Consider the following 61,425-nt stretch of genomic DNA (forward strand, 5'->3'; position numbering starts at 1 on the left):
TAGAAGAAATATATCTGTAGCATTTGCAGAGGTGGATAATAATGGAAAGAAACGTAAATAAAAGAGTGGATGTTTTAAAGATTTAGTGTTTACTTTATCTTCTGTGTGTATTCTGCTGTCACTGTTGTGGGAGGATGCTCCTCAGCATGTAAGAGCCATGCACAGCGCAGATAGAGATGCTGGAGAAGGGTGAGAGGATTTATTACCCGGCATTAGGAGCACTAATCTGTTGCAGGTGTTTCAGGCTGTTCTCCCAGGCCATGCCTGCTCCCCTCTCCAGGAGGCCCCACCATTGTGCGTGCATGTGTGACAGAAGAGAAGACAGAAGGAGGGAAAGGAACGGAAAGATTTTTCTCTTTCCGTGCTGTCTGCAGGGAGATTATACCATTTCCAAAATCCTCTCCAATCACCAGCAGTGTCGAGATAAAGACAAAGAGAACATGTATTCCAATGACTTCTTGTCATCAGTCATATCAGTCACAGAAAACTGCAGAGTGCAAGTGAACTGTGAAAACTCCTTTATTATATATCAAGGACGTTGTATTCTTCTTAGAGAATTTCCTGTAAATATATTCAAAAGGAACAGTTTGTTTCTCAACTTTTCAAACTACTTTTAGTGAGTCTTTTTTGTGACAAGGACAGCTCACTCCTGCTATACAGTAGAAAACTGCTTTGACAGCAGGGGACAACTTCTAGGTTGTGTTACAATAGAGAAAGACCACCAGGATGGATTGAACCAACAGCTTCACAGGAAGCCTGTGGTGCCTTTGGGGATGATGAACAAAGGCACAAAGGAAGCCACTGAGAAAGTCCTGCTCAATAGGAAGTCTGCACCTACTGTGGCCAGCTTTGGGAAGATGAAACTAAATGAAATGGAAAAGAAAGGAGAAGGAGGACAATCCAGGGTTTGGAACACAGAGGGTCACTATTGATATGTTGATGCGAGCTTAAAAATCTCAAAATTCAAATTCAACACAAGTCTATTAAAGATAAAATATTTGACATTGATTTGTTTCATTGCCATCAAATAATTGTTGCTCTGATTTTTAGGCTTTTTTTTTTTTTCTTAACTGTGAATGTGCTTGAAGCTAAGACACTTCAACGGTTTGGCACTACTGTCCTCATGTGGACATTCAAAGTACTGATCAGGTTTGCGTAAACCTTTTTGTTACCTTTAAGATGAAGTAGAACAAATATTTCACTTCTTTAATGCAAAATGGTTTTATTTTTCACCTTTCTTTGCGTTTATGTGCATTTTATCTCCTTTTATCTTTGTTTGTGTGTGTGGGCTTAGATCCATTCCTTCACTTCACATATCTACTCAGCTATATTACTGTAGGATTCAGCAGGGAAAACAAAGACTTAAGATTATTTATATTGTTTGTTGTCACTTGCTTTTGTCCTTTTGTCCTATCAAATAAAAAATGTAGAGTTACTTAAAAACAACAACAACATTGAATTAATAAGAAGTGCTTCCGCTCCCTTAAGGCCAAAACAGAGAGAATGAGGAGGAGCTTCTTCCCCCAGGCTATTTGGGCCCTGAATCAGGTGTAGGACTGGACTCTCTCACACACATCACCACACGCACTCTGGTTTTTCTTTTTGCACACTTCTTATAATTTATAATTTCTTTTTTAAAATAATTTCCCATGTAAACTGCTTTTTGCACATTTTTACTGTAAATTTCTAAGTTAAAATCTGTAAATTTTTGTAGTAATCTGTATATCTGTCATTTAATGGTCGGGCATTGCACAGCAATAAGCATTTCACCTCATGTCATACTGTGTACGGTTGTGTGTGTGACAAATAAAATTTGAATTTAAAGCATGAGAGGAAAGAATATGTTTATTGCTTTTCATCTTTTATTAGCAAATAGCAGAAATGTGAAACTTTAATATACCATTCGTGGCTGAAAATCATGAAAGGAAAGTGTGTGAGAGAGACACAGAGAGTTGTCTTATTTGTAGTAAATCAGGTGTCTTCTTTCTGAATTTTCACTTAGTGGTGCAGTAACGGTTGGACAGCGGTGGCTGTGCTATGCAGATAGGAGCTAATCTCTTTGAGGGAGACGAAAATGAAACAATTTCAAGCCGTAAGCTTTTTTCCCCGTAGACATTTCATAACTGGACAGCTCTCAAAAGCAAGGCGAGAAAAGTGGAAACTGGAAAAGTCAAAGATTATGCCATAAAACTGGGTGTATTAAAATATGAAGGCTAAGATTCAGAGGAATGGAAGTGACATATACCGGCTACAGACGAGCTGTCCATGGTATAGTCCTGCCCAGTGTGTACATCAACATAAAAAAAAAATCAATGGCAAAGTTGTAAGCCAACATCCAAGCCAAAGTTCTGTGTTTTTAATTAAAGAGGTGTAGAATTGTGCTTCAGATAAATGTTCTTCATGGGTTGTAGTTGAAGGAGTGCTGGACCACATAGTCTGTAAAAGAAGGAATCCAATCTTTGGTGAGAGTCCAAATGTATGTGAACCAAGGGTAGTAAAGCTCTGGCTGTCTCGTAGCTCCCGTGATGATGATGTTCAGGGCGGCCTCTGTGGCGGGGTAGGCTGGCATGTTAACCTTTCCCCTAGGACACAAAAAATTCCTTGCAATTAACTCATGTAAACAGCACAAATGATTTGATGGCAAATCTTTTTATACATACTAACTTGATTTTGCTCATAGCTGTTTCGGTGTCAATGAGCCCCAGTGTGCACACAGAGATGGACACATTGCTCTTCTTCATAGCCAACTCATGACGAAGAGACCCAAAGAACCCATTCAAGGCACTTTTTGTTGAGACGTATGGAGCTGTTAAGGGACTGGGCATTTTACCTGTGAAGAATCAACAGCTGTTAGGAATTTTCTGGAGTTTTCAAACTTAACATGTCTCGACTTTCCTCTGTTAATCGATTCTTGGAGCTACTTTTGGTTGCTCCCTTATGTGGTTCGATAACCAAAGAGTCACCACAGCGGGTCGCTCCGCAGCTTTTTCTTTCTTTACACTGGATCCCCTCAGGGAATCTGTCAGGAAAACTGGATGGTCCACTACAGGACATTAGGCAAAAGGTGATAAATATCACTAATGTGGCTAAATTAATTAAAACTTGAAATTTTGATTTTCTCCGAATTATTGCATGGTCTTTACTTTACGATGTAAAGTGGCTTAAGGTGACTGTTTTTGTGCTTTGGTTGAACTATAAAAACAAACCTACCTGCAAGTGAGGAAACAATCACCAGTGATCCTTTATTTTTCTCAAGAGAGGGCAAAGCTTTCCAGGCCATCTGAATATAGCTGAAGAAATTGATCTTTGTACACAAACAAACATTCATGACTGAGGGCATTCTTTTCATTTTATGTTTCTGATAAAGCATCAAAACGCTCCGTTACCTTCATCAGCCACTTGGCATGTTCGACGTCTCCATCCCACATGGCGACACGGGTCGAGCCGATGTGATTGAGAACCAGGTAATCCAAACCTCCCAGCTTCTTCAAGGCAAAATCTACCACTCGATCAAGGTCAGACTCATTGGACATGTCTGCTGCTATATAAAAAGCCTCCTGGGCTCCCAAACTCAGACACTTTTCTACTACCTGTTAGTCACAATCAATAAGAATGGCATGAGTCATATAGCTAAAACTGCTACTCCAAAGAACTAAAGAATATCCTCATGTACCTCATACTGCCTTCTGAGCTGCTTGATTTCATGACTTACATAAACACTAGAACTAAATGACAGCATCTTAGTAGAATTTGAGTAGTTTACGTATTAACTGACCTTCTGTAGTGTGTCCTTGCTTCTTGCTGTAATAACAATCTTGGCTCCAAAGCGGGCATAATGATATGCCATTTGTTCGCCGATGCCTTTACTGGACCCAGTCACCAATACCTTGGCACCTCTGAGAGATTCTGTGGCAAAAATTATATATACTATACTAATGGCATGTCATTATACTAATACACAAAACATGGTAAAGGTGTAAGTGAAGCATTTAATAGGAATAATGCAGATGTGATCAACGACCTTGAAACAATCCTTGCTGTTAATTGTCACTTTATAAATAAAATATAATACAAGCCAAAACTGTGTCCTCATATGCTGTTGGTGTTATGGTCTCGGGTTGGTGCTGAATTTGTGTTTTTTAGTAATATTGTTGACTTTTAGATTCTGTTTTGTATTTGTATTCGCTCTCTGTGTTCCACTCTGTTCACCTGTATTGATTATGTTCACTTCTCGTTGCCAACCTGTTCTCCATCCCCAGTCAGCCAGAGTATATACAGCCCTGCCTTGCCCTTAGTCTTTGTTGAAGAGGCTGTTGTGGTTCTCGTTTCTTTTTTTTTCTTTTTTTTGTAATGCCTCGTCTTTTAGATCTGTCTGTTTTGACTTTTTGCAACCATCCAAATAAAAAGATTGCATTTTGTTATTTTTGCCTGCCCAAGTATTGCATTTGGAACCCCTACACCACACAACCTGAAACTTTCAGGTTGAAGGACACTTGGAAAAGTTTCGGCCTTGACAGTAATGTATGAGGTGGTTAAAAAGTCATATACTGTGCTTAATCAATAATCTGCCTTTTCGGGGACTTCTCTTTGTCCAAGAAACACTGTTTTGTTTTTGAAGTGATTCTGAGATCTTATCTTATCTTTTAATGTCATTGACATCCAGTTTTTTAAGTGTTCACCCCTCATGCTTGATAATAGTTAAAGTCTTGTTTCCACACATTAACAAAAAGAAGAAATATACAGAACTGAAGTTTGGGAATATCAGATATCAGATATCAGTATATCTGCAAATGTCTACAGATGGAAACAAATTAAATCCTAGTGTCCATTTGTGAAACATGCTTATTTAAAATGCCAGAGTGATATACAAGGTGTGGTAGGTCATAAACTGTCTGGATGCAAAGTGTTGTAATTGTTGAATGGAGCACATGGCATGTGCAAGGGCATAACCAACAGTTCATTGACATAAATCAGATTAATTCAAATTCATTGCCTGTAGAAATCGATGTGCAAATCTCATAAACACATATTCTATTCATATAGAACACAGAAAACATATCAAATGATTAAAGTGAGAGAACATACTATTTAAATAACATTGATCTTGCAGGGCGAGTGTGGAATTATTATTATTTAATATATATAAATATAACTGTGACAATCAAACAGAATCAGAATGCAATGCTGCAGAGACGCCTGATCTCTTGTATGTAGAAACTTTTCCATATTCCTGGAATCTTTTGATGACATTATATAATGTCAGTGATAGGATATTTCAAGTTTTTTGCTATTTTACATTTTCCTCCAGCTTTTTCTTTTTGTACCACTTACTCTTCTAGTCTTTCGTTGCTCCTGCCCCAACATTTTTGAGACATGTGGCTTCCATCAAGTTCAAGATGAGCTAATATTATTCTTAACATGGTGAATTTTCCTGGCTTTTGTAAGTTCTCCATGTTCTATTGTGAATAAAATATGGGTTTTGAGAGTTGCAAATCATTCCACTCGGATTTCATTTGCATTTTAAAGTCGTTAAATTGCTTACCGTTTTCATAAAATATCCTAAAAACAAAACCTTTACTATCCTTGTTAAAGAGATATATTTGGTCCATGCAAATCAGAAAATTATGTTATATGAGTTTACTTATTATGTGTAATAACTTTACATGTTTCATTCGGATGAGCTTAAGTTGACTGTATGGCAAACATTTGATACGAAAAATGCAAACTATAATATCTGGGAGTAGGTGACGAGGAGAATACGGGAATATATAATTCACAAATTCATTCACTTGGCTTGCTTTTGCTGTGTGTTTGGATCATTACTCATCTGTAATGGGAAGTTCTGTGCCATCAGTTTTGCAGCATTTAACTGAATCTGACAAGTGGCTGACTTACACTTCAGAATTCTTCCTGCTATTTCTATCAGCAGTCTTAGATTCATGTTATTTCCTGTGAACCATTTAAATGCAAGTTCAACACTTGAACGACCTGTTATCTGCTTAATTGATGCACACATCAACGTACAGATGTTTATTACTTTATTACTTTTAAGCCTCAATCAAAATCAAAAGCAAGGTCATGAGTTAAAAGATAACTACTTCAGTTTTTATTACTGTTTCAATCACTCAAACATTAACTACAGAGTGCAATGATCTTTTACCTCGTATAAATCTTTTAACTTTAACTTCTAACCTAAGTAAATGTCATATGCAGACTCCTTTAAAATGCTTTCATATACTGTTTTCACGCCATTCATTTCATAAACAACACCCCTGCCTGTTGCAACCTGTAGCTCTAATACCACCGTCTTTTATCAGCAGTACTGCTCTTTAGGTCATTGAACCAAAGTTTACAGATAAATATAGATTAATACTTGCTCTCAGTAACAATAAACATAATCCTACTTTACCTGCATCAAAATTGCTGGTCCATCTGATGGCCAGGAAAGCAACAAATGTACAACTTAAAATAATCTTTATGAAAGCTCCCATTTTTAACAGCTTGCTGCTAGTTGTTTTGAAGTGTTGGACTTTAGACAGTTTGAGGACACAAACTGCCTTTTATGCAACTGCATTCCATTCACCCTCCTCCTGTCACTCTGTAAGGGGGCGTGTTTTCAAAAGTGGTTCATTGAACTTCATTAAGGCCCGCCCTCAAACTCAAAGAGAAAGTGCTTTTTATCAACACATTTCCTTACAGTAGCTTTAACTTTTTATTTAATAAACCGCACAGTGTTTGATTTAATTAGCAATAAATAAATCCAAAAAGATAAGACATCAAATGCCATTTTTAGTCTGTCGTGTTTAGCATCTACATGGATGTTAAAAAAAAATCACCCACAATAATTATTTTATCTGAGCTAAGCACTAAATCAGACAAAAAGTCTGAGAAATCAGACAGAAACTCTGTGTACGGCCCAGGTGGACGATAGATGATAACAAATGAGACTGGTTTTTGAGTTTTCCAGCTGGGGTGGACAAGGCTAAGCATCTGGCTTTCAAATGAATTCAAACTCATTCTTAGTCTTTGATTTTGGTTTAATAATCAAGTGTGGAAAATTGCTGCCACACGGCACCCTCGGCCTGAGCTTCGAGGATTCTGACAATTAGTGTTGATTCGTTTAAACTAACATAATCATCCTGCTGTAAACGGGTTTCTGTCAGGCAGAGTAAATCAATTTGTTGATCAATTATTCGTTAACATACTAAGAGGGACTTAGAAGGAATGAGAGCTAGCTTTACAGATATTGCACTCGACATAGTTACTCAACAGTCTCCATAAATATGATGAGTCCTCCATACTGTCACTAGATGGTGCTGAGGTCTCAATATTAAGGCAGCTCCAACCCTCATATTCTCCTCAAATATTACTATCATAGACAATGGTTCACATACAATTGTTGACCACACTTTGGCTACTTATTGAACACATAAATAGCCCCTTGATAATGAAACTCTAGCGCCACCATCAGGCCAAACTTTTAATTTAGAATAAATGTATCTTGTAAAGTTTGCATTCAAATCTTTTCAAAATTACTCAAAACATTTATGATCACAAGTGGATGAACCCTGTTGGTTTTTAGTGATGGCATGACCTTTTCTCTAGTGCCACCATCAGGACAAACGTTCAGTTTTAGATTTAGTGTATCTTGAAAATCCTCCATCTATTTTTTTTCTAATTTTGGGTGCACACCCATGCCCATGAATCCTGTTGACTTTTGTGACCCTAGACCTTTTGCTCTAGTTTTACTCACCCCTCCTCTTTTTTTATCCGGGCTTGGGACCGGCAGTGGCAGAGTTGAAGAGTTTTTTTGTTCTGTTTGAGGGTTTCTGTGTGTGTGTGTGTGTGTGTGTGTGTGTGTGTGTGTGTGTGTGTGTGTGTGTGTGTGTGTGTGTGTTTATGATATTTTTTACATGTTTGGGGTGAAATTTAATGATTTGTGAAACTGAAAATAATGACAACATCAGTGAAATAGTCAGAACATGGAAACGTTCTTGTCCAACAGTCAAGTGTTTTGTCTGCACTACTGTACACATGATGTGCAGAGAGTGTGTGCATGCTCCTTGCAGATATATCTCTTGCATTGTGCACATGTCTTCCTAATCTTTGAATCACTCCTGGTGGGACAAACCTGGCACCTGCCTGTGGTTTGTACCACTGGAAAAGTTGGGCTGAGACTTTTCTTTCTGTTACTTTGCTTTCTGTTAAGTCTCCTTTTCTTTGCTTTTGCATTTCTAATTATTTCTCCCGAGTCCACATGCTGGCTTTCTTTATAAGCTTGGCTCTCTGCTTCAGGAGAGCTGTGGTCACTTTACTCATAAGGAGGAATCTCCATAAAGGTATCAGTCTCCTGCTTCAGTCCAACCTGCTCGCCCTCATGACTTCTGCAAAGTTCCTCCTGTTACTCTTTAATCTGTGGAGGCTCTGGGCCATCCAGGTCCAGACTGGAGTTCCTCTCCTGCTGGTCTGTGAGAACCTTCTCCTCGTAAACATGCTGCTGTTAGAGGTCTGAAAAGACAAATACAGAATAAAATGGCAGAAAACAAACATTTGAGGAAATATATACTGTTCTGAACCATTAGCAGGTGGCTCACATTTACCAGTGAAATTTAACGTGCACATATGTGACCAATTATTTGGGCGCTGATGCAGATGATGGTTTAGTCATAAACCATCATCTGCCAGTACTGACATGATTACTCCAGTGCAGTCACCTTCTTGCCTGCTTTCTGTGAGCTAATCAGCCTTTTAAATCTCAGTGCTCTTTTGACTTTCTGCCTTTTACACTCTCATTGTGCAACCACTGAACCTAGCCATGTGGGAAGGCACAAGCCCATTACTGCCACCTAATGGACTGGAGTGTGGAGAGGAGAATTGCGGGGGGGGGGGGGGGGAATCAAAAACTATATTCTTTCCATCAATTTTATAATTTGAAGATATAACAGATTGCAAATTTTCTGTGTTTCCTTCCTTGTGCTGGTAAGCTACGATGAAACTTTAGTTTTCTTTCAACCAGTCTCTGGATCTTTTGACCCATCTGTGAATATGAATATTTTACATTAAAGCTGATCTATAAGTCTTGTACTATTATTCCTTTTGATATTCTTTTTGATTATTCCTTTTAACTTGTGCTGCAGACTTGGATCAACAGACCACATAACAAGTATCATTAATCATTATTTTAAATAATATGGCTTATTTGAAGAGTTTCAGTCAGATTTCAGAGCTTCAAATAGTTTTCTTCCTATTCGAAAGGGAGTTTTTCCTTCCCACTGTCACCAAGTGCTTGTCAAAGGGGGTCATATGATTGTTTTAAATAGTATTGTAGGGTCTACTTTACAATATAAAGTGCGTTATTGACTGTTGTTGTGATTTGGTGCAGTATAAATGACCTAGGTTTCATTGTGCCTGTGGCTGTCAGTCAAAGCAGACAACTGCAATAGGAGGCTAACATTTTTGTAGCTCTATAATTAAACATTAATAGTGGCATTGGGGTTAGCAGACACAAGAAAAATCTAAATTTAAAGTTATTAGGTCTTCATACCTTTAAGGTGCGGAACAAATATTTCACTGGCAAAAAAAACATTTTTTTCCATTTGCATTTATGTGCATTATCATACCTCACGTTATTTCACATTCTTGACTTTTTTTGCTTTGGGCTTCTCTATTGTGTCAGCCAAGTAGCTTCCTGACTGCTCTTCACTTCTCCACTAATCTGTACCGACCTGGAATATGCTAAACTGCATTTTATGGTAGAAAGATGTTTCTGTTAGACTATGGATGACTTATGTGGTCTGTTTTTATGATCTACCTTTCCTTCCCTTCATTAACCACAATTAACACCAACAAACATGTCAGGAGGAAGCTGGTTTATTGTTTTGTGTTCATTATCAGCAGCAACATGAAACATATTCATTTATTTCATAAACAAATGTCATGTGAGGTATTGTGTCTGTGTGTGGGAGGGCTGAATGGAGGGGTGAGGTTGGCTTATCAGTAGTAAACCAGACTTTTTTTCTTCTGAGTTTTCAAGTACAGGTGCAATAATGTTTGGACAGCAGTGGCTCTACTCTTGACACAGACACTAATGTCTAAAATGTTAAAATAGTAGCCTAAAAAGTAAAATCCCAAGTCCTGAGCTTTTCTATCTGTATGCATTTTATTACTGGACCGTTCTGTTCGAGCGATCGTGGCTCAAGAGTTGGGAGTTTGCCTTGTAATCAGAAGGTTGGCGGTTCGAGCCCTGGCTTGGACAGTGTTGGTCGTTGTGTCCTTGGGCAAGACACTTCACCTGTTGCCTACTGGTGGTGGTCAGAGGGCCTGGTGGCACCAGTGTCCAGCAGCCTTGCCTCTGTCAGTGCGCCCCAGGTTGGCTGTGGCTACAATATAGCTTGCCATCACCTGTGTGTGGATGACTGGATATGTAAAGCACTTTGGAGTCCTTAGGGACTAGTAAAGTTCTATATAAATACAGGCCATTTACCATTCTCAAAGAAATGATGAGAAAAGTGGAAACAGAAATGTTCCCACAAAACTGGGTGCATCAAAATGTCAAAGAGCTAGGCCAAAATCCAAATTAAATGTTGATATTTAGAATTAGGAAAATGTATAATTGTGCTTCAGTTGTGCTGAATAAATGCTCTTCATGGGATGTAGTTGTAGGAGTTCTGGGTCAAATAATCTGTGACAGAAGGAAACCAGTCTTTGGTAATAGCTATAAAGTATGTGAACCAAGGGTAGAAAAGCTCTGGCTGCCTTGTAGATCCTGTAATGATGATGTTCAATGCAGCATCTGTGGCGGGGTAGGCTGGTAAATCAGTGACACCCCTAGGATAGAGAAAATTCTTACACTTAATTCAAAAATATCTCAAAATACACAATGTCAAATATTTCTGCATACATATATTTGACTAACCGGACTTTCTCCATAGCTGAGTCAGTATCAATGAGACCGAGTGTGCAGACAGAGATGGACACGTTGCTCTTCTTCATAGCCAGCTCATGACGAAGAGACCCAAAGAACCCGTTCAAGGCAAATTTGGTTGAGGAATATGGTGCCACGAAAGGAGAAGTTATTTTACCTATGAAGCATCAACAACTGTTAGAGTAGGAGAAGCGTCTTCAGGAGCTTTCTTGGAGCTTTCAAACACTGTCAGAACTGGTTACGACGGGGAGTCAAAGTCCATTTTAAACGCATTAGAGAACTGCTCTTTTGCTCAAGCCTGTGTTCAATATTGCTCTTGTAATCGTCTGTTATTGTATATGATTCACAAGTTTCTATTCATTTGTCTGTACTGAATGTCAGTTGTTTGGTTTCTTCATTTGTTATATTGCTATGTGTTGTAACTTCTGTTGCCCCCTTGGCCATTTCAAATCTCTGAGCTCTGGAAGTCCAACTTTTCATCTTTTGGTCTAGTTTAGCTGTTCTCAAACTGTGTTAAGGGGCTCTGCTGAGGGGCCCAGCGCCACTGCAGAAGGGAAGGTGGGCAGGTAATGAGCGGCAAAAAATAACCAACTTGATGAATATGAATTATGCAGGTAAAATATTTTTTTAGAGTTTGCTGATTCTAATATACTGACCTTTAGTTCACTTTTCAACTTTGGTCACTTTTATTCTAACAAAGCTTCTTTCAACTGGTCCCTGAATCACAAACCACAATGGATGGTTTTGCATATTATTGGTAATGATTAATAAAAAACTGCCTTACAAAAGTTTGAGAACCACTGGTCTAGCCAATTATTCTTTTTTTTTTTTTTAAAAATTGATTCTATATCATTTATTTGCTTGTACTTGGAAACAACTTTGAAATTAGTACTGAAAAAGTCCCTTTCCACAGTCACCTCTTCCAATATTTCTAGAGCAGGGCTGTTAAACTCCAGTCCTCGAGGGCTGTTGTCCTGAAACTTTTAAATGTGTCCCTGCTGCAACACACCTGAATAAAATTACTAGGTCATTAGCAAAACTCTATAGAACTTGACTGCATGCTGAGGCGGCAACCCCTAACCCTACTCAAGTAAATATAAGCGTTTGGAAACTGTACTTCTTAAAGTACTTTTATTGCACCATGTTCATTCACTCATGAGCTGCTGTAACATGAATCAAATGGCTGAATTGCCACCTCAACATCCAGTCAAGTTCTGTAGAGTCTTGCTAATGACCTACTCAGTTTATTCACGTGTGTTGCAGCAGGGACACATTTAAAAGTTTCAGGACAACAGCCCTCGAGGACTGGAGTTTGACAACTGTGCCCTAGGGGAATACCCAGGCATTCCCATGGTAGCCAATAGATCTAATTTCTCCTGTCATACTTGTGTGTGCCCCGAGGCCTCCTGCCAGTCTGACATGCCAGGAGAGGTCTACTTAAGAGTTCTACTTAGCAGTTCTACTTAAAGCACATTGTAAATGACTGAGGTCCTCACCCTATCTCTAAGAGTGAGCCCAGACACCCTGTGAAGGATACTTTTATCAGCCACTTGTATCTGCAAATCTTGATCTTTTGGTCGCTACCGCCAGCCCATATAAATAATTGAGCATAACAAGGTAGACTGACCAGGAAATTGACAGCTTTGCTTCTGCGGTCAGCTTTGTGGTCACTTTCATGCTCTGGTGAGTATTCCTCAACTTCCTACCAAAACTTAGGCTCCTTCCCCATTAAAGATGTCCCCACATCCCTTACAGCAAAAAAGCCAACAACTAGACTATCAGTACTTGTGACTTTGACTGGCGCCCAATCCAGAAAACACTTTCCCTCTACAGATTCTCCTGCAGGTAGTTGACCCATGGTACAAGACCAAGAACTTATGGCCCAGCCACCTGGTGCACACAAACAAGCTCCAGAGTGGCTTATCAACTCTTGTCATGATAATACATTAAGTTAATCTTAATTACTGTATTACCATGCTTATTTATCAGTTGCAGTAGAAAGTGCCTTTAAAAAATGTCAATTTAATTGTAATTGGTGGGTGAAAGTATTAGGAGGTACATATGTGTACACACAATTTGTATTTGATAGTTTGTCATCATCTGCATAAAAAAGTATAAAGTATAAAAATGCTGTAGAAGTATAAAAATAAACCTACCTAAGAGCGATGAGACAACAACCAGTGATCCTTTATTTTGCTCAAGGGAGGGCAAAGCTTTCCAGGCCATCTGAATATAGCTGAAGAAATTGACCTTCACAAAGAAACATTCATGAATCAGCATAGTCTCTCCATTTCCTGTTTTGAATGACCATCAAAATGCTCAGTTACCTTCATCAGCCATTTGGTGTGATCCACATCTCCCTCCCACATGCTGAAGGGGCTAGGCCCAATGTGATTGAGGACCAGGTAATCCAAACCTCCCAGCTTCTCCAGAGCATAATCCACCACTTTGTCAGGGTCAGCCTCATTCGCCATGTCTGCTGCTATATAAAAAGCTTTCTGGGCTCCTAAACTCTGACATTTTTCTACTACCTACAGGCCAAAATTATTAAAAATGCACATGGTTAGTTAATTGAGAGAACTACAGAATGTCTCTATTCATGACTGTCACAAAACAACACAAGTAAATGGCAATCTATGAGCAGAATTTCAACAGTTTATTACGTAAACTGACCTGCTGTAAGACTTTCTCCCTCCTCGCTGTGATAACAATTTTGGCTCCAAAGCGGGCGTAATGATACGCCATTTGTTCACCAATACCTGTACTGGCCCCAGTCACCAGTACCCTAGCCCCTTTGAGAGAATCTGAAACAAAGGTTTACCGTATTCAACATGGAATGGAATTGTTTTAATACATGAAAGGTTAATAGAAACAACAAAAATGTTATTTCTATTAGTCAACAATAAATAGAGTAAATGACCACAGTAACTATTGCATACATTGTTAATGTGTCTACGCATGCAGAAAAGGTTTTTAAGTGAACTTGATTTCAATGAAATAGTTTAGTTTATCCAGAATCATTCTTTAGGCAGATATATACACTAAAAAGAAAAGCTAATCTTAGTCCTCCATATATTGCTTCAGGTCAAAGGGCATTTGAAACTTTTTAACCTTGAGAAATTGCAAAATGCATACTCTTCATTTGGAATAGTAAAATGCTTGGATATTGTGTTTATTTATTTCACCAGAATTTCCATGCTGTATTTTGTTTTTGAAGGTTCCATATCACTCGTTTGTTGCTTTAATTCTTTGCCTGGTGCTATGAAGATTTAAATATCCTGCAGGTTTAAAGATTTTCACTCCCCATGCTGGAGAATGGAGCCATATGTCAGTACCCTTTTCCCCTCAAAGGTTTAGCTAAATGTGCTATCAACTGCATGTTCTCTCTCTTATTCCACTTCTTATTCCCATGAAGGGTTAGGGTTCATGCAGCAGACATTCAAACTGCATTTTTATTACTAACCAAAGCAAACACAAATTGTGTTTTTCGCATCTGAAACAAATTGTCCTGCGCTGTCGTACATTTGTGAAATATAGGCATTTAAGCTTTAAAAAAATGTGGTATTTTATAAGGTTACAGTGTTGCAGAGTAGAGCACATGGGATATGCAAGTATACATAACACTAGTCCACTGACATGGACCGCATAATTTCATTGCTTGCGGAAATTTGACTCTACAGTGTGTTCTCAAAATGTGAATAAATGCTGGATTCTCTCTTTGGTAAGGCCTTGGTCACATGCGGAGAGCAGATTATTATCAATTACTCGCTAACTTTGTGCTGTTTCTAATACATTTCTTGAACAAATCATTAAATTGTTACCTTTCCAAGTTGGCAGTAATACACACCCACACCATAAAACTGCCTTTTATTTGTTAATAATGTGGCATGTATTCTATTATTTCTTTAATTCTAATATGAATTGTTGGTTTCATTTTTAAATAGCAAAGTCTGACCTGGCGTTGTTTTTGTTGTTTTCCAGGCCTTCTGTACATTGTTTTTTTTTTCAAGAATGTAACTGGTAATTTAAACATTCCTGTGGTTTCTGGTTTTATAGCTCATGTTTTTGCTTTTTCAGCCTTTGATTCCATCACTAATTCTTTGAAACCCATATTGAACATGCAAATTGATTTCTTGGACTCAACTTCAGACCTTTTATCTCCTTAATCTGGCTACACCTGACCATAAAGCCTGAAATTGTTGGCCCGGGTGCTTTTGAGCTTCAAAAATCAAATCAAAGTTGACTGCACATGTATTAGATGTCTATTAAAACAGACTTCATATGTATAACAAACAATAAAAAAACAAACAAACAAGGAAATTCGTCATGATTTAATTCATAATAATTATTTTTAAAAATGACGTAAAATATTGTAATTATGACTATAATAGTGAGGTGTTACGAGATACTAAGTTATATCTGTGACATAACCGAGTAAGCTAGCTAGGATTCCTTCACGTGAGTCTTACCTTTTTCATGTGAAACCTTCATTTTTAAGTTAAGTAAATCCGTAAGTGTGACTCTATTTAGCTGTTTTCAACTTATACATTGCAAATGCATACCACGCATATGTCTGGACCACTGTAGGTCCAACACCACCTAACACATTATTGTCTGCTGGACAAATCTGCATGCTTGCTGCAAGTTTGCAACTAAAAACAAACAAGTACTTTCTCACAATGACAAAGAACAGAGTTTACCAGCATCAAATCTGGGTGAAGTCCATTTGGCAGCCAGGAAAGCAACACATATACTAGCTAAAAGAATTTTTGTGACAGCGCCCATTATGGCAATTTGGTAGCAGCTGATCGGAAATGCTAAGCTTTAGAAGTTTCTGCCAACTTTCACAATCCCAGTTTGAGAAAACTAAGCGCATTTTATGCAGCCCACTATTTCTGCCCTCCTTCCACTTTGTAAGGGGCGGGGGTTGGTCAGATAGGTCTGCCCTCTTTCATGGACACAAATCATTTTTTTTGTTATTTTAATACTACCTATTTTAATATCTATCTAAATCTATCTATTTTATTAATTTATCGAAGCGCCAAAATCTTTAATTTATTTGCCTGTATATTTATAGTTTAAAAAAAATCAAGGCTGACGAATCTGCGCCTCTGAAATTACATCCGCCCTTACTTTTGAAATAGCAACTTTATTTACACAACACTGGTGCACACGGATCATCAAGCAGGGTTGTCCTTCAGTGCAGCTAACCAGCTAGCCTGATCTACGGCTCATTGTCGCAGTTCTCATAATAACAGCTTCTTAAAGGAGAATAGACCGCGCTGAACGATGGCGACGAGGATTTGGCCTGTTATGAAGTTAGTATTTTTATTTCAACTCCCGCGGTTCCGTATACTATTACTGCTCTAAATGCTCTTATTGGTAATTAAGCTAACTTAGGCTAAGCTAGCTGTCAGTCATACCAGGTCATTTTCAGTTGATTTCGTTTTAGCTCCAAGTTTAAGACTTAAAATATGCTTTTCTTTATGGAGTTAAACTTGGGCTGATATACTAACTCTCTGCAATAACGTGAGCTTATGTGGGCGGTTGTAAATTTCCCAACTATTAACTGCTAACTTGGCATCAAAGAATAATTTGTTGTTTACTTTGATAATAACTACGTGTGTCTGTAGTTTCAGTTTGCCCTGTTGGGAAATTGGGGTATTTCAGATTAATTGCATTACTGCATCTGTTCTTTCATTTCCAGACTGGCCACCAAGGTGACCATTGCAGGAGGAGCTGTCTATGTTGCCTATGACTCTGGTCTCTTGGGGAACAGTGAACAGGGCTCAGAGGCTCTGCAGAAGGCCAAAGCAGTAATCCCACCTGCCATGGAGGAATGGATGAAGTACTTTGGTGTGGAGGTACAAGATGCACGTTATACACAACTAGGTCTTCCTGGATCAGTGCCACTAGGCCTAATACAACAGAAAGTAAAATGGTTTTATAAAGTCATTGCATTAAATAGATTAGTGCTGCAGACAGCAAATTTGATGACTCGTACCATAAATGTGTAGAAATTTCTTTTTGCTTTCTAGCCTTTCTCTTATGAGATCAGAAACGCTCTAATGCATACATAGTTACAGTACAATCATGACATCATAAACCTTTGTGAGGCATGTACTTTGATTCGTGGTAATGTATGTTGCTGACCTAACTAGCTCTGGAGCAGGTTGTGGTCTAGATTAGAGATCATCAGGTCGAAAATATAGTCAATAGCAATTCTTCAGATTCTCCTGTGCCTTAAGTCTGGTAACTGAGCCTTACCAGATTTAAGACTGAGACTTGATTAAAGTAAATATCTTTTCCAGCATTACTGACCAAAGTGCTTAAAGTGCTCATGCTCATACAAAACATTTAATACTACTGGACTGGCTGTTTCTTCCCACACACACTCACACCACTCATTTAGCTTCAACACTGCTGTTGCTTTATGCCTGTATTATTTAATCTTTCCAAATTTTTCAGATATCATAGTTGTAGCTTTGTAAGATCCGCCCATGTTTCTGACTGGTCGACTGCTGCCAACATCTAGCTGAATACACTCACAGCTAGATTGTTAAACTCTGGCTTGGCTTAGTCGATAAACACCATTGTAATTCTGCTTATCTTGGTTATCAGTGTTATTTTAATTGAAGTCAGATAATGGAAAGATATCCAGGGAATGCTGAAATTAGTTCATAGTACAGGTCCTAGTTCTGCTGACAAACCAGTTCGGGTGTTTAAAAAAAAAAAAAAACATGGAAAAGAACGAGTATTTATCCATTTCTTATTTATGATTTTATTCACAAACTCCAACAAGCAAGTTTTCACTTGAAACAGTGTATAAGTGCGTCTGCTCTTCATGATTTTATTTTAAAACCTGATTTGTTTATTTATTCATTTATTTTTAGTAGTCGTACTGTCCAATTATAATAAACACTTTTTAAAATTTATGTACTTATTTAAACTTTTGCTCTTTTTCTAAATCAGACCTAAGATAAATTAGACCTTACAAGGAGTGTTTTCACCTATACTAATAGAAAGTCTGTATACCAGCTCCAATCAAAGCAGTGTAAGCAATGTAGTATGTTGTTAACAGAAAATAATGCACCCTATCCCTCTTGTCAGGCTCAGCTTCCAACCATACCTAAGATTGAGTTCTCTCCTGTTGACGCGTGGAATTCTGGTAAGAATTCAATTATTTGTTCCTTTTTTGTAGTCTGTTTTAAAACTATTTTGGTATTGGTATTACTTTTGGTCTAGATCCTATATTGACCCTGATTTTTCACTATCTAAAACCTAAACTTCTCTTTTTTCTTTTGTTGCAGGCGTACAGTGGACGATTTCAAATCTTTCTGAGGCCCCGACAAAAGCCACTGAATACACAAGTCAGGGGCTGCAGTACTTGAAGGACCTCACAAAGTGAACATGAACTCTCTGGACAGCCTCACATTATCAGTCCTTTTGACTTTTGCACTTCAGAATGACATTACTTCTTCAAATGTTGAACCCTGCCATAAGAATGAAGCAACACACAACATCAAAGAAAACTGCTAGATTAAAAGATTAAAAGCAAGGAGGCTACTCTGCTGAATGGGTACTGTGGTTTTCTAACTTGATAACTTTGATGGGAGATGTACATAATGGAAAGGAAATTTTATTTTTAAGAAGGCAATCTTTCATTTTGTGTATACCTCAAAATTGTGTATACCAAATAGTTGCTATCGGCACTGTCCAGCAGAGTGTTATTCTGCCCTCACCTTGCCCAAAAAATGTTAAGAATATCTGTGTGTGTATATATATGCAATTTCACTATTTGTGAGCAATATATCAATCTTAAAACATCTTGTCTCATCTTTAGTTTGATCTATCAAGTCATATAACATATAGTGCTCGGTCGACAAAAAGTGTAAGACCATACAAATGTGCAAAAATCTTTATTAATCATGACAATAATAATGACACAGTTCACTGTTGATTCTGCTACAACTTGAAAAGAGGGGGAGATGACTTAAAGCGTGAGGAAGAGCACACGCAGCCATTTATGATCGGTTGACTCCACTGTACACGATGCAGACACACTCCACAGCACCGCGAGCGGCGATGTTTAGTGTCAACCTTTTTTTTTATCCAAATGTAAGAAAACATTACCCATTCTGCCACGTGTTATCACTTCTTCACATCCAAATAAAGTTTATAAACCTTGAGGCACTGATCAGATATGATGCATGCAGAAAAAAAAAAGCAAAGGCTGAAAAGACTGAGGCCAGTTCAGCAACTACAACACGGTAACGAAAGCGAGATGACGTCCACTTGGCAAGCGAAGAGCCTTAGCTTCCCAAACATTGATTATGCCTAATCTTAAAATAAATTTCTGATCCCAGTGGAGCTCTTCATTGAATTTTTCTTTAAGTTTAGGACTATGTTTAATCCATGAGTGGGAAACTGGCTGCTCATATTTGCAAGACTATGAGTTCCAAAGGCAGGAGTCAAGATTAGTCACTGAACAAATCGGTTGATTACAATCTTTAAATATTCATATTTTAATTAATGTACATTACTTTCTCACAAGAAGCTGGTGTAGCGTTTTAATGAGATACTCTAATAAACTGAAGTAATCACAACAGGCAACATTACAAGTAATTTTACACAAGTTTCGTAGATTAAATACTGTCATTATGTACTGTAGCTATTTTTTTTTTCTTTTACATGCGTGTATCTTAAAGCGAAATTCTGCCACATTTGCACTTAAGGAAACACCGTTTGGGGGAAACTATTAAAGTGTACCATTACCTAAATATGTAAACTTTATACAATAAAGTGCTCCCCACAATGTCAACAGTGAGATTATACAACCAATGATAATGTGCATTATGTTTGAAGAACTTTTTCAAACTGCATTAAGAGCACACACACATCACTAATACAAATTGATAGTTTTAAAACTTTGCTCCAGCTGTCAGTGTTGCCACTTTGAAATGAGGGCCAAATAGCAGCCTCCGGGGGCAAAGATTCATTAAGAGCACAGTCAGAGAAATGGTAAGTACAGTATTGCAAAATGACAAGCCGGAAGGCACTTTATGATATCAGTGGGATCAAATTCATATGCAAATTTAGTACTTTAATTACCAGCACAAACATGATACTTGCACTCTTGATGTTAGGATTTAGGGCCTGTGCAGAAACCTTCCTTCAAGGTCATGAGGACATGTTCAGCACAAATGGCATATGCAGCGTGCAACCACTTCACCCAGCTACGAAAGCTGCAATACTTCACGTGGTGCAAAGGTGCAGGAATATGTTGGCTTTTAAAAAGAATTGGTCTCAATTAAGATGATTTTACAATGCAACTTCCATTTACTTCTTCTGATATTAAGTTAATTTGATATTCTTTGATGAACACACACACACACACACATTTGCATCTGCCCATTTCTTTTAATAACTACCTCAGTGGAAAACACCTAGTCCATAGGTGTGTGTCAACACTTATCGTCAATTTAGATAAGCCAACATAAAGTGCCCTTTGAAAGGAGATATTAAGCAGCTTCGTTAGTCACTGGAATTTAATTAAGAGGAGCACTTTTGGGGACAGACGTGAAAGTGCTGCACAAATGTTGTGCAGTGCAATCTTTGACTCTGTCCAAACTTTAAAGTTGTATTTAAAGTAGAGCAGCAACAACAAAACAATAACTTTCTCTCTGCGAAACAGCCAAGCATAGCAGTGCTACAGTTATGCTGTGCATACAAATAAAAAAAGAAAAAAGAAATAAAAAGAGATTGCACTGACTTCTGAACAATAAAGCATGTCAGCTATTTAACCCTGTCTAGGCTTTGAATAACAGATTGTAGCAATGAGTGGAACAGTAGCAGGTGGAGAGATGTCGGGGGAATTAGATAAAAGTGTCCACTATCTCTAGGTGGTTTTGACAAGGTCATAGACATGAATATGAAAGTCATCATCATATTTGATGTAGTAGACAGAGGGCTTGGCTGGGACCTGGTAGATGACCAGGCCTGTTCTCTTCACACCCTTGTCAGTAACGTACTCCACTTGTTTCCCAACGAGACTCTCCGTCTCTTCTCCTGGCTTCCTGTCTGCAGGCAACAGGTGCTTGTTTTCTGTGGAGAGAGGTTAATCATTACAACACCAAGATTATAATTACAGAAGAGATGAAGAGTAAAATAAAATCCTGCTGCTGGTGAAAGCTGTTGATAAAAAGAAAAAAAAATAATGGTGTCATTATCATAATTTTCACAAATGAAAAAAAACTTACTTTGTTTTTATACTTGGCTTTTTATACTCGTGCTATAAAGGTCAAAGCATTTTGCATAAAGATCTCTCTATTTGCATTAAACTTCACTAGAAGTTAATGTGAATACCTATCTCTGCCAAATCAGATGTGGAAATTTCTTCACATGCTGGAAATGGTCGTTTAATGATACTATTGATTCAATCCTTGGGTTTTATTTACACAGCATGGCAGCTATATTAGGTATCTGTAATACTCAAATTTAACTTAAAATACTTTATTTTAAGGGAAATAAAGTAGGCAAGTGCTGCTCACTTTCCTCAAAACGTGTCATTCTGCCAGAGTGCTTCTGTAAGTAAATAATAATGGATTGCATTTATATAGCGCTTTACAATTCCACTATTCATTCACTCTCACATTCACACACTGGTGTGTAAAATTGGCCCAGTTTAACTCATTTCTAATGCCATAGGACAAAAATGTTTCCAACTCTGAAAAGTCTTATATAAAACATGCCTACATTGAACAGAAATTAGCAATACCTGCTTCAGGCAGAATCCTGAGGTCTCCTTCAGCATAGTCGTCCCACAGCTGGTACATATAAAGAACGGGGTCCTTTTCATAAGTAATATAATACCAGTTGGTCATAACTGGTGCTTTGGAGAGGACCATGCCTCTCCACTCATTCTTCTCTCCATCTTCCTTTTCAAATAAATGCTCCACCGCTTTGCCAACCAACTCCTCCGCCCCTGGAGGTGTCTTGACTTTATTGTTTACTGTGGAGACAGAAGCATGAAAGAGGACAATACAGACCCAGCTGTAACTCCAGAATCTGAAGTATGAACTGATCAAGGCAGACGCTGACTTACCAACTTTTTCTGACAACACTTGTAGGTTGGACACTCTCTCATCCTTGAACAGCTCAATGCCATAGACGCAGTCAAAGCCATCGTATTTCACCATGAAGAGGGAAGGATTTACACAAACTCTGTCAAGTACTGTGCCCTTCCATTTGCTCTGATTCCCCCTCTCACGCCAGTTATGCTGAATGCGGACTCCCAGAATGTAGTTGGGGTCTGGGGTCACTGCGTCACTCAGTTCCCCGCTGCTCCGTTTTCTGGTAGAAACAAGACGAAGATGCAAGTCTGTGAGCCTGAGCCTTACACACAGGTCCAACAACCTAACCTAATTTGCTCTTTTAAGAATGCACCCGAGTCGAAATACAGTATGACCTTTGTCACATTTGTCAGCTATTTGTTCATTTCTGTGGCTTCCACGTGATTAAAACACTTGGGGGGGGGGGGGGGGGGGGGGGTTCTTGCTGTGATTTCTTTGTGACAACGACGGCACAATGTGACATCAAATACATACAGCAGACGCAGATCGACATACCTGCCCCTTTTCTTGGACATGCCTCCAGAAATGCAAAGGTTACTGATTAAGAGAAAGACAGGACAATTAGTTTGACTGCCAAACTGACAAGCACATGTATAATGATAATACATTAAGAGATGCCACACACACATATATTTATGAAACAGATGCTGCCTGTTCAACAGACTGACAAGTCCTCGAGCCAATGAATTTGCATGACGGAATAACTTCCTGGGTATTTATTGACACAACATTACCATAGAGGTCACTGTATACTAAGACAAGACTGTGTGTGTTATAGCTGACAGCAAGCCTCCCCTCATCTTAGGATCACAAAGTCTTAACAAAACCGACTGACAACTTTGAGAAAAGCCGTTTCACTGCTATGTGCGAAATTACAGGATTTAATGTTAGAATGTTACAGTGTGGCGCAAAGGACTCACCAAGTTACACATAAAAGCTGACTGGCAAGGCCATTAGACCCTTTACGTCACATGTACCCTACCTGTCCTGGACTAAAGCCAGCACACCACCTCTGTAGGTTATCGGAAACAGTCTTAGCTCTACCTCAATGCAGATGTTACTGTAGGTAAGTGTAGGCGGACACATACATCCAGCACACTCTTCGGCGTCTCTAATGGCAGCTAGCAAACACAGCTAAAAACTGTGTGTTTACAGCCTTGTTCTCTACGTGGAACATATTTTCATTACCTTTAAGCAGATTTCATATCAGCATTGTTCAGTTCGTCTGGCAGAGAAATGTTGCCACACACCAACCCGCCTATGTAAAATCTCGCGAAACCTGTGGGAAAGGGAAAGGAGGGGAGAGAAGACTCTATATCCCGTCAAGCCGTGAGTCACCAGAGCCGTAGAGAAGAATGAGAGCAGGGCGCGGAGAGTGATGGGAAATGATGTTTTGGTGTCCGCGAAACTGACTTTTTTTTTTTTTTTTTACACAAAACATAAACAGTTTCCGACAGTGATTCGTGAATACTGTCAGCTCGTGTGTTCTAGAAATATGAGAAATAAAGCGGTTAAGTCTTTGGTACACGGGCAAGATGACAAGATAGCTACACAACACAACCAACAAGCAGGAAAAATGAGGTCAGAATTTTCTATGACGCAGGAGTTGCCTATGGTTTCAATTAAAGGGACAGACCGTATTTGTTTTAGTTTTTTGGCGTCACAGTTTGAGCTGTGAGAGCATTTTGTTTGTAAAATTAGAATATTACTCTAAAACATGGAAATTTAAAGCTTACAACAATACTTTATAACAATAAGGAAGCTGTTTTTATTAGATGGACTTAAAATATTGTAAAAATAAATGTGCAGGCTTAGAATTAGGAGTTAATAGGTGTGGACAAATATTAGACACATGACAAGGACACTTGCATAGTGTGACCTTCATGTTTTGGGCTGCCTTTATCATCTGAATCAATCTTATCAATCTTAATCTTATTTTAACAGATGCACAGAGCCAGTAACATATATTCAGTATGGTGTTATATGAGCTTTGCAGTGTTTCCCATAAAGCCATTACTAGTTGCTCTCCCCCTAAAGGTATGTTAGAGTACTGCAGTTGTTGTTGGGGGGTTTTTGGTTTGTTTATTTGATTTTTCAATATATTTTTTAAAAGTCAGTCAAGCATAATTCCAAAAACACATTTTAAAAAGTAAAAACTGGAGGTTAATTAAAAAAAATAGTATCCAATAAAATATTCTAGAGAGGAACAAATATAGTCAGGCTCAGTGTGGAGTGAGTTTTCAATATTTAATGGCAGACAAAAATGTTATATGGTTGAAATGCAGCAGTTATGAAGATGACAGTGTTGGAGGCCTTCTTTTTTTGTAATACCTAAAAACAAACAAACAAACAAACAAACAAACAAACAACTGGAACAGGATGCAGCTGCCTCCCTGTGACTGAGAATGACAAAGATATTCAGTGAGGCTCAATGAGCCTGTGCTTCTTGCTAAATATTTTAACTCTTCCGTGAGGTATCATTATACTAGTATCACTGCATGATGAAGAAAATGATTTGCATGAATTGAGTGTTTCAATATTTAGTGTAATGTTCGGTACGCCATCCAGCTTTTTCAAAATAAATAAATAAAATCACAATGTACAATAACTCTCGAGCAAAAGTATTTTATTTTAGATTGTGTTCTTATTTGAAACACATTGAAGTGCACCAACAGCAAAGAAGAAGAGAAAAGCATGCATGTACCTTTCCTAACCCATCTGAAAGGCACACCTAAAGCAAAAGGGTATCTGTGATGAGTGCAGAATTACAAAAATCATGGCTACAGCACCATAATCCAATCAAGCGTTGCGACACATTATCAGTTAGTCTAACTGGCCTAATTGTCATTCAACACCCTTTGAATCCATGACCGGAAAGAAGATATGCGTGTATAGACATCGGGGGTTTGGGGGTCTCCACATCGACTCCCAGAGAAAGAGATAACACCCGCTGCATCTCCATCGCACACGAGCGGTCCACCTGAGTCTCCCTTGAAGAGAAATGATAAAGTACACTTAAGTACACTTACGCTTTGTTTAAAATTATAAAAAGGTTTTTCAGGTTTTCCCAGTACTCAGACACTTTAATCTCTTACTGAGCAGAAGCCTTGAAGGCTGTGGGATCCCACACCGCAAACCATCGACTGTGTGATGGGAACTTGTCCCCATCTCCTTTTGCATATCATGTGTGGCAGAGTGGTGACGTTGACTTCCTGAAGCGTTTTTGGTAAGGTGTTGTTATCGCCTATATCGCCCCAGCCTGCTGTGATGCACTGGCTGATTTGATTCAGCCTGCCAGGTTTCAGTGAGATCACCTGAACTGCTTGAGACACTTGGGCCCTCCGGTTCAGCTGAGAAGAAGATCAACAACAGGAAAAATACTTTAAAAAGCTGAACGGTGTTAGTATTTGCATAACCTTAACATCATAAGTTATGTTTCTGTGCAAATTAGAAATGATCATGATCATGATCATGTTAGCAGACAGCTGTTGTTCTCACCTTAAGGAGCATGATATCATTTTTGTGTCCATCATAGCCTGGATGCGGAAAAGATTTGACCACAAGGAATTGCTGCTTCGTTGGCTCAGTACCTGTCAGGGAATCAACTCCCAGCACGACTGTGGGTATTCTACAAATTGCAGCAACATTTATTATGTTATCAAGAATCCAAAGTTAATCATTTTTCTTCCATAACGAAGAAACCTATTATGATATTGAGAAAAACTGATAGAGGGTTTTTTTTTGTCAGTTCTGCAAATGCTGCCGATTAAAGCAAACACTGAATGCGTACCCACGTGTCTCACAGTGTGCTGCTGTGAGTACAAAGTCCTCTCTCACTAGTGCGCCTCCACACAAATGGCGACCTCGAAGTTGCACTGAGGCCATGTAGGGGAGTGAGTGGGGGGCAGCGTCTCGGCCTCCAATAATCCGAGAACCGTCAGCTCCTGAAACACAAACTAAGACGTCATTCGTTTATAGCAATCCAGGACAATATGTAATTAGTAGTAGGATACGTAGCAAATAAAAATATGCACAGTGTTTGTCAGATTTTAGATTATTTTTTATCATAAAGACATGAAAGCTTACCACTGAGGACAAACAGCAAAAGGAAGAATCTGGCTACCATGGTCACTGGTGAAATCCGCACTCAAGTTTAGGGAAGCAAATGTCTCTTTTCATGTTCTTTTGTGTTGCTTAAGTGTGTTTGCTAACATGCTGTAAGGTGTCTTGTAAAGGTCTCGGTAAAAATTGCAAAACAAGGTTTCATAATTGATGTTAACGGGCAGTGGTATTTAAGCTGTAACACAATGCTCAGGAAGTTTAGTTGTTCATAATTGTTCCTCCCTAATTCTAGTTTGCAGTTAACTACAAGTACTAGAGGTGGACGGATCGATTCAAGTATCGACAGCATCGATACCAACACTAGTATTGGTATTGAAATTCAGTGTGTAGCCCGCTGAACTCTGTTAATTATTTCTTTGGAAAAAATAAACCTCAAACATGCACTGTGAAAAATGTCCGAATCTTTTTGTGTGCTTTAGAGAAAGAAAAATGTGGATTCCAGGTCTCCAAAAACCCAGTTTTAAAACACGTGAAAAGCTCAAAGGTGTGTTTTGTTGTGTTAACTAGTTATTGTGGAAAGTAAAAATCACACTTATTTAGTGATGATTAAAATGTGTTCAGAATTTGCAAATTGAGAATTCATCTCATTAATCAACTTCAGCAATACTGGCTCTGTATTTACTTGTTATCAGATCGATACTAAAATTTGTAGTGTGGCACAGCACTACTGTGAATGAGGGAAAGTGTGAATGTTGGACATTTTTGTTGGAATGTCCAGGCAATGTTAAATGACAAGATATACGTGTTCAAATAGCATCAATTAACACACAACTTCAGATTTTTTATTTCTATATGATAATATTCATGATTAAACAATAAGAACAAGTACTCTGATGTTGTCTGAGTTTTTGTGCAAAGTATCGGTATCTGATCAGTGTCGTCAATACCACCCTGAATTTTACTTGGTATCGGATCGGAAAAGAAATCGGTGGTATCGCACATCACTAATAAGTCTGTGTTTGCATGTTTGTAGTTACGGGTAATATGGGATACTTACACTTCCCCTTTTGTGTGTTGAAAAGAGTGCTCTTAAGAAACGCTGCGATTTTGTATAGCACAATATACCACACCCCAAGAATACTTCTGCTTTAACCTAAAACTGGGTTTCTTGCTGCATGCATAAGATTTTAAATTTTAAATGCATGCTCCTGAAAATCAGTAGGAAACTGATTAATGCACTTCCTGTGATTTTGCATTTATAGAATCTGAAATGCGGTGTTTGAGAAATGGCAGGAAGAGAGAATATCCCTTTAGTAACAGTAACAACATGTTTGTGGTGAGTATTCTGACAGTGCCTTTGAAGACATTACATCAGGGTAATTCATTTTTTTCTGCTGAAAGAAGCGACACCGTGTCTCTACCCTGGTCCAAAAAATTAACAGGAATACTTTTTCATCAGAGTACAGCATCATGCCACTTACACTTCTGGGATATTGATCTGGTCAGTTTTTTTAATCAGTTTCAGCTGCTTTGGTGTTAATTACATTAACAACAGGTGCACTAGAGGTGGCAACAATGAGACAATTCCCAAAACAGGAATAGTTTTACAGCTGATTCGCATTTTTTCCTTCCTCGTCTTTTTAATTTTGCATGCGTCTTGGGTCAGTATGTCTATGGATCTCTGATTCATGAAGTGAATCAGACATTCTATCAGACTGTACTGTCTGTGTAATGTGCACTGGGTACTAATTGCACTGGTAACTGTACCATAAATATTACAACAGACCATAGCCTCAGACTTTGTGACTCACAAGCCACCGTGAACTCACAGATAAGCTTTTAAGTAATAAGCAAGCTGTATCTATTCATCAGTAAGTCTGTTTGACAGGCAGAAATTTGGGCTGGTGATAATGAAAATGACGTACTGCACTGGTGCAAATGTGTTTAAGAACTGCTTTTGCACTCAAATAAATAATTCATTGGATGAACGTATAGCTTTCCTACTTTTGTTAAGTCTGTATTGCCACTTATATTCCATCTAAACAAATCATGTTATATTAATCCATCTTGGTTGTGTTGTGTCAACACGATATATGTGTGTAGGTTTAACATAATATTAACATTAACATTCAATTAATTTGACTTTTGTTCTATCAACATGTTTGTACCACATTAGTCTAATTAGATTTATTTAAATTCATCTTATATTGTTTAAACACTTTGGCACATCAAAAGTCAGTCTTGTTACATGGACTAGTAAAATATTTGTTTGTTACACCAATGATAATCTTGTTGAATGAATGAAATGTAACTTGTGTCTGTAGTACATGTTGTATTCATATTACATAATGTTCAACAAAAAAATTCAAGAGATTTACAGCAACTTCCAATCCACCCATCTTCTTATCTTTATCTGGGCTGCAGAAGTGATAGCATAACTGGGGCAGGGTACAGACTGGACAGGTCGCTAGTCTATCATACAGAGACAAACAACCATTTGCACTTCAACACCTTTGGGTAATTTAGAATAACCAGTTACCCTTACAACTGCATGACTTTTAACTGTGGAGGAAACCAGAGTACGCAGAGAGAACTCACTGCAAACTTTGCCACATTGTGGATCTGAACCCAGGATATTCTTGCTCTGAGGCAACAGCACGAACCACCATGGCATTAATCTGTCAATACAGACTTAACAAAAGTAGGAAAGCTATGCTTGATGATGCATAAGAAATAGTAATAGCATACACATGTGGTTGTCTGCCTCTTGTAACCCCAGTGATTTTCCTGTGGTTTGACATCTAATGTGATCTTGTGAATTCCGTGAGTCGACTCAAAAAATTTAATTGGGTGGTTGTTACATGCGCAAGATCCAAACTTGTAATTTGAACTAAATAATTCCATGTTTCTATGGTGAACATAATTAAATCATGTAGCATCTGCATGAAATTCAGCAACTTAATTTGTTCTTGTTGAGATGACATGATACAATCCAGTAAGAGTGGCTGGATCCAGGCAACTAACCACTCTTACTAGATTGTATGAAATCTGTTTTAATGACATAAATCAGAGATCGAAGCAGGAGGTCGTCCGTTTAGCTCACTGGTTTGGCAGTGAACCATGTGCCACATGACTGAAATTGAGCAGAGCTTTGCTGCGCATCTTTCCCTGCTTTCTACTCATGTTCCTGTCTAATCTTCACTGCTCCACTATCCAATGAAGGGAAAGAATTATCTTTAGGAAAGAGACTTAAGCAGAAGATGTTTGATTACTCACTCGTCAAAACAGTGTGAGGCAGTGGCCACAAAGTTATTAGTGATGAGAAACCCTCCACACACATGACCGCCGTTGTTTTGCACAGAGACCATATATCGCATTGAACTCTCCAGGGCTTTTTCTCCATGTATGATGCCACCCCCATGCACTGAATAAAGTAAAAGAAAAAAAAAGAAAATTAAATGGATGCCTCATTAAATGGTTGAAGAATAACAACAAGGACTTGTGATTCTTACCGTGTTGTCCAAAGCAGGTCAGAACAAGGAGGAGGAGAAATTTCTGCAGACCGAACATGATGCCAGCAAAATGGTTAGCCTTTGTTTGTACTGTAGGAGTCTCAGGTTGAGCCTTTTATAGAGCAGTTTCCTTTTGGCAAGTATGATTATCATCTGTCATTTTTTGCTTTTTGACCACTTCCTTTGCTACGTGTATTTTAGCATATTTGAAACTTGTGTTATCTTTGCATGGTCTTGCTTATCATAAGTACAGTGCATTATCAGTCAGCAACACACTGCTTTGCACACAGAAATAAAATTGTTCACAAAAGCCTTTCACATTATTTTACAAATTATTTATCCTTTTTGCTGATAGCAACCTGCAGTCATTTGATGTATTTTTCAACAAGTCTCACATTTATCTGCTGAGGAATCCCCGACCATTCTACTTTTGGCAGATCTCACCAAGGTTTCTCACATTCATGGTCTTCTGGCATGGATCTTGATCTTCAGTTCACCCCACAGATTTTAAGGTCAGGGCATTGTGCAGGCCAGTCAATAACAACATTCCTTTTGGTATTCTGGAGGCAGTTCTTTATGGGCTCAAATTGTGGTCATAAATATTTTGTACTTCAAATCAGGATTTGTATGTGTAAAAAGAATTTGTGTGTGCGTAAAAAAGATTTGTGTGTGGACTTAGCCGAAAAATACGTGTGAAACTCTGCAAGTTACAAGTACAAATTTTGACCGTACTTTTCTTCCTTTCATCTGATTGGCCAATGTCATGTCAATCACACATTTAACTATCCAATCAGTGAACTGATGGGTTTGCCTATTGGAGGGGTGCTTTATGAAGTTTCAGGTCCTTGAAGGACCCCATTTGTACTGACATTAGATTACACACAGGTGCACTCTATTTAGTCATTAGCACTCATCAGGCAATGTCTATGGGAAACTGACTGCACTCAGACCAAAGGGGGCTAAATAATTACGCACACCCCCACTTTTCAGTTATTTATTTGTAAAAAAAAATGTTTGGAATCATGTATGATTTTTGTTCCACTTCTCACGTGTACACCACTTTGTGTTGGTCTTTCACGCAGAATTCCAATAAAATTGATTCATGTTTGTGGCTGTAATGTGACAAAATGTGGGAAAGTTCAAGGGAGCCGAATACTTTTGCAAGCCTCTGTAGATGGACCCTGAGGGGAGTCACCTAGTTTTAAGTCCAGGTGTCTTCCCTGCTACCTCTGTTACACCAGCTCCCCTCACGAGCTGCATTCAGAATACCTGGTTTAATTTAGGGGTCTGGACAGTAGGCCTCAAGGGTCAATTTGGACCTCCTCGGCTTTACTGCTGCTAAATTCCTTTAATAAAAATTCCTGCAATGAAAGTCTAAATTGTGGACATTCCCTTTTTAACCTCCTAGGACCTGGCGTCCACATATGTGGACATCACATTTTGGGTTATTTAGACCAAAATACTCAATTTTGCTCTACATGGGCCTGATATCCACTTATGAGGACATTATACTGCTACTGTTATATCAAAAATGTTAAATGAATGCCCTCATATGTGGCTCTTATTTTTCTTAAAAAAATAAAATAAGGTAAAAAAAAATCTGGTAATTCTTTGTTTTTACATTCATCGGGCCCCAATACGCCAAAATATCAAAGAGAAATTAAAAATTCATGCCGTGGAAGAGTTTGGGTCTTAGGAGGTTAACTCTTTGTGAAATGGTAAAGGTAAAAATCTGAGTATTAACTCTTTTTTGTAAATCACTCTTACGGGTTATTCCAGCCCTTTATCGTAACCAACCATTGCCAAAAAGATACAGAACCAATTTGTAAGTTTACAGTTTGGGCAACGGTTCAGCCTCTGGAATCTCTGCTGGAATATCCAACGGTGAATTTCTGAGATCCAATCTTCTGAACTGCTCATCTCACAGAAGACAATGGGAAGAACAAAGGATGTTCCTGGGCGCTCTCCTTTATACTCTGCCAAGTGCCCATTACCCATCTCTCCTCGTATCTAAACATTCAGTCATGTTGTTTACATAATATCATCCGAGGTATAGCCACACCCTTATCAGCCTCCCATCTGACGTCTCCACATAAATTCAGAGAGTAGTGACTTCTGTGTGTCACTCTCACTCATTTCCCCCCTTCCACAAACATGATCCTATTTTTCAAGGCAGTTTTTTACACATCCTCTCAGTTAGGCCTGTCTTGGAATCATTATTATATTTTCTTATGTATTATATTGGTTAAACTTAAACACACTTATATGTAGTATACTTGATTATATTCTGATCTGTTCTGCTTATCCCTCCGGGATAACAAGTTGCACAGAAATCTCTGAAAATCAGATAAAAGAAACCACAGCTTCGAGCTTCAGGCGTGACATAATTTAATCATTCCTGACAGATGACAGTGTAAAAGAACATCTTGACTCAGTTCGACATTTCACGCAACCTCTGTGAAGTATGTCAGTAAGTGATACTCTAATTGAAAAGTGAAGTATTGCAGTTATCTCACTCACTGTAAGTACTGTGTGCTGTGGGTTGGAAAATAGAAGCAAGAGCTGGCGTGGGAGGGGAGAGAGGTTCACCCTGCAAAGGTTTCCAGTGTGTTGTAGGGCTAACACAGAGAGACAGAAAACCATTCCCCTTTAAAACCCCATTTATAATCACCTATTAATATCACACTAATTGTGTCAATCAACATCATTTCATTACGATCACAAGCATATCTTTGAATTGTGGGAGAAAATACAAACTGCACAGAATCCCCAGCCAACCAGGAAGTTTGAATCCCGAACCTTCATTCAGTGAGGAAACGGTTCTAACCACTGCACCACCCTGATTTCTGCCCAAACTCTACAGAGGCAACTATGCTAAAACAGCTTGTCAAACACTGCCCCCTAATGGTGACGATTTATTAAGTTTGGTTAAAACTAATTTCTTTTTCCAGAGAATGTTTTTGATCTAAGAAAGGAAGATCGATATCTGTGTAGATGTTTGGGACATTTGGATAGTCATTCGTGTCATAGTTGTTAAAGGAAAAAACACCAAACTGCTGACTTGTCCATTTTTATGATGGTTAGATCACATTTTAAATGAAAACATTAAAATGTTACCTGACATATTCCTTTCTTTGCTTCAAGCAGTTCTTATCCTGTCTCTTCTATGTATCGTTGATTAATATGGAATAACTTAAACTTCAGCTTAGTAAGACTCTGTACCTCATATATTACCATGAGCATTATCTCAAAATGCTGTGATGATCATACTTTGTACTTCAAGTTAAAAAAAAAAAGGAAAGAAAGAAAAACTTTATTGAACAGTAGATGGTGCTATTGGAATATTTTGTATAACATATAATAATATAATAGACACCACATTCCATATAATTAAATACTGTGGTATTCTACCTAGAAAAAGGGAAATGAGAAAAAGTAAATCTTACAAAAAAAATTGTATATATTATCATTTTTATTATGATATTTTTTTCATATAGAGATAAATCTATAGTGGTTTTAATAATGACAAAAAAATAATGTAACTCAAAAACAGAAACTAAAAAAAATGTAAAGGATAATTTAGTAATAATAATAATAATAATAATAATAATACATTTTCTTTGAGGGCGCCTTTCAGAAACCCAAGGTCAACTTACAAAAACACAATTAATAAAAGGAACAGTAGTCATAAAATACATAAAATAAGTTAAAATTACAAAACAGAGCGTGACAACAGATAAAATCAGCATTAAAGTGAATAAGCCAGTTTAAACAGGTGTGTTTTGAGCTGTGTCTTAAATACGGAGAGGGAGTCAATATTTCTTAGTGCAGGAGGAAGAGAGTTCAAATTTAGTGTGTCCATTGTTCATCATATAAATGATATATAAGGAAAATATAAGGAAAAAAATATATATTTGGTTATATTAGCTCAATAATGTAATCCGCATTAAAGACACTGGAAAACCAGTGTTTTTAACCAAACCTTACTATCATTTTAAAATACATCTTCTGTCATTTTTAAAAGAATATTGGAATTCTTATGTTGACAGGTATCCTGGTAATTAATTAGCTGAGGTATTAAATTTAAAGAAAACATAAGAAAGAAAATAAGCAATACCATCGTAATATTTGACATTCATTTGCTCCACTTACTTGGTCAGCATAAACTTCATAAATAAATGGCTTATACAGTCATTAAAGCAGTGGTTCCCAAACTTTTTTTGCTGGGCCCCCCTTGTTTTACAAGAAAAATGTTCGCGCCCCCCTCGCGCGCATGCGCGCACGCACGCACGCACGAACACATCCTCCAACCACACACACCCATATTTTGCTCCATTGCGGTTTATTTCACACCTGAAACATTTAGTAAACAATTAAGCAAATACAAGTAATCTGCAATAAATTACAGGTAGTAAGAAAATAAACTACTCACTCTTTTACGCTATGTCTGCACCTACACGGGTATTTTTGAAAACGCAGCTGTTTCGTCCACAACGGCGTTTCGAATCACCGAGAACGGAGATTTTTTAAAACTCCTTTTTTGCGTTTATGTGTGGACGAGGAATATAGAGTTCATCACTCAACGTCAAAGTTATGTGCCTTTTTCACGTCACGCTGTGCGCCACGTTATTGTTTACATGAGATGAATTGCAGAATGGCAGATAGAGACGAAATACTGTTAATCTGACTATCTGCAGGTTTTACACGCTTACATATACACGCAGTTACTGTCGCTCCATTTAGAAAGGCAGAGGTGTCGCGGTGTAATTATTTTACATGTAGTTGTTTTTTTTCCTGTGTAATAATATTCAACATTGCTATCAATACATTTTTTAAAAAATCCGTCTGCAAAATGGGTTCAAAAACATAAACAACTGTTGGATGCTGTTTGTCCGTGATTTGAACCGGGGGAACAAATTGTGACATGTGGGATTATGATATTATTTTATGCCATGTTAGACCCCTAATTAAAGATTGTGAATTATTATGTAGTTTCAGTTTGCATTATGCTCCTGAACTAGAAGAAGGTGATAATTATTACATTTGGTAAACTGATTTGCATTACATTAGACTGTTGATTTATTGTGAATGAATGATATTGTTTTATGATGCATTATACTGCTGAGTTATAAGAAATACTGTTCCAGAAAGTCATCGTCTCATTTGTCTGATTAGAAGAGAACAGAGCATACTGCCCCATTTCATCAGGAGCAGATAAACAGGGAGCCAAGGTCGTAGCTTAGGCGCTGTGTGAGAAAGAATGTTTAGGCTCTGATGATTAGGTGGGGGCCACTAGAGGCTATAAGAGTTTGATCAATGCTCCACCATTTTGAGATCTGATGCTGTCTGTGTATGGTGTCCATCTCCCACGCGTGTGTTCATTAAATCATCGTTTGACTTGACCCGGCCGGACCAGTGTGGTTATTTTGGGTTTTCCTCCTGTATCCATTCCCAATATTTGAATCCGCAACAGTTTTGGGGGCTCGTCCTGTGGTATTGGGATGGAAGTTTTGGAGGTTTGGACGGTCCGAGGTGGTTGAACGGGCAGGCACGAGCCAGTGGTCTGACGTGAGTGGGCAAGCCGGCACATTTAAAGGTGAGGCACAACCTGTTGAATGTAAATCCAAACTGTGCCAAATTGGACTGTATAAATTAAAAGTCTACTCACTGAAATTACTGGTGAAGGCCTGTTTTGATTTTGATGAAAAAATCTCATGAGTTTTGAAACTTGAAATAAGCTTAAAAGGAAAATAATACTGAGTTAGAGGCTCAAGGTAAAGAAAATAATACTGAGTTAGAGGCTCAAGGTAAAGAAAATAATACTGAGTTAGAGGCTCAGGTAGTTTGATAGGGAATTGGTCATTTTGTGAGTTAGAGGCTCCATTGGTCTAAAGGATTGCATCTGTGTTGGCCATGTTGAGAGTTAGAGGCTCCATTGTCCATAACGTTGCATCTGCGTCAGTCATACTCTTGTTTTAGAGGGTTGACGGCGGTTTAAAAGTATTATAAATTTTGTTAGAACGGTGGTTAGAGGCCACTAGGAGGCGCATAGCCCGGAGGTTACGCTCCCTCCTGGCCGCGGACGCGCGACCTTGACCTGTCGGCGAACAGGGTTAGTTCAGTTGGTCACTGTGGAGCTTGGGGCACTCCAGAATAACTAGGAGTTAGAGTCTCCTTATCTGCGCTTTTTTGGGCACTGTAAATTGACTTAGGGACTTTAGAGATCAGGCCAGATACAGTTAGAGGCTGATACTGGTTAATTGATTACAAAAAAGTTGGACTTTCTTCGGTTGGACCCGTTATCTTAAATTTGTCAAAATTGTGTAGGCGCTAAAACTTTCAGGCCTGAGAGTGAGTGTAAATATAAGACGTCTTTGTAAAATAATAGAGAGTTGAGTGTGAAACGAGGCTGTGTGTGACGACAGTGCGCTGCAGCGCTGCAAGCTATTTTTAGATAGTGTGTGAACATGCAAATGAGGTGGCTGCTGTGAAGCCCACAGAGGACTTCCTGTTTAGCGTGTTATTGAGTTTTATAAGTATGATTTGCAAACAATGATACATGCCTGTAATTAAAACGCTGATTTTGCTGATTACAATATTACAAATAAAGTTTTGAATGACTACGGTGAATGTTTAATGTTTGGCTGAGTTTTGATGTGGGAGAGACGGCTTCGCAGCTGCTGGGGGTAAGTGACCGGAAACTTGCATGCCCATAAAAGGCAACTGCCTGACTGTGTGAACTATGCACCAAGAGAGAGAGTAAAATCTAGGTGGATGAATTAAATGGATGTTGTAAGAAAAATAGTAAATGAATGTTTTAGTCTCTTAATACAGGTGGATTTCTCTCAACCAGGAGACCTGAGTACAGCAGCAAAAGGATAGATTAATAAAATTGGGACGACACACATGCCAAGCTCTGGCTCAAAATGTTACAGCTTGACCTCTCACTTTGTCCCCACCCGAAAAAGAAGCTTAAAGGACATCTTCTCCTGCAGTTATCGGCTACCATAACTGGAAATTTTCAGGCAAGTTTTTCACTGAATTGTTTTTGGCACCATGTGTCCCTGAATCTCACAAGCAAGCTCTAATTCCTGGCTGAAGACATGGAATGCTGTTATTTAAGGTGGTAAATCAAAATTTGGGAAACAAAATTAAAAACATACACAATTAGAGAAATGCCTTGTTTGAGAAAAAAGTTAAAATATCCCACCCACAAACGCACATACACGCAATGAAGAAACAGCTTACATTCATGAACACGTGAAGATTTTCCAGCAAGTTTAAAGCAGCGAAACTTAACATACACCTGATGTTAAATGATAAAGTCTATCCACTACTAACAATTAAACTCTCTGGGTTGCAGGACAACAACTTGACTTCAAAATGACAGACACTGGTAAATCACAAACCAGTGATGAAATAATAAATTTAGTGGTTAAAAGAGTCAAATTGTGACATGTTTTTTTTTCTGATTGAATAATACAAGAGATTACTGAATGAAATAAAATTTCTTTTTTGAATTATTAAACATGATCTTAAGAATTTTAACGTGTACCTGTGTTGTCCTGTCAACTTGGTGGGTTATGAGTTGATTATATAGTGAGAAAAAACAAAAAAAAGGGGGGGAGAAGGCTGACACAGGGCCTGGCCCCTCTCTGAATAACATAGCCAAAACAACATTATTTTCAAACAACATCATTTTCCTGTTCGTCTGTTTTTGTTTTGTTTTTGTTTTTTCTCTTTATGCTTAATTACAGGCTGCTTTGTCGGCCCGGAAAGCCGAGGCTGACCTGGACTCCTGCTCTCCCCTCTACCATCTTTGCTCTCCCTTCTACCATCTTTGATGTGACCCTGACCAAATGCTACAGCAGCTGGACTCACAACAACAGCCTGAGAATGTCAACAGTGCTGCAGGAAAGAGATCTCATGCAGCGGAGACGGAGAACGTTAAATCCAAGGCCCGTTTCACTACACGGGGGAGATTTCCAGACAGCTTCAGCTGACAGAGCTGTGACGAGACGCCTATTAAGCCCGGATGAAAAGTGAGGCCGAGCAAAAGAATGCTGACCTTAACAACTCTGCATCAAAACTGTGCAGGACAGTGATGGACCAACACGGAGGATCGGGCAGCAAAAAGGGCGTGCCAGAGACACGAGGAGTAACTGAGGTCAGAAGGCACCTCAGATTGGACAAAAGCAGCAGAAGAACATAAGCTGAAGGCACAGGTGTCGGGGCTCAGCCAGGAGCTGACCTCTGAGAAGAGCCGAACAGCAGAGCTGCAGAAGGCCGTGGAGCAAAGCAAGGAAAACATCAATAAACTTCAATCTGACGTGTACGGAAAAGACTCTGAGGTTTCTGTCCTCAGTGAGAGCTCAAAACATCAGAGCAGAAACTGAGCATGGCTCAGGAGGAGCTGGCTGCTAATCGAACCCATCAGTCAGGCTTAGAGTCCCAGATACAGGACTTTAAATCAGGCCGGAGCTTGCTGGAGCAGGAGGTTGTCAAACCTGACGAGAAGCTCCAACACCAGGAGCAAACCCTGAAGGACCTACAGAAGCAAAAAGGGTCAAGTTAAGGAGGAGCTGGACAAGGAGAAGATGCAGGACACTGGAGAAAAGGACTGCCTCAATTGGGGCCAGAACCAGTATGGAGAGAACTTTGGGCAGCAGCACCAATGGACCCAAACGGACTGAAAAGGGGGAGGGCAGGACCCCAGGGCACGCTTCAGGCCATGGTTTACCCAGAACACCAGAACAGGAAAGTGATGAACACAAACACACACACAAACACACACATCTACATACACTGACTCAGAATTAAGAGAAACACACATATGAACACATATGCACTCATTGATTGACTGAGAAATGACACACACACACGCACACAAATCGAAATGCTGATTCAATTCACTGAGAAGTGATCCACACACACATACACATACACACATACATATACATGTTTGTGCAATGAAGAGTGATACACACACGCTGCTGCAATGAAGAATGCTTTACTAACAAATGCTATGCTGATACGCAAAATGCTGCACACAAACGTCCAAATACAGAATTTGTTACAACAACAAGAAGCCATTGATTGTTAATTGGTTAAATGCATTTCATGTCACCCAGAGGGCATTTGTGTAGATTTAGGGGACAGGGTCTAGAGCAGTTTGGTTATGAAAACAATGTCTGTGAGTGATGTCTGTTTATGGCTCAAGGCCTCAACTGAATTGTTTACTGTGCTTCACACAGCCTGATAAGGAGCAGTGGTACAGAGTGAAAATTATGAATTAACGGTGTGAGCCTTACTTCGGAGCACCACATTTTTGTGATTGAGATTTAATTGAAGGAGGAACACACTAAAAAAATAATAATAAAAATAAAAATAATAACAATAATAAAATATAAAATGAAAAGAAGAAAAGGGGGCCAGCCCTTGGATTTACGTAAGCATCCCACATGTATTTAACACAATTGCCTCAGGCTTTAAAGATCTGTACAAAATTCAACAGGAAATCATAGCTTCCCTGTATTTCATACATTGTTGGCATGCTGGTGAGTGCTGTTGCTCCACAGTAAGAAGGTCCTGGGTGCAAGTCCACAGTCTGGCTAGTTTGCAGTGGTTTCTCTCTGGGTATTCTGGTTTCCTGCCACAGTGAAAAGTCATGCAGCTGTTAGAGCTAGGTTAATTGATGATTCTAAATTATCCGTGAATGTAAGTGTAAATGGTTGTTTGTTTCTAGGTGATAGACTGGTGACCGGTTCGGGGTGCACCCTGCCTCGTAACCTATCACTTTAGAGTTATTTCCCAGCCCTCGTGCAATCAGGATAAAGATAGGAGGATGGTAGTTGTTGTAGACCCATTCAATTTTTATGGTAATCAGAATTTAGACTTTGTTGAACCGTAGGCAATATGAAGACAACATGTAGTAGTTAAGGGACCAAGTAGAATTTGGATAAAAGTTAGTGAATAGTGTTGAAAAAATGACAGAATTGTGAAGGATTAAAATATTCCAGGAGCTGAACTTACTCCATCTGAACATGTCTTAATCATGTAATATGAACTCAAAATGCACAGGTTTACTGAATATGAAAAGGTTGTGTTGATTTAACTCAGTTGTTTAAGTTTCTACCAAAGCAAAACATTTGTGTGCAACTAGGGTCCACTATTGACTGAAATAAGTCCAACACGTTTTTGTCAGTGCAAAAAGAAGTTACGGTACCTGTATGCTTACACAATATTGTCCCGGGACGGAGAAAAACTTTCTGGTGAAGTTTTGGTTGATTTTGGGTTTTGCTTAACACTAGGTTGATTTTATCAGTGAGGTTTGGATTGTTTTCTTTCTCTAAGAGAGAGAAAGATGGTTTTATGCTTGGACATGTTTCCAACGGGCCCCAGTATTTGTTATTATATGAGTATTTTATTGGTTACGTTTGTCTTTGCTTTTGTTACAGTGCACTGAAATAAGAACATCTGAGAGGAGTGATCCACCGGTGGTGATATTTTGGTATTTTGTGAGTTCCTGATTTAACAAATCAGCTCTTTAATCCAGGCCTGAGAGATTGAACTTTAAAGCGCTATAAAACATGATTACTAGAAACAGTCGCAAAGTATTTTTCTCCATAATTATAATGGGCTCTGGAGAAATTCACTTATATGGGACATTGATCACATGAGAAGTCCTGAACCTAAAAGGATTGCAGCGAGTCAATCCAGTCCAAAAAAAAACAAGGAACTGTTTTCCTTTAAAAATGATGACGTCATCTTGCTGGTGATGGAGCCTCGAATAGGTTGCGTGTGAGACTCCATTATCAGCAATATCTGGTATGAATGTGTGTGAATGTATGCATGTGACTGGACTGTGATGGACTGACGACTAAAAGTTTAAACTGACTTGACACTGAGACAAAAACGATACCGACTTTAGGATTAGTACATGTCTACAAACAATTCACCCAGTTTGTAAAAGAAGGGTGGATGTTTTGTCTCGCTTTGTTTTGTTTTTGCAGGAGTAGGAGGACAGAGACTAGGGGGGGAGGCTGTAGTTTCACATGAGTGTGAACTGCAGACTTAACCCTTTGGTTGCTAATTTTGAGCTACTGATGTTTCCATCAAGAAAATTGTGTTTTATTAGCTGTGTTTCGATTAATGTATCACTTTATATTGTTGGGAATGTTAAATGCTAAAGTGAAGAGAAGCTTTGATTTCACTCATGACTGAACATGTTATTATTAACCATAGCGGGCCACTGTAAAAAGTCAATCAATTTTGATAGAAAAAGCAAGAAAAAACTCTATTGATACCTACACAGCAAATCCAGCATGTCTAAATTAACACTGTCAGATTTGATTTCAACACTTTTAAAGTGTCTATATGGGTCCACACCAGAGAGTGTTCATTTGACTCTTTTTGGAGGGTTGGTACGTTAACTCTGATTTAGTGTTAAACACCAAATCTCTTTGGAGTTGATAATTTGGCACTTGGTGTTAAGAGTTTATATATTAACTCTCAAAGAGTATTTTAGTTTAACTACGTAAGAGTTATCTTCTAATTAATTCTAAAAAGCGGGAATTTTACTGTTCTGAACTTCTAGAAATTTCTTTTGGAAATAAACATTTACTAAAAAGACGCAATGGTTTTTGAAAAACATTTATTCTGAACTGTGCACCACAATTTCAAAACATTTTCTGAAAGATGTAACAGTGTACATGTTCTCACTTTCATTAGAATTTTGTTTATCAAAAGGTCTGACATAGGTGAGCTGGTAAATGCAAATAACAGCATTCTCATCACTTATTTCAATAAATACAAAATACAATATGCATGTCCTTCATTCATCACTTTGTGGAACTTCAACGCACTTCTGCTCTCCCCCATATTCCATCTTCACAAGCATATCCTATGTGGAGATTGAATAAAAATTAGTTGACACTAATTAATGGCACAAATCAATTGCAGCACAGTAAAAAAAAAAAAGAAAAGAAAAAGGAATCCTTTTTGAGCCATTACTTGTGTAAAGTATTTTCCCAAAAGACAAGGACACAGACAACAGGTAATACTGAACTAAATGTAAAACCTCAACCTTTTTCATTTTTACCTAAAACCGTGTGCACAAAACTCTGGAGGAATCTAAATGCTAACGTAGAACTCAGTCGGGACTTGGGACATCTGCTACTGCTGTTTGCTCGTTTTTTATGGGAGATCGTTTTCAGGCTTCAAGTAGCACCATTATATCAACATTTCACATTCTAGACATTGTTTTAAGTGTATTTGACCAAGAAATTTGACGGAAAATTCACATGCAAGCTTTTTTTCAAGGCTGTGGTATTTGCCCGCAAACAATACCTTTCAGCTAGCTAAAACAGAATATTATGCTATCACCGAGCAACATGGCTAATGCCTTTCACACAGCTTTGTCTCAACTCCAAAGAGCCACAGAAGTAAAAGCTAATAACAATAATTGAAACAATCTTTGAAAACATGACTTACCAAGCATGGCAAACAACTCAAATATGTAGAGCAAAATGTTTTGAAACGGCTTCACTTCAGCTTCGATTGGAGCCGTGCTGGGGGCGGAGTCTGTGAATTTACTCTATTGGTGTCATAGCCCCTGTAGGAGTTCAGAGTTAAGAGGTCAAGAGTTAATGTTTCCATTGTAACACCTCCAGATTTGAAATAGAAACACTCATTTTTAACACTCGATTTTAACTACTATCATTTTACACCTCAGAGTTACATTAAAAGAATGTGACTCTACTTAGAGTAAAATTAACACTAACACCAAAACATTTAACACTTTTGAATTTGCTGTGTATAAATAACAGGGGAATGATAAACTTGTCACATTTAAAATAGAGATATGTAATGACAAACCTTGGTCAAAGTCATTTAGGTTCTCCATTGAAATAGTCAATAATTTAGAAAAGTAAGATAGAACCGACAGGGGCATGTGCTGAGATGTGGTGCTGCACAAGAACAAGAGCAAAATAAAGAAAAATTGTGTTTAGCTTTGATAAATTAAAATTAAAATGTACCATTACACTCAGAGGATCAATATGAAATTCAATATATGCTAATTTTGTATGAAGTACATGACTGATAACTGTTCTGTCCTGAGCTTTTGTTTTTACAGCGCCCACTTGACCACACCAACAGTTTCTCGCCACCAAAAGGGGTACTTGCAAAGAATAGGGAGGAATATCATCAGAAGTGGGAAAGGTAAGCCCCGATGGGGGTGATAATGTAACACACCCAAAGAAAGATTTTAGGTCTGACCAACCGTCTCAGTCGTGGGCAAAACGATGACAGTCAATAAAATTCTAAAAGATAATTTAGTGACAAAAAATATCAAGAGATAAAAGATAAAACAGTCCAGTGTCCCATTCATGAATCAAATAAAAACACACAGTCCCAAGGCCAGAGCCAGCTATACCACACGGCCAGTTGCACTCCACATGTTGCCTTTAACAGGGGTAGAAGTTGTCCTTGGAGACCCACTACCCTGCAAGCATATAGCCAGTGATCACTCCAGCCTCTGCAACTATGCTGCCTTTAGGCTGTGGCATATAATAGGCCCTGGCCTGCACAGAGAGACAAAATGACACCTTCAGTATAAAATTCATAGCGCAAAACCCATCCATCCCAAACATATCATATTATCACATTACATACATGCACAGAGAGACAAAATGACACAGCAGTGTTTGTAGTGTGGGCTATAAGTAGACCAGTGTATCAGTGCAATCAAGTACACCTGCCTCTAATTAGTCCAACCCCATTCCAGCCATTGGCTAACCAAAAATGTGACACACACACAAAAAACCACTCCCAACCCAGTGCAACTTCACACAATAATATGGAGCTGAATTAACACAGGCACACTAGTCTACCATGTTACAATAACACCATTAATTTCACGTATGGTCAAATTCTTAAAACTTGACCCCAAACATGAAAAATTGTGGAGTTCTAGATAAACATAATGCAACAAACCACATAAGGATGGAGCATTGGAATTAATAAGATGGTGAAAAAACACGCAGGAAAAATGTTGATCATGTTGATTATGTTTATTCCAGTGTGCAGAGATTGGCTAATCTGACCAGGAAATGTTATAAAATGGATTGTCGGAACAATCAGCGTTAAAGTCACCTTTGACAGTCCAGACTAAGATGGCGTTGGACATCTTCAGGGCGGAAAAGGGTTGGTGTGACCAAAGTGTGGTTTGGCTTGTTGTATGTATATTTGATAATGATATAGCTCTGGATGGACCAGTTACCAGGGCATGGAAGGAGGACAGACTCATTAAATGAGGAGAAGGAATTTTCTGGGATTGGAGATCCTCTGGGTGAGTGGTTGACTAAAAGCCTGCATAAAATAAAAGCTATTTTTTTTTGTTATTGATTGGTAATAGATTGATAATTGGCCACATTCACAGTTGTATTGACTTGTAGTGGACGTAGTCTACTTCATGTTTAAGCACTCTAATTAACAGATTGAAAATAGTGACATTAAAGGAAGAATATGCAGCACCACCCTGTCAAATGCCAGTGCCGGTGGGGCTCAGTGATGAATCAGGTGAGCTTCATGGCTGAATCAAAACATAGAGGCCCCTGCTGTGGTCAGTAAGGGATAAAAAGGGTGTGTTTTACTGTTATTTTAGCAGCAGCATTATTGTTACATTAGAATCATATAACAAGCATTGCATTGAACATTTATTGAAGCTATTGACATATTAACATTTGTATTACAGTGATTGTTATAACCTGATGATAATCTTCTATTTACAGGTGTCAAAAGTAGTCAACAAGTTCATGTTGAAGTGAAGTTCATAATAATACAGGTTTTGTTTGTAGACGATTGTGAAGACGCAGGCTCTGGGCGGAGCCAGGTGTTGAACAGATCTAACATGACAATTAAATTGATTTCATTCCCTAACACAGAATAACAAGACTGGAGCAACGACACTGGATGGGAGAAAGTCTGATACTTTCTAAGATATGAGGTCAATAACCTTTTCTTTTAATTTTCTAGCTTCATTGAATGGACACATGTTAGAATTAGAAATGGCTAATTTGTTTTTTATGTCTTTTATTAGAATGAGTGGTTTTAATCATTTTTATATATATATCTTGCAAATGTGCTTATAATGAGTTGGCACTCGGTCTTTTGAAGGTCATAAGCTTCGTTCGGCGATAGTCCGGACTGATAAAGTGTAAGAAATGCCTTGAGTGCAGCGGGCTAAATGCAAACACGCTTACACACACATACACTAAAGTAGGATAAGTCCTTGGGACATTCTGAATGTTCTAAACCAATTCTGAACCACCAAAAGATCAGTAGACAGCAACATTAGATTGTTAGAGCTAGGAAGAGAGGTGTTTTGGTTTTCTGTCTCTTACAGAGAAAGGAACAGACACCAGACGAGGTCACAGATATACGAGGATCCTTCGCAGCAGAGACAGACACGGTGACTGCTGAAACATCAACTGGGTTCAAGTGTCATGGCATTTTGGGCTCCAGTTAGTCACCTAAAGAGGATGGATCAAATAAACACAGCGATAACCACGAAGGGGTTGACGGAAATCCAGGAACACCACACCAACGACGTTCGAGAGGCTGTTGGTCATAAGGAGAACACCTTTCTGTTCCTTTTCCTGGGGAACACAGCTGTGATCCCAGAATACACAGATCATTGTTTGAAATCGGGGCAGAATAATCCCCTGATCTGTGCAACGACTGAAGGGTTGTCTAACCCCTGAGGTTGAAGGAAACAAGAGCAGAGGATACCCGACTGGAAGACACTGGTGCCTACAGCCATACAATAAAGGTTAAAAGCTCCTCGGACAGAGGTTCTAGTCTGAGTACGTGTGGAGGGTATAAGGTAGCACCGAAATAAAGCTGTGGGAGAACTGGGGAGTGATGGGAGTATCATCTGTACCTACTATTGTTGTTGTAATAAAAGTTTTTCTTGCATCTGAACTGTGCAAACACAGAGGTCATCTCACATATGGTTCACCCAACAGGGGGACAAAAGGCCTGAGGAGTAAGGAAAAATGAACCCGGCAACACTGGATTGCAGGGTGTAAGTGAGCTCTTTATGTCTAAAGAGCTCATCAGGGGGAATTGTGGGATTATGATATTATTTTATGCCATGTTAGACCCCTAATTAAAGATTGTGAATTATTATGTAGTTTCAGTTTGCATTATGCTCCTGAACTAGAAGAAGGTGATAATTATTACATTTGGTAAACTGATTTGCATTACATTAGACTGTTGATTTATTGTGAATGAATGATATTGTTTTATGATGCATTATACTGCTGAGTTATAAGAAATACTGTTCCAGAAAGTCATCGTCTCATTTGTCTGATTAGAAGAGAACAGAGCATACTGCCCCATTTCATCAGGAGCAGATAAACAGGGAGCCAAGGTCGTAGCTTAGGCGCTGTGTGAGAAAGAATGTTTAGGCTCTGATGATTAGGTGGGGGCCACTAGAGGCTATAAGAGTTTGATCAATGCTCCACCATTTTGAGATCTGATGCTGTCTGTGTATGGTGTCCATCTCCCACGCGTGTGTTCATTAAATCATCGTTTGACTTGACCCGGCCGGACCAGTGTGGTTATTTTGGGTTTTCCTCCTGTATCCATTCCCAATATTTGAATCCGTAACAGACAGGATCAGCCTGATGTTATTTGTATCCCACTGTAACTTTACTGTATAAAGAGCTAACATCTCCAAAATGTCAGGAGTAGTCACTACAACAAGTGTTTGTGAACTAAAAGTCAAGAATGTGGGATCCTGTTTGTCCGTGATTTAAACAACCCAGTGCTGCTCCCAACAAAGGGAAAACCAGTTCTGCAGGGAGACCTACCTCGGCACTTGTGCAGGTGAAACCAAAGGGAAGATATGCTTCACCATATTTTCTAGTCTTTGGCTTAGAATGAAGTTGGTTTGGAAACATATTCAGCGATGCTTCATCTCCTGCTTTGCGTTTGTGTGGGCGCCCCGTGCTAGCAGTGTCCAAGCGTTGTTTTTGTTTTGTTTTTTCACTTTTCATGCCGCGCCCCCCCTGCAATGGCTCTGCGCCCCCCCTAGGGGGCGGGCCCCACACTTTGGGAACGTCTGCATTAAAGATATGCATTGGATCGTACCGTCCAGTATAGTCAAGCTTTGAAAATCTGGATGTACTAGCCCGTGTAACCAGCAGATGTCACTGTTGAGACATGGCAATATCAAATTCAATAATCTATTATTTCCAACAAGAGAAGGCATTTAGTTTATAAAATAAAGACCTTTAGACGCTGGATGTATAAAATCAGTGCCAATAATTAATAGATTTGCCTATTTTCCATCTCATTCACACTGACCACGTAATTTCACTGGACGAATTATTATTATTATTATTATTAGTAGTAGTAGTAGTAGTAGTAGTAGTAGTATAGAATTGAATAAACAGATCTGACAAATTTGACCACTTCACTTGGCAAAAAGTCCATTTGTGGCTCAAAACACGCAACTGTACTCTGTGATCATATTGAAAGTAAAGTCGAAATATGGAGACAAACTGCCACGGTTGCTTCAGCCTCAGAGTTAGTGAGGGTTAGGGTTAAAACAATCTTTGGTTACCGGAGCAAACCAAAGATGTCCATGCAAGAGAGAGAGGATGGGACATGATGGAAGTGAGTACGTAGTCAACAACATAAAAAGTTAACTAGGAATTGAACCATGGTTAGAAAAACTAATTATGTAAGATGAATATTTGATTAAATTATTTGACACACACACACACACACACACAAAATAAATTCCCCTCTCAACCCTCTGGGCAGTCTTTATCCTTCAATCTCAGGTCCTCTACCAGAGGCCTGGGAGCTTGAGAGTAGCTTGATCAGTAGCTTAGCTGTTCCCAGGACTGCGCTCTTCTGGGCAGAAATCTTTGATGTTGTTCCTGGGATCTGCTGGAGCCAATCGCCTAGCTTGGGGATCATACAGGGGCAGATCTAGAAGGGTGGCATGGGGTGGCAAGTGCCACCCTAAAATGATCTCTTGCCACCCCAAGTGCCACTCTAGTTTTGCATATGACAGTGTTGTTTATTAAAATAAGATAGCATTAACACTGTGAGGGTAGTTACAGTTAACAGTGAATATAAATGGTAAAACAGAATATATTGCATAGTGTTACCCCCCTCCACCATTAACAAATGGTTCAGACTGGCTTTTTTCTTGTTTTCAATAGCAAACGATACTTGTGTTGTGATACTCTTCTTGTTTAGATACAATGACGATCGGCGGGATCCGAGGCTGATATTACACGCTAAGCAACACCAAGTAAGTTCCTAGAGCCCGACTCTATAACTGCGTGGTTGTGCAGTCTCCGCCACTTTGTGAGGCGTTGAGAAGTTCGCTACTTTGTGGAGCGATAAGTGAGTTTTTCGCTGCTTTGTGGAGCGATAACTGAGTTCCTCGCTGCTTTGTGGAGCGATAACTGAGTTCCTCGCTGCTTTGTGGAGCGAGAAGTGAGTTCTCCGCCGCTTTGTGGGGCGTTGAGAAGTTCCGCGGGGTCCAGACTGTGCTGGACAATAGGCCTATTTTGTGTTGTTGTTGTTGTTGTGTTTGAGTGTGTTTGTGTGAGTGGGTGCGGAGCAGAACACGTGGTCTGTGACACAGGCTTTTGTTGTTATCATGGGTTCCTAAGCAACCAAGAGTGCGTCAGAGGGTGACAGACGTTTGTGCTGGACTTTAAATAAAAGTATTTAAACGAAAGAGAGCGACGGCTCCTTAGCTGCGCGGGTACACGCGAGCACGGTCGCGCGGGTTTCACCTGAGCCGTGTGGTTAATCGCAGGCTTATAAACAAAAGAGAGCGACGCCTATGCCGTGCGGGTTCACGCAGGCAGGCGCATATGGCGCAGCTAAGTGACTGCGCGGCCGTGCGGGTTCACGCAGGCTGGGGAAAGTTAAAGGCCTATTTGAGTTGTTTGTGTACGTCTGTGTCAGTTGTTAAAAGTAATCTGCATTAATCTTAGGGTTGTTCAAATTCGGTACAATGACATATGAGATGAAGTGATATAGGTAAATATTTTAACTAATTATGCGCATAGAGGCACTTGACCTGTCTGAAAAACTGTCATCCTAATATGAGCCATTGTTGAGATATAGAGCACACCTATGAAAACAACTAATATGCTGAACCCTGTATGAAACATCTAAAACTACATGATGGAGAAGCTGAATTGAATATGAAAAAGCACGCAACCACTGTGTGAAGTTGCGTTGTGGTCTCTTCTGAGCTGATGAGCAAGCTACACATTATCAGATCAGGAGCTGGCTGAGAACTCTTTAAAGAGAGGGAAACGGAACTATGATAACTGTGATAACTGGAGTGTGCAGCATTTCCGTGAGCAGTTTTCCTGCATCTTGACTCGTGTGTAGCGTGTTCATAGCATCAGCATCATGTTTTTGTTTATTTGTTTTGTTGGGTTTAAAATAATTAAATAAACTTGTGATCATATTTATGGATCACCATGGCACATGCCATTGGCCAAATGATTTATTTACGCAGATGAAAAAAGTGAGTGTTAATGTGTCTGACATCACAGTGTTTTTGTGCGCTGTGTAAAAGTAATTGCCTCTGATTGTGAGAGCGGTGATTCTGCAGGTCACCAGCTATTGAAAAAAAAAAAGAGTAAAAAAGAGACAAAATTTACATTGTAGATGAAAAATAATCATAGGAAAAAGGTTTTGTGTTGATCAGCCAAGAATTCAATTCAATTCAATTCAATTTTATTTATATAGCGCCAAATCACAACAAAAGTCGCCTCAAGGCACTTCATAGATACAGAGAAAAACCCAACAATCATATGACCCCCTATGAGCAAGCACTTTGGCGACAGTGGGAAGGAAAAACTCCCTTTTAACAGGAAGAAACCTCTGGCAGAACCAGGCTCAGGGAGGGGCGGCCATCTGCTGCGACCGGTTGGGGTGAGAGAAGGAAGACAGGATAAAAGACATGCTGTGGGAGAGAGACAGAGGTTAATAACAGATATGATACAATGCAGAGAGGTCTGTTAATACATAGTGAGCGAGAAAGGTGACTGGAAAGGAAAAACTCAATGCATCATGGGAATCCCCCGGCAGCCTACATCTATTGCAGCATAACTAAGGGAGGATTCAGGGTCACCTGGTCCAGCCCTAACTATATGCTTTAGCAAAAAGGAAAGTTTTAAGCCTAATCTTAAAAGTAGAGATAGTGTCTGTCTCCCGAATCCAAACTGGAAGCTGGTTCCACAGAAAAGGGGCCTGAAAACTGAAGGCTCTCCCTCCCATTCTACTTTTAAATACTCTAGGAACAACAAGTAGGCCTGCAGAGCGGGAGCGGAGTGCTCTAATAGGGTGATATGGTACTACAAGGTCATTAAGATAAGATGGGGCCTGATTATTTAAGACCTTGTATGTGAGGAGCAGGATTTTGAATTCAATTCTGGATTTAACAGGAAGCCAATGAAGGGAAGCCAAAACAGGAGAAATATGCTCTCTCTTTCTAGTCCCTGTCAGTGCTCTTGCTGCAGCATTTTGGATTAGCTGAAGGCTTTTCAGTGAGTTTTTTGGACATCCTGATAATAATGAATTGCAGTAGTTCAGCCTGGAAGTAATAAATGCATGAACTAGTTTTTCAGCGTCACTCTGAGACAGGATATTTCTAATTTTAGAGATGTTGCGCAAATGGAAGAACGCAGTCTTACATATTTGTTTAATATGTGCGTTGAAGGACATGTCCTGGTCAAAAATGACTCCAAGGTTCCTCACAGTGTTACTGGAGGCCAAGGTAATGCCATCCAGAGTAAGAATCTGGTTAGATACCATATTTCTAAGCTTTTCAGCGCCGAGTACAATGACCTCAGTTTTATCTGAATTAAGAAGCTGAAAGTTAGTGGCCATCCAGGTCTTTATGTCTTTAAGACATTCCTGCAGTTTAACTAATTGGTGTGTGTTATCTGGCTTCATGGACAGATAGAGCTGGGTGTCATCTGCATAGCAGTGAAAATGTATGCTATGTCTTCTAATGATGCTGCCTAGGGGAAGCATGTATAATGTAAACAGAATTGGTCCTAGCACTGAACCCTGTGGAACTCCATAATTAACCTCAGTGTGTGAAGAGGACTCTCCATTTACATGCACAAATTGGAGTCTATTAGATAGATATGATACAAACCACTGCAGTGCAGTACCTGTAATACCTACAGCATGTTCTAATCGCTCTAATAGGATATTATGGTCAACAGTATCGAATGCTGCACTAAGGTCTACAGAAGAACAACTACAATCTCATTTTCTGCTTAAAGGACTGTTCACAAAAACACAGAGAGAGAGAGATGTGTGTTGATTAAGCAGTGATGATAATAATGAAAATATCTTAGTTTGTCACTTTCAGATGAAAAGCAGACCTGAATCAATTTTCCACATGCAGCAGTCGGAAGAAAGTTATAGTTTAATATCATTGGAAACGTTCAGGCCAAGTTTCTGGCTAACTTATTTACAGCTCCATGTGTCCCTCAACCTCACAAGCGAGCTCTCACTCCTCCCTGAAGACAAGGAATGCAGCTCCAAAGAGCAATAACATGGCAGATAAAGAGACAGCAGCAAAGTCCTGAGCAAAGAGTCCCAGCAAGCAGCAGCAGTGTGGACAAACAGCATCAGAGAAGAAGAGCAAACCCATCATCCTGCCTGATTGGATGAATGGCACTGTGTTTCCAACAAGCTGCAACTTCACTGTGCATGTGAAAAGAACGTTTGAGGAGAACTGAGGAGACTGTTGGAGTTTGACATTTGCCACCTTTGGAGTAAAATGGCAAGAAGAGACAGTGGAACACAGGACAAAGCTGAAGGAGAACTGCTGGCTGTTGGACTGTTGAAGTGGGAGAGGACAACAGAGTGAGAGGAGTGGTGAGAACACATAGGAATTTTGTTGTTTAATCTGGGAAATCAAAATTGGGGTTAGCAAACCTGGGGAAAAGAAAACTGACTGCTGAAGTTGGAAAATTGAGAAGGAGTCTGAAACACTGCAAAAAAGAAACATATACAGAATCACACACACAAGCAGAACATGCATTAACCCTACTAACACAAACACAAGAGAGCTCATGAAGATTAGACAACATCTTAAGCATGTGAGTCTGTTTATCATCTTGTCCAAGTTGCTTAGTGTGATGCAAAGATCAGTGGACCCATAGCACATCAGTTACAAAATGATCAAATAATAGCAGAGAGGTGTGTAGGAAAGGCAGCTTTAAGAACATGCCCTGCTGGAGATGCAGCTCCACAGACATTGATTAAACCTGCCTAATAACACAAACACACATGCAATGAAGATCAGCTTGTTATCGTCTCAGCCTCCACCACTCTCAGCACTGGAGCCCCCCAGGGGTGTGTTCTGAGCCCCCTGCTGTACTCCCTGTACACATATGACTGTGTGGCCACTACCAGCTCCACCACCATCATCAAGTTTGCTGACGACACCGTCGTGGTGGGCCTGATCTCTGACAACAACGAGACGCCCTACCTGAAGGAGATTAGGAATCTGGAGAACTGGTGCCAGAGGAACAACCTCCTTCTAAACGTCAGTAAGACAAAGGAGTTGATAGTGGACTTCAGCACTAAGCAGGAGAGGAACTACCAGACCCCCGTCATCAACGAGTGCCCAGTGGAGAGAGTGGACAGCTTCAAATACCTCGGAGTTCACATCACGCAGGACCTGTCATGGTCCTGTCACATCAACACCGTGGTGAAAAAGGCCCGTCAGCGTCTCTACCACCTCAGACGCTTGAGAGACTTCCGACTGCCCCCCAAGGTGCTCAGGAACTTTTACTCCTGCACCATAGAGAGCATCCTGACGGGAAACATCTTAACCTGGTTCGGGAACAGCACCATGCAGGACAGACGAGCTCTACAGAGGGTTGTGCGTTCAGCTGAGCGCACCATCCGCTCAGAGCTCCCTGACCTGCACTCAATCTACAGCAGGCGGTGCTGGACCAAGGCCAGGAAGATCGTGAAGGACCTCAGCCACCCCAACAACGGACTGTTCTCTCTGTTGAGGTCAGGAAAGCGATTCCGCTCCCTGAAGACCAACACAGAGAGACTGAGGAGGAGCTTCTTCCCGCAGGCGATACGGTCTCTCAATCACACCACCACACAGGACTGACCCACACATATAGCTCTTACACACACTGGACACTCTGGACATTGTTTTCACTTCATCACTTTAAGCATATTTGCACAACACTGGACATTATATTCATTATATTATATTCATTATATTATACTCATTTCCAGTTAACATTTGTACAGCTGCTGGTATTTTGTGTATATATATTTATATTTCTCATACATTCTTATATATGTTATATATGTCTATACTGTGTATTTTGTTGTACAGTTATCTTATTTTCAACTTTAATTTATATATTTTATCTTATTCTTTCCCAGTTAAATTACCCTTCATTCTAATTTGTGTTGTACAGTTTATCTCATTCTTAACTTAATTTTTTATATTTTATTTTATTTTATTCCTTCCTGGTTAAATTTACCCCTTTTTTATTTTCATATTTATTTATTTATTTCCTATCTTATTCATAGCCTTTTTTTTTTTCACGAGCAGTTGTCCAAGCATTTCACTGCATATCGTACTGTGTATGACTGTGTATGTGACAAATAAAATTTGATTTGATTTGATTTGATTTCTCTCATCAGTGTCAAAATAGTATCAATATAACAGACACTTGTTATCAAATGCTGAATTTATCCAATGCTGACAATTGACTCTCTGACTGAATTCTAGCACGAGTGAATGGGATGTGTTGGAGTTTGTTGTGTGTTGAGTGGAGACTCTAAAACACTGAGTTTCCTGTTTTGATGTGCGAGTGAATCCTGTACCTAGATACACAACTCTGAATACGTCAGAACAAACTTCTTTTGTGAAGTGCATGACAACATGTCACATGTTTTGTGATGACGAGGAAAGGAAAAGTGAATAAAATGGGTCTGTGGCCTACAGTGTTGGGTAAGTTACTTTAAAATAGTAACTTAGTTACATTACTAGTTACTTCTATCAAAAGTAACTCAGTTACTTCAAGTTACTCGTTACTTTCAAAGTAACTAGTTACTAGGGAAAGTAACTTTGGTTTTACTCAGAATTCTCTTGTTAATGTGTTGCTTCCACAACTTTGCCAGTCTTCTAGCTTGCTTACTTGCCATAAGTGCACTGTGCCACCTACCAATAGAAAGGAAAAGATAATGTGCATATTTCCACGAGAGAAATCCCATGCCTGGACCGTCATTGACCGCTGCCATGATTCTAGCCTACGTCACAGTGTCATGTGTGCCTTTTACATCCAACACATAAACTGCAGTCGTGATGCTTTGATTGTACTCAACTTACTGTACTGTAACTCGGAAATTCTGCCTTCTGAATAGGAAGATGTAGGTAACACCAGACTGCAGATGAGCTGCATACAGGGCTGGACGGGGACAAAAAATCGGCCCGGGCATTTTGACTAGAGACTGGCCCACCATTATAGGAAAAATCATAAAGCCTTTGAATGAAAACAAACGCTGTTGTGACAGTGATGTACACTGTTTTGATGGTATATATGCATCAATCGTTTGTTGTAAGATTGAGATAATTATTTTTTAAAAGCTAGACATTTTAAATGAGAATAAGAAAGAAAAGTATTTCTTTGTGCCCACCTCTCCCTGTTAATGCCCTACCTGCCCCCCCTGGCAAAACTTTGCTAGATCCGCACCTGCACAGTTACCAGCTGTCAACTACCTAAAAAGGATCCTGGGGTTATCTGTCTCCCAGAAACAGTTCATAACTTCCCTTCAACTCATTTATGTCACCTAAAAGGTAAACCTGTTTCTCCATCACCTGTTCAGCTCTGATGATTCAGTAAGGACATCTCCTGGTTTCATCTTCATGTTTCCCTCTCACCAGATAACCAAACCGATATCATGACCAGCAGCTTTTTTGCAGCTGTGGCTCCAGCAAACAACAGCTGATCAAGCTTAAAAGTGCTGCTCTTGTTTAGCGCGACATCGGCTGGTTTCCTATTTCTGGCGCAAAGTGGGCGATAAACAAACAAGAGAGCCGATCAACTGATCATTGATCAGTTTTCATGATTGAAGTAGAAACGGGAGAGGGAGGGGGGAGAATGAAAGAAGAAGAGGCAGCTGTGCAGCGTAAAGACAGAATAACTCCAGCTTTGTGCCTTTTTCATTGTAGCTGAATTACGGGACAAACTGTTCCTTTTCGCCTCAATAAGAAACGCGTAATATTTTCTCTGAATACCAGACAGGACGGTTGGCAACTCTAATAACTTATGAACAAAATAAAGTTCAACATTAACTTCATAGCACCCACCCAGCTGTATAGAAACTCCGTCATGCTAGCTAGTACGCAGTATGGAAAAAGTCAGAATAACGAAAATAAACTCCACCTAAACTTGGTTTATATCTGACCCAGATAGACTGCAGGTCATAACTTCTTACCTGAAGTTCAGTTCACACTTGGACCGGCGGCCGCCTCGGGTCTCTTTTCCTTCTGCGTCCCCTTTCCCTCATCCACCTGCTGGCCTCCACCACTTGCCAATGTTACAGAATCTGTGGTGGAAGCTCCGCGATAGCCACCACACGAAGTAACGAGTAACGACCCTATCTAAATCCCAGTAACGACTAACGCGTTCCTGATTTTGGCATAATAACTAGTTACCGTGCTCGTTACCACAATAATAACGTAGTTACTGTAACGCGTTACTTAATAACGCATTAGTCCCAACACTGGCGGCCTAACTGAGTGAAGAGCACAGACCTGGGGATTAAACTCATATCTAATACTGTCAGGGTTCCTGGGTCGTTGACCCAGTGCTTTCAGTTTTGTTCATGTTCAGTTTATTTTGCCACTTCCATGTTCTCACTTCCTGCTTTTCCTGCGTCAGCTCGTCTTGTGTCATTAGCCAGATTATGTTCAGCTCTGTACTCACCTGTTTCCAATCATTGTCACCATTCAACCTGTGTATTTAAGTTCCTCTGTTTCACCAGTTCTCTGTCGTGTCATTGATGTTACGTTGTCGTTTGTTCAGCCAGCCAGCCAGCCAGCCAGTCAGTCAGTCCTTCATTCATTCATTCGTCCAGCCAGCCATTTCCTACCTCTGTTCTGTTTGTTCACTCCATCGCAATAAACACCAACCTTCACCTAACTATCCACGAGTCCTGCGTTTGGGTCACTTCCTCGCCTCCACTCAGCAACCTCTGACAAATAACATATTAGGGTTATGTTGTGTGTTGTGCAGCTGATGGTTGGTTTGGAGTTAATCTAGCTGATGATTTTTCTTTTGTTGTGAAGTTGAGCCTGCCAATTAGTATGATGGTATGATTTACCCTCCTGAGATGAGGAGCATGTGTCATGGCTTAACAAGGCCTTTTTATTTTGATACTTTCACAGTGCACTGAAAGTTTTGTTCGATAATCTCTGTTGAGCAGATCTGCACGATTAGAACAGTGCAGTGATTTCTCTTTGTGAATTTCTTTTCTTTAAGCAGATCTGCACGTCGGGAATTAAAAGTACGACACGTCGTTGAGAAAATTGTTACAAGTGAGCTTCTCCACATTAAAATGGGCTCAGGAGAAAGTCACTTATCTGGGGACAAAGTAAGTTCCTGTCCAAAAAGGATTCAGCGAGGTAGTCCGATCTAAAGTTCTTCTTTTTCTTTTTGAAATGACGTCATTTTGCTGAGAGTGGAAACTAAATGCGACGATAGGTTCCACTATCAGCAAAGAAAGAATGAATGTATGAATGAATGAGTGAAAGAGAAAAAAAACTGACTGACTGGTAAAAGCTGACAAAAGCTGACAAGACTTGACCACTACTCAAGGTTAACCTCCACCTAGACAGGACAAAGGGGTGGATGAATCTATGTGTGTTTCTTTTTACAGGAGCAGAAAGATGCCAGCAACATTTGAGGTTGCGTGATCATTTAACCTTTTAAGTACCACTTTCTGTGTCTGTGCATCTACCAGGGGTGTTATTCACTACCTTGTGTTGCTCACAGAGGAAACTGTGAGAAAGAGTGTAAAAAAAAAAATTAAAAAAATAAATGTTTTGAGTTATTTCACACTGTTTTTTCATTATCACATAATTTGACATGTGTTCATTCATAGTTTCTATGCCTTCAGTAAGAATCTACATAGCTGAATGACAAATAAAACATGATAATGCCTCAAATTATTTGAAACTTGACAAACACATACACAAACACAAATGAATAACAAATTTTGTTATTTTTTCAAAATAGCCGCCCTTTCCTTTGATTACTGCTTTGCACTCTCTTGGCATTCTCTCGATAAGCTTCATGAGGTGGTCATCCTAAAATGGTTTTCCAACAGTCTTGAAGGAGTTCCCAGGGATGCTGAGCACTTGTTGGTCTTTTCGCCTTCACTCTGCGGTCCATCTCATCCCATTGTATCTATCTCATTGTATCTATTATGTTTCTATTGTTCAGCACTTTGGTCAGCCTTGTGTGTTTTTAAAGTGCTATATAAATAAACGATGATGATGATGATCCCAGACCATCTTGACTGGGTTTAGGTCAGGTGACTGTGGAGGCCAGGCCATTTAGCGCAGCAGTCCATCCCTCTCCTTATTGGTCAAATAGCCCTTAAACAGCCTGGAGGTGTGTTTGGGCTCATTGTCCTTTTGAAAAATAAGTGATGGTCCAACTAAACCGGATGAGATGGCATGTCGCTGCAGGATGCTGTAGTAGCCATGCTGGTTCAGTGTGCCTTCAGTTTTGAATAAATCCCCAACAGTGTCACCAGCAAAGCACCTGCACACCATCTCACCTCCTCCTCCATGCTTCAAGGTGGGAACCATGCATGTAGAGACCATGCGTTCAACTTTTCTGCATCACACAAAGACACAAAGGGTAGAACCGAAGATCTCAAATTTGGACTCATCAGACCAAAGCACAGATTTCCACTGGTCTAATGTCCATTCCTTGTGTTTCTTGGCAAAAACAAATCTCCTCTGCTTGTTGCTTTTCCTTAGTTGCAGTTTCTTAGCAGCTATTTGACCATAAAGACCTGATTGTCACAGTTGATGTAGAGCTGTGTCTGCTACTGGATCTCTGTGTGTCATTTATCTGGGCTCTAATCTGAGGTGCTGTTAAATTGCGATTTCGGAGGCTCGTGACTCGGGTGAATTTATCCTCAGCAGCAGAGGTGACTCTTGGTCTTCCTTTCCTGGGGTGGTCCTCACTTGAGCCAGTTTCGTTGTAACGCTTGATTGTTTTTCCGACTGTACTTGGGGACGCATTAAAAGTTTTAGCAATTTTCCGGAATGACTGACATTAAGTTTTTAAAGTAATGATGAACTGTCGTTTATCTTTACTTAGCTGCTTGGTTCTTGCCATAATATGAATTCTAACAGTTGTCAAATAAGGCTGTCAGTTGTGTACCAACCTGACTTATGTGCCTGAGCATATGTGCCAACAAAGCAACTTTGAGGAATCTAAACTATAAGATATATTTAGAGTTATTTATTTATTTAAAGAAATAACACCAACAGCTAATCCTTTACACACCAGAGGACCACCAGAATCACCATGTATGATGTCACCACCATGCACTGAAAAAAGTACAAAAAAAAGAAATATAAGCTGTTGCGTCATTAAATGGTTGAAGAATAATTGTGAGGCAGGTCAGAACACAGAGGAGACAAAACCATGCATGATGTCAGCAAAATGGTTAACTTTTCTTTGTACTGGTGTCAGGGGGATCCTTTTATGGAGCGGTTTGCTTTGTTGGCAAGTATGATTATCATCTACCATATTTTGACTTTCAACCACATCCTTTATTCAAGGTAAGTTTGTCTGTTTGACACTTATCTTTGCAACTTTATCTTTATCTTGTTTATCACAATTACAGTTCCTCATCAGTCTGAAATACATTCACTACTGTATGATTATTCATCATTAATTTTTCACCACTTGCTGCTGTTGTACCTCACTGTCATTTATCAACTTCTTCTTTGGTCTAAATGTTCTTATTTGCACCTGCTTCTCAATTTTTGTGAAGTTAAATACCTTCGTATGTATGATTTCCAGCTGTTATCTTTTACTTATTTTGGGTTTTATGAAAAAAAAAAATGTAATCCATCTACTAAACACAATATGAGTAATTTGACTTTTCACTTATATCCAGCCAGCGACACAGAGTTGATAGTTAGGACTTTTTCACCATATTTCGAGCCAAATGTTCCCTGCAGTATTTTTTTTATTTTTTATGTAATCAGTGGATTGAATATTGAAACTTTAAACTATTCTCTGTAGATATACTCGGTGATATTGTATGTTTTCTTTCATGTTGTATGAATCCTTAAGCAACAGCCAATGTAACAACTGACTGTAGAACTGTTGCTATGGCAGATTAAGCAAATAGTATGCAAAGTATAATTGATAAAAAACAAAAATTCCTTTCTTTATTTCTCTTATTTTTGATATCTTCAGTTTAATCATACTCACAAGCAAAGAAGGCAGATATCTCACGTGACACAGCTGAATGATATCATCTTTGAGTTCTGCAGCAAACTAGATGAGCCATAGATTGAAGATAAGCTGTTGCTATAGTAGATCAACATGTGCATAAACAGGTCTTCAAACTTTCACACTTGTTGATGTATCACTCATTTAGTGTTTGAAGCACAAATCTGACTTTGTTATTCAATATTTACTCTGTAAAAAATAATTGTACTTCATGTGCTCATTAGCAATCTGGTGCTGTATAGCCCGAATATGTGGAGACGGCGTCCGATGCTCAGTCCTTTTAAGATAGTTGAACATTTTAGACTTTCTGTATATATCTCTAAATCATGCTTATGTGTGTATGGGTGGGTGGGTGGGTGTAGAAGCAGACGCTCTCACAGTGCAGGGTTCTTAGAAAACAGAACTAATCCAAGAAAATAGAAAAAAGAATCCATTTTAATTTTTTTCTGAGAACTTTTGTGAATGTTTTGTGTGTTCTGATGAAAATGTTTTCAATTGAAGGAAATCTTGGAACATCTGGTGGTGCAGGAGACCTGCAACAGCAGGAATGTCTCCCTGCACCCCCTGCAGCTATAGGACCCTAGTCTTCCCCTCAACAAGTCTTCCTTCTAGACTCTACAGCTGACTTCCACATGCTCTATACTCAGTTGTCAGATCAAGGTACCAGTCCTTCTTTCTTTCATAGGGTAACTTCATCCTTCCCTTCCACTGGACAGTGAGTTCTGCCATGATCAGTTGTTGGCTGAGGGCTCTGATTTAACACCTCCACTATCCAGGCTACCGAAATTATGACTAGCTCCTTCCTCTCCTTATTGGTGGATTATAATCATATATGAACAATAACAGTGGCATCCTCTCTCCATCCACTGTAAAACAGATGAGTTCTTCCCTGCCACTTTTCTGTATGGAGAGAATGTGATATTTGGACGATTTAACATTAATCCTGGTCCACGCATGAAGTTCTTCAAACCTTTCCAGGAGCCAAATGATGTTTGAAGAAGAGTTATTAAATCATCCATGTAACCCTTCAAAGCTAGCAATCATTGGCCTGGCTGCATTATTACTTCTCTGACTCCTGTTTATATTTTGTTTGAGATACAGTACTGTATCTGACAAGTATAGAAAGGCACTACCTTCCTCACTGTGGAAACACTTGATGCAGTCAGAAACCTAGCGTAAAATGTTAGGCTTTGGGATGAGAACGTATTGGAATGATACTACCTGCAGCAAACAAGATGAACCACAGAAACCACATTTTCCAGATTAAGATTTGAGCTCTGATGCTCAACAGTGAGTTTTTTGTCATCACTTTACTGATCAACCTTTAGAAAATACCATTTTAATAGACTAACTCATCTTGTTTTTTTATGGAAAATCATTTTCTTCTTGTTCTTTCATCTGCTACCTTTAAGAATAAACACAAAATTATGGAATACTTGGCTGTCCCAACTCCACAGAAACCACCACTTGATGTTTGTATAGTGGGAAAGTTATGGGTGATTAAGACCTGGGATTTGAAAAATTCAGCAAAATTACTGGATTTTTTATACTGCAAAATACACACAGGTAATAATCCAAATGTAGTAGGAGCACAGGACACTTTATTAAAACAAAATTTAAATGTTTGTGCTTTTTATGCCCCAGAACTTTTAATCACATTTGTATTTGTTCATATGATTATCACAGTAGTTCCTAATCAATATTGACTCTTAATAATTTTTAATTTGTCACAGTGATTCTTTCTCATAAAGGTTCACTGATTTGAATGAAGAAAAAGTGTAGATGTCACAATGACCTCAGACTACAAATCTAAATATTCTGTTTCAGTTTGTGGAAATTGAGCTAAATGCTAAAATGATCACTGTTACAGAAGAAAAAACACAGTTTCATGCAGGGAATATTTTTAATTTCTGTCTCGGCTACATTGACAGAGCAATCAGAAATGCTGACATTTCAATAATGCGAAAAGCAAAACTTCAGGGATTTTACTCAAAATGTTTTGTGGTTTTGTAGAATTGTGTCGATCCATTGGAGGTATTTTGAGATGTCCGTGTAGACGTTGGGTTTATCTGGGTAGTTACAATTGCTGTTGTGGTTGAAAGAAACGATACCAACAGCAAACCCTTTGCACACCAGAGGACCACCAGAATCCCCCTGTGAGGAGGAAGCATTTTAATTGGTCAGTTTATATTAAGTGT

At 39.1% G+C, this 61,425-nt stretch overlaps 6 protein-coding genes across 7 annotated transcripts in view; 1 reads left to right on the forward strand and 5 right to left on the reverse strand.

Moving 5' to 3' along the window:
- Positions 1–1,844: 1,844 nt before the first annotated feature.
- Positions 1,845–6,561, reverse strand: LOC102778797 (hydroxysteroid 11-beta-dehydrogenase 1-like protein). The gene is made up of 6 exons (XM_006790378.3): positions 6,410–6,561; positions 3,776–3,906; positions 3,387–3,590; positions 3,211–3,304; positions 2,665–2,830; positions 1,845–2,582 (listed from the first exon to the last, which is right to left on the reverse strand). Exons 1-6 carry the CDS (start codon positions 6,489–6,491, stop codon positions 2,399–2,401), a joined length of 861 nt encoding a protein of 286 aa, XP_006790441.1. The 5' UTR covers positions 6,492–6,561; the 3' UTR covers positions 1,845–2,398.
- Positions 6,562–9,861: 3,300 nt separating this feature from the next.
- LOC102779068 (hydroxysteroid 11-beta-dehydrogenase 1-like protein) lies at positions 9,862–15,836 on the reverse strand. Of its 2 annotated transcripts, none has more exons than XM_006790379.3 (6): positions 15,625–15,836; positions 13,598–13,728; positions 13,252–13,455; positions 13,081–13,174; positions 10,916–11,081; positions 9,862–10,827 (listed from the first exon to the last, which is right to left on the reverse strand). In XM_006790379.3, the coding sequence occupies exons 1-6, from the start codon at positions 15,707–15,709 to the stop codon at positions 10,644–10,646; spliced, it is 864 nt and encodes a 287-aa protein (XP_006790442.1). In that variant the 5' UTR covers positions 15,710–15,836; the 3' UTR covers positions 9,862–10,643. The 2 variants fall into 2 exon arrangements, with proteins under 2 accessions (XP_006790442.1, XP_035763442.1); XM_035907549.2 differs by lacking the exon at positions 15,625–15,836 and adding an exon at positions 15,394–15,436.
- Positions 15,837–16,067: 231 nt separating this feature from the next.
- Positions 16,068–18,750, forward strand: micos13 (mitochondrial contact site and cristae organizing system subunit 13). Its single transcript, XM_006790380.3, has 4 exons — positions 16,068–16,242; positions 16,632–16,788; positions 18,035–18,092; positions 18,235–18,750. The coding sequence occupies exons 1-4, from the start codon at positions 16,214–16,216 to the stop codon at positions 18,330–18,332; spliced, it is 342 nt and encodes a 113-aa protein (XP_006790443.1). The 5' UTR covers positions 16,068–16,213; the 3' UTR covers positions 18,333–18,750.
- A 77-nt stretch (positions 18,751–18,827) lies between these two features.
- LOC102779642 (spindlin-1-like) lies at positions 18,828–23,621 on the reverse strand. Its single transcript, XM_006790381.3, has 5 exons — positions 23,245–23,621; positions 22,552–22,593; positions 22,029–22,276; positions 21,702–21,935; positions 18,828–21,028 (listed from the first exon to the last, which is right to left on the reverse strand). Exons 2-5 carry the CDS (start codon positions 22,569–22,571, stop codon positions 20,823–20,825), a joined length of 708 nt encoding a protein of 235 aa, XP_006790444.1. The 5' UTR covers positions 22,572–22,593; positions 23,245–23,621; the 3' UTR covers positions 18,828–20,822.
- A 1,044-nt stretch (positions 23,622–24,665) lies between these two features.
- On the reverse strand, positions 24,666–26,245 carry LOC102779929 (mast cell protease 1A-like). The gene is made up of 5 exons (XM_006790382.3): positions 26,143–26,245; positions 25,847–26,000; positions 25,555–25,684; positions 25,152–25,406; positions 24,666–25,046 (listed from the first exon to the last, which is right to left on the reverse strand). Exons 1-5 carry the CDS (start codon positions 26,180–26,182, stop codon positions 24,894–24,896), a joined length of 732 nt encoding a protein of 243 aa, XP_006790445.1. The 5' UTR covers positions 26,183–26,245; the 3' UTR covers positions 24,666–24,893.
- A 34,971-nt stretch (positions 26,246–61,216) lies between these two features.
- The window catches only part of LOC102786744 (duodenase-1-like), a 1,319-nt gene continuing 1,110 nt past the window's right edge, over positions 61,217–61,425 (reverse strand). Inside the window, exon 5 of the mRNA XM_087835926.1 lies at positions 61,217–61,381. Coding sequence (XP_087692052.1) covers positions 61,217–61,381 — 165 coding nt within the window. The remainder of the gene's footprint in view (positions 61,382–61,425) is intronic.

This window comes from Neolamprologus brichardi, chromosome 23 (genome assembly GCF_056152115.1).
Source record: "Neolamprologus brichardi isolate AB-2024 chromosome 23, ASM5615211v1, whole genome shotgun sequence".
Taxonomy (NCBI): Eukaryota; Metazoa; Chordata; class Actinopteri; order Cichliformes; family Cichlidae; genus Neolamprologus; species Neolamprologus brichardi.

Coding starts and splice junctions, on each gene's coding strand:
- LOC102778797 (XM_006790378.3), bottom strand. CDS start 6,491: ATGGGAGCTTTCATAAAGATTATTTTAAGTTGTACATTTGTTGCTTTC. Junction 3,907..6,409: donor GACCAGCAATTTTGATGCAG/GTAAAGTAGGAT, acceptor TTTTTGCCACAG/AATCTCTCAGAGGTGCCAAG. Junction 2,583..2,664: donor ACAGCTATGAGCAAAATCAA/GTTAGTATGTAT, acceptor TTTGTGTCCTAG/GGGAAAGGTTAACATGCCAG.
- LOC102779068 (XM_006790379.3), bottom strand. CDS start 15,709: ATGGGCGCTGTCACAAAAATTCTTTTAGCTAGTATATGTGTTGCTTTC. Junction 13,456..13,597: donor GGGAGAAAGTCTTACAGCAG/GTCAGTTTACGT, acceptor TTTGGCCTGTAG/GTAGTAGAAAAATGTCAGAG. Junction 13,175..13,251: donor ACACCAAATGGCTGATGAAG/GTAACTGAGCAT, acceptor TTCTTTGTGAAG/GTCAATTTCTTCAGCTATAT.
- micos13 (XM_006790380.3), top strand. CDS start 16,214: ATGGCGACGAGGATTTGGCCTGTTATGAA. Junction 16,243..16,631: donor AGGATTTGGCCTGTTATGAA/GTTAGTATTTTT, acceptor TTTCATTTCCAG/ACTGGCCACCAAGGTGACCA. Junction 18,093..18,234: donor TGTTGACGCGTGGAATTCTG/GTAAGAATTCAA, acceptor CTTTTGTTGCAG/GCGTACAGTGGACGATTTCA.
- LOC102779642 (XM_006790381.3), bottom strand. CDS start 22,571: ATGTCCAAGAAAAGGGGCAG. Junction 22,277..22,551: donor ATGTCCAAGAAAAGGGGCAG/GTATGTCGATCT, acceptor TGTTTCTACCAG/AAAACGGAGCAGCGGGGAAC. Junction 21,029..21,701: donor CAGGATTCTGCCTGAAGCAG/GTATTGCTAATT, acceptor CTCTCTCCACAG/AAAACAAGCACCTGTTGCCT.
- LOC102779929 (XM_006790382.3), bottom strand. CDS start 26,182: ATGGTAGCCAGATTCTTCCTTTTGCTGTTTGTCCTCAGTG. Junction 25,685..25,846: donor GCACACTGTGAGACACGTGG/GTACGCATTCAG, acceptor TGCAATTTGTAG/AATACCCACAGTCGTGCTGG. Junction 25,047..25,151: donor GCCTTCAAGGCTTCTGCTCA/GTAAGAGATTAA, acceptor TTTCTCTTCAAG/GGAGACTCAGGTGGACCGCT.